The following is a 72,089-nucleotide window of genomic DNA, read 5'->3' on the forward strand; positions in this document are numbered from 1 at the left end:
GACAAGATGAAAGTTGAAGTCCGAGCCCTAGATCAGCAATCTAAGAAACTGGAAGCCCAACTAGCTGCCGAAGGGAGGCGCTCCGCTGAACGTACTAAAGCGGAGGTCGACCAGAAAGTTCTCAAGATTCACTTATTGCCTCCCGGCGGAAAAATATAAGGAGGGAGGCCGAGTCGCCTAGCAGCCAAGAATACCTCGCTCGGGTGGTTCTGACACAAATTCGGTGGCAACGTCTCCTCAACTTTCGCCGAGGCGGTCAAGGTCACCATGGCGTACTTGAAGAAGGGGGCCACCTTCGGGAATGCACATTCCTGCCTCCGACCTGGCGGCCATGATAGATGATATCCCGGACGCCTTTTTTAATTTTGAGGACCCGGAGTGAGGCGAGTTCTTCCAAGTACTTCTTGTATTTCATCCGCTCTGCTGATGTAAATTTTTGCATGTGCCGATCGGCCAAATTGTGTTCCTTTGCCTGTATTTTTGTTTGCCCTTCATTGCCCTTTTTTAGTCTGTTTGGTGCTTATTCCTAGAATCAGTTAAGCTTCACGTGTTTCCCACTGGACGACCGATCAGGTTAATCAATTGGCTTGTTTTCCTCGAAATTGTTTAGCGATTGGCTGCACTATTTGTATTCAGTGAATGCGAAGTATTGGCAAACCGATGGCCGATCGGACTTAATCAATTTAGTACTTGCGAACGCTCGTTATTTGGCGTCCTTAGTTCCGTCCAGTAAGTTCACAGTCGGGGGCCTTCGCTCTTGAGCTCCCAGCTCGAATATTTATAGTCGATCGGCGCGGCTCTCGATCTTTAACAACGGAGCTCGTCGGCGCGGATATTTATAGCCGATCGGCCCGGCTCTCGATCTTTAACGACGGAGCTCGTCAGCACGGATATTTATAGCCGATCGGCGCGGTTCTCGATCTTTAACGACGGAGCTCGTCGACGCGGATATTTATAGCCGATCGGCGCGGCTCTACGGTTTAACGTCTGGGCTAGACGGCCTCAGGCTAATTTTGATTCTTCCGTTCGGCGAAGCTTTTTGCCCTCTTTTTTATCACTTTTGCTTCCGACGTTATGAGGCTATAGGCTAACCGAAAATATACGAAGAATTAGCGCCATATTACACCACTTTGCTTCCCGCACGTGGCCTTCGGTTTTTGTGTCAATGCTTGGGTATCGTACGCCCGGCCGAACGGCACGGGGTCTTCAGCATTGAGTATTTTGGCTCGGATAATTTACCTCCGTCCGAACGGTACGGGGCCTTCGTTCCTTTGTTGGCGACGCCTTATTTGTTCTCTTGATTTTTCATTTCTGCATTTCAAGTATTCAGTCGAAAAAAGTACACAGGATGATTTACATAGGCACACCTTTCACTCCGCCCGGTAAGGCTGGAGGTGGTTCGCGCTCCACGGCCTATCTAGCTGCCGACCTTCCTCATCCTCCAAATAATACGCGCCCGAGCGGAGCTTCTCGATGATTTTGAAGGGACACCGCAGAGCTTCAAGCTTGGCGTCGCCGGCCGACCGGCTTGACTTTCTTCAGACAGTGTCTGGGCACCGGAATAATCTGGGAATAGCCGTTGATTAGTTTTGCTTCATCCGTTGACGGTATGCCATCAGCCGAACGAATGCCTTGGCTCGCTCCTCGTCAACCAAATCCAGCTCCATGTTCCTTCGCTCGGCGTTGCCTTCATCGTAACATTGGACCCGGACGGACTCGACGCCGACTTCAACCGGAATGACCGCTTCGCCGCCGTACACCAGATGAAAAGGTGTGACGCCCGTTCCTTCCTTAGGAGCCGTTCGGAAGGCCCATAAAACGCCCGGCACTTCATCCGGCCAACTTCCTCCCATGTGGTCGAGCCGAGCGCGCAGAATACGGAGAATTTCCCGATTAGTCACCTCGGCTTGACCGTTGCTTTGGGGGTAAGCCACGGACGTGAAGTGTTGCTCGATGTCGTAGCTTTTGCACCAATCTTCTAGCACCTTCCCTGTGAATTGCCGCCCATTGTCGGAAACCAATCGGCGAGGGATACCGAACTTACAGATGATGTGTTGCCAGATGAATTTTTTGACCATCTGTTCGGTGATCTTGGCTAGTGGCTCGGCCTCCACCCACTTGGAAAAATAATCGACCGCCACCAGCAAAAATTTCCTCTGCCCGGTCGCCATCGGAAATGGACCCACAATATTCATTCCCCATTGATCGAACGGACATGAAACGGTTGATGCCTTCATCTCCTCTGCCGGTCGGTGGGAGAAGTTGTGATACTTCTGGCACGAAAGGCACTAGCCGAGCGGCCTATTTGTAAGGTCGGCCAAAAGTATCCACTAGCAGGATCTTCTTAGCTAGTGATCGTCCGCCGGATGTCCTCCGCACGATCCTTAATGTACCTCTTGGAGGATGTAGCGAGTCCTCAGAGCTAATGCATTTCAACAGTGAGAGAGAAAGCCTTCTTGTGAGCTGATCGCAATGAGTGTGAACCGGCCCTCCTTAAGCAGCTAGGCTTCATCCCGATCGTCCGGTGTGGCTCCCGAGCGGAGGAACTCTATGATGGGTGTCCTTCATGGCTTGGAAGCGTGAGGCCTTGCATCCGGTCGGCGTCGCCACCGTGATTACTTTTCAATGGGTTCTGAATGGCGGCGCAGCGTTATTGACTTGCGGTTTGGCTAACTCATCGGCTGCCTGGTTCTTCGTTCGGGGAATCTTCTGGATAAGCACCTCTCGGAAAGTAGCTTTGAGTTTTTCAAAGGCCTCAGCGTAGAGTTTAAGCCGAACGCTGTTGATTTCAAAGGTGCCAGAAAGTTGCTGAGCGGCCAACTGTGAATCCGAATAAAGTGTCACCCGACCGGCTCCCACATGCCGTGCTGCCTGCAATCCGGCTATGAGGGCCTCATACTCTGCTTCATTGTTGGTAGCTTTGTAATCTAGCCGGACGGATAGGTGCATCTTTTCTTCTTGAGGTGAGAGCAGCAATATTCCAATCCCACTTCCGAGCCGAGTGGAAGACCCATCCACATATATTCTCCACGTAGATTCCGGCTCTGGCCTTTGCACTTCGGTCACAAAATCAGCCAAGGATTGCGCTTTGATCGCCGAGCGGGGCTGGTATTGGATGTCAAATTCACTTAATTCTGTCGTCCACTTGATGAGCCGTCCGGATGCTTCTGGATTCAACAGTACTCTTCCTAGTGGACTGTTCGTCCGGACAATGATGTTGTGAGCCAAGAAATATGGTCGAAGGCGCCGAGCGGCTAGAACCAAAGCAAAGGCCAACTTCTCGAGCCCAGTGTAACGAGATTCAGCATCTTTTAAAATGTGGCTCAGAAAATACACCGGCTGTTCTTCGCCGCTCGCCCTCACAAGTGCTGAGCCTGCAGCATGCTCAGTTGAAGACAGATAAATATAAAGTGACTCACCCCCGATCGGCTTGGCTAGTACAGGCAGAGAATTAAGATATGTCTTCAATTCTTCGAATGCTCGGTCGCATTCCTCGTCCCAGTGAAATTTAGTGGCCTTGCGCAAAATTTTGAAGAAAGGGAGGCTCCGGTCGGCAGTTTTGGAGATGAATCTGGACAATGCGGTTATCCGACCGGTCAACCGTTGCACTTCCCTCGTATTTCTTAGAGGCGGCATGTCTTGTAGAGCTTTCACCTTGCTGGGATTTGTTTCGATTCCCCACTCGGTCACTATGTACCCCAAGAAACGCCCTCCTTTTGCTCCGAACAGACACTTCTAGGGATTTAGCTTGACTCCATATTTGCGCAGCGCTTGGAAGGTTTCTTCCATGTCCTTGAAGAGATCGGCCGCTCGGACGGATTTGATAAGAATGTCGTCCACAGAGACTTCCAGATTCCGCCCGATCTGCTCCCTGAACACTTTGTTCATCAAGCACTGATAGGTGGCCCCGGCGTTCTTCAATCCGAATGGCATCACATTATAGCAATATGTGCCGTCGGCCGTTACGAAGCTTACTTTTTCTTGATCTTCCCGGGCGAGCGGCACTTGATGATATCCTTGGTAGGCGTCGAGCATACAAATTAATTCACAGCCGGCCGTCAGCTGATCTATCCGAGGTAGGGATAAAAATCTTTGGGGCATGCTTTGTTTAAGTCCCGAAAGTCGATCTGCAGACTCTCCACTTGCCGCCCGGCTTGGAGACTAATACTACGTTAGCCACCCGGCTCGCACCTCGCGTATATGGCGGCCTCCGAAGCTTCTCGATTTCCGCCGGATGATGGAGTTAACGGCTGAAATCTCTTTTCTGCTTTATCGGTCGGCGTCCGTTGACATGCAACTCATCTTTGCGCTATGCTCGGCGAAATTCGGGCAACTCATGTGTCGACCTGACAAATACATTATGGTTTCGTCGGAGACATTGGATCGACTCCTCATACGCTTCTCCTCCGGATCGAGGCAATAAAGTTGTAGCCTCCGGTCGGGCGGGTGAATCTGCACTTCCTCTTTTCTTCATAAATTAGAGAGGGTGGCTTTTCGGTGATGGCATTTACCTCGATTCGAGGCGCCTTCCGAGTTGGATTCTGCTCGGATCATCTCGATGTAGCATCGCCGAGCCGCTAGCCGATCTCCCCGTATTTCTCCCACCTTGTCTTCGACGGGAACTTTATCTTCGGTGGAAGGTTGAGACGACCGCCCGGAATTCGCTAAGCGCCGGTCGTCCCAAAATGACGTTGTAGGATGAGGGAGAGTCGACCACCACGAAGTTTATTGTCTGGTCCTCCTGGCGGCTCCTCTCCCAGTAGCCGGTAGGATCTGTCCTGAACTTAGTTGCCCGTGAAACCCGAGGGGTCATGGGCAGCAGCTCGGCTCGATCAATTTGCAACTGATTGAACGCCTTCTTGAATATGATGTTGACCGAGCTCCCTGTGTCAACAAATATGCGGTGAACAGTATAATTTGCTATTACCGCTTTAATGAGCAGAGCGTCGTCGTGGGGCACTTCAACTCCTTCTAAGTCCCCGGGCCCGAAAATGACTTCCGGTCCACTTGCCCGCTCTTGGCTACAACCGACTGCGTGGATCTGGAGCTACCGGACGCCCGCCTTTCTGGCTCGGTTGTAGTCTCCTCCGGTCGGCCCACCAGCAATAACGTTGATCTCACCCCGGGAAGTATTGCTCCTATTTTCCTCTTCCCGAGTGGACGGTCGGGACCGTTCTCTGGACGCTCGGCGATTCTCCTGTCTTGGAGATCGGTGTCGATCGGGTGTCTGTTGATGTCACCTCTCGGTGCGGGTCCGGTCGGTTTCATGGGCCCTTTGTCTCCGGTTGATGGAAGGAGACCGTCGTTCGGCCTTCCTGGGAACGGGATTAGCCACGAAGGGAAGACTTCGACAATCCCTCGTGTTGTGCGTATCCGTCCGGTGGAAGGAGCAGAACATAGGGGTCCATCTCTTCCTTGGCTTGGTCCGAGCGGCAGCTACTTCTTGCACTTGGGATCTCACACGAGGGGAGCGGATTGCTTCGGCCCTTGGTCCTCTAGGCGGTTGATGAGCGGCATGCTGTCTCCGTTCGGCATGAATAGGCGCCCTCTCGGTTGGAGTTTCCTTTTTCCGGGCGGCTTGCGCTTCTTCCACGTTTATGTATTCGTTGGCCCGATGTAGCATGTGATCATAATCCCGGGGCGGCTTTCGGATGAGCGACCGGAAGAAGTCCTCATCCACTAGGCCTTGTGTGAAGGCATTCATCATGGTCTCCGATGTGGCCGTTGGAATATCCATTGCCACCTTGTTGAACCGCTGGATGTAAGTTCGAAGCGATTCTCTCGGCTCTTGCTTGATGGCAAACAAGCTGACACTTGTCTTGTGATAACGCCGACTGCTGGCGAAGTGGTGGATGAAGACCGTTCGGAAGTCCTTGAAGCTTGTGATGGATCCGTCCGGCAGCCTCCGAAACCACCGTTGAGCCGATCCCGAGAGAGTGGTAAGAAAAACTCGGCATTTTACTCCATCTGTGTATTGATGGAGTGTAGCCGTGTTATCAAACTTACCCAGATGATCATCCGGGTCTGTTGTTCCATTGTACTCGCCGATCGTCGGAGGCACGTAGTGCTTGGGCAGAGGGTCTCGTAGAATAGCCTCCGAGAATTGGCGATTGATCCGCTCGGGAGATGAGTCCGCTCGGGGGGCTTTCCCCTTTCTGTCATCTCGCCTAGGCATCTCGTCTGAAGAAGATCCTCTATCTCTTCGAGCTGGTACGGCTTCAGGGGTGCGAAATAAGGCTCGATGGAATGCGACGGTGGCTGGAGGTGCTTCCGCTCGGCCACCCGACGCAGATGTTGCTTGTTGCTCCGGCCGCTCGGCTACTACTTTCTATTTTTGCTCCACAAGTTTGGCAGCCCTCATCTCAACCAGAGCGTCGAGTTCTTCTGTTGAAAGCGCCACCGTGTGTTGTCGTCCAGCCTCGTCCATCGTTCCCGTTCGGATGCAGGTGCGTTCCCACATACGACGCCAAATTAATCCTGTCCGAATCAGAAGTCAACGGATGCTGGGGATGTGGCGCTCCTTGCTGGACCCTCGAGTGCTCCGGCGAACCTGCAACAAACCGAGCCGGGAGGGGTGTCCCGGCGACGGCCCTCCGACGCTCAAGTCAGGCGAGGAATAACAAAGAGGTGGCTTCAGAGATTAAGACCCGCGTACCTCCGATGAAGAAATGGAGGCCTTATATAGACCTCTTGAAGGAGCCTGGGCGCGCCAATCAAAGCAATCACCTGCTTTCGACCATGCTCAGGTATGAGTTTGTCAGAAGGGCATCCATAAGGCCATACCGCTACTGTATCAACCTCTCCATGATGTGACGGCGAGATCCTCCATCGTGCACTCTTGTGTACGGCGTAATCATCAGACATGCCTTTGCTGACATCCCATATCCTGAGCCGAACGAATAGGCCGCTCGGCTAATCTTTGTATCCTCGCCCTTATCCTGGCTGAGCGGACCACCCGCTCGGCCCTTCGGTCCCAGCTAGGGGTGTCAATTCGGGTGGGTCGGGTCGGGTTGGGTCGGGTTGAGTTTTTTTTTTTTTTAACCCAACCCGAACCCGAAAACACCTAAACCCGAACCCGAACCCGAACCCGATCAACCCGAACCCGACCCATATAACCCAAAAATTCGATTCAAAACGGCTTTTTTGGGCTATTTTCCCTATAATTTTTCACTTTTATCTCAATACTCCATCATTATCATACAAATATACATAAAAATATCTAAATTTTTAAAATAAAATTTGATTCAACCCCAAAAAAAACTCACAAAACCCTATATTTAAGCCAACCCGGGTCAACCCGAACCCGACCCGACCCAACCCGAAAATTTTTTACTCTCCAACCCTCCAACCCGAACCTAACCCGAACCCGAAAATGCCCAACCCGAACCTGATTTTTTTCGGGTCGACTCGGGTTGGGTCGTCGGGTCGGGTTCATTTTTGACACCCCTAGTCCCAGCCGGGCGGACACCCGCTCGGCCATTCAGTCTTCCCGCCTTGGCGTCGGAAACCCAAGCCCATGGCTGGGTTATCTTTGGCTCCGCTCGGACCTACTCAACTGCTCGGCGCGACCGTTAACCGCTTAGTCAGCCCTCCATCTGTCCTCAAGCTGGGACCCTTCAGGAAGTGGGTCCCCCATTCTTATCGCCGGATCACTTGACATGACCAGAAAAGTCCAAGTGGGTCAAAGGGTTGACCGGACACTTGATGAAGAAGTCCCAACAGGTCAAGGTTGACCAGATTCTATACAGAAGGAGTCCCAACAAGTCACGGTTAACTGGATGTTGGGTTTGGGAACCTTGGACTTAAGTTTAGGAAAGTCAAAGGTTGGGGCAAACGATCAGCTGATCGATTGACCTAAGCCCAATTAATCAGCTAATCGATTAGGAGAGTGCTGCAACAAGCAGCGACCCAATCGATCAGTCGATCGATTGAGAACAATTGTCACAATCACATAAGCTTCCCCAATCGATCAGTCGATCGATTGGGAAACGTCAATCGATCAGTCGATTGATTGGGGCTGGATTTCTCGCACAACACGAGGAATGCTGAATCGATCAGGCAACCAATTCAAGAATTTCCAACGAGAGCACAGAGACGTTCTGAATTGATCAACCGATCGATTCAAGCCTCCCCAATCGATTGGTCAATCGATTGAGATACGACCATTGTGTAGGATGCAGGTTTTAGACGGCCGAGATTGCTGGGATCTGACGTGGTAATCGATTGGGAAGAGACAATCGATTGGAAGCCCTAGAAACGCAGATATAAAGGCGACGAAGCGTTCGAACGTTGTAATCCTTCTTCCGATCTCCATGCGATCTTTTTTGACACTCACCGTCAGTTCTCGGAAGCTCTTGGAGGTAAGTGCAGGTGCACTTCTAACGTTCAAGAGGCGTCAACAAACAACAAGTGAGCAAGAAGAGAGTTTTTCTTTTGTATTCATTGTATTTTTCTTCTTGCATTGTGTTGTATTTATTGTGTGAGTGTTGTACGAGGTTTCTTCACCTCTGGTAGTTATCGAGAAACAATATTTTTGATAGTGGAGAGCATGTCGTGTGTGGATCCTTGGATTAGTCACCTCTTCTTGAGGTGGATACTAAGTAAATCCTTTGTGTTAGCATTGAAGAGTGCTTCTAGTTTTATTCCACTGCAAATCATCACGAAGCAAGCCAACGACAAGTGCACGATGAGCTATTCACCCCCCTCTAACACAAATCGATCCTAACAGTAGCAAAAATATATTCAGTGGCAAAACATTAGTTTATTTACTTGGGTAAATCTTGCCTCGACGGGTCCAGCATTCAACGTGCACAGGTCGTGCTTGCACATGAGTCAACCTTAGTTCAGTACAATCCGGAGCCTAGATTTGCATTCACCCTTGCACACTCACATTTGAGAGAGTCTCTTCCTATGTATATGTTTACAACATCAATGCATGTGTCATAATTTAAACAAACAATAAAGTCAAAAGACTTTTAATATAGGACTAACAATCAATGCACAATAAACTCTCTTCATCTCTATCTCTTTATTCTATTCCCATTTCCTTGAAACATACATACATATGGATTTGGCAAGTGAAATGTACTAGTCTCACCATTGATCAAGAAATTTCTATACATCAAGGTTAGGTATCAATCACAGTAACATTCAACAGGCTTGCATTATGGTTCATCTAAGTAAGAAAAAGGGTTTGACAGATGAATATTTTAGAAGGATAAGGACCAAGCAACCATGGTTACACTGTGCTTAATCATGCCTTCACAGTTCGACTGTCAGCTTATGGTAAGCTGACCACCAGAGACCATTATCATTTTAGGATGATAACACCTATTCTTTCGTTAGTCTAGAGGAGGGGATATAAAAGTATCTATTCTTCAAGTCTTCAATTACGGCTTTATTGGGAAAAGGTAAGTGACTTCACATATAACAGAGATGATTACATACAGGATAATGTTTAGAATCTTCGAAAAACAACACCGAGGTACTCAAATTTTAATGACGGTGAAATACCTACTATGAAATATATGGTTCATCACGTATGAATGATTTATTTATAAGAGAAAGAGGATGAAAAGAGACTACTTAAAAAAAAAATTTAAATATATAGTGATCCGGCGGTAAGAATGAGGGGCCCACCTTCTGAAGGGTCCCAACCTAAGGACAGATGGAGGGTTGGCCAAGCGGGTAATGGTCCGAGCGGAGCTAGAGATAACCCATCCATGGGCTTGGGTTTCCGACGCCAAGGCAGGAAGATCGAAGGGCCGAGCGGAAGTCCGCTCGGCTGGGACCGAAGGGCCAATCGGGTGGTCCGTTCGGCCAGGATAGGGGCGAGGGTACAAAGGTGGCCGAGCGGCCTATGCGCTCGGCTCGGGTTATGGGATATCAGCAGAAGCATGTCTGATGATTAGGCCGTACACAAGATCGCACGATGGAGGATCTTGTCGTCATATCATGGAAAGGTTGATACAGTAGCAGTATGACCTCATGGACGTCTTTCTGACAGACCCATATCTGAGCATGGTCCTTCTGACAGACCCATACCTGGGCATGGTCAAAAGTAGGTGGTTGCTTTGATTGGCGCACCCAGGCTTCTTCGAGAGGTCTATATAAGGTCTCCATTTCTTCACCGGAGGTATGAAAAAAAAAGTCTTCATCTTGAGGCCACCTATTCGTGATTCCTCGCCTGACTTGAGTGTCGGAGGGTCGTCGCCGGGACACCCCTCCCGGCTCAGTTTTGCTGCAGGTTCGCCGGAGCGCTCGAGGATTCAGCAGGGAGCGCCACGTGCCCAGTGTCCGTTGACTCCTGGTTCGGACAGGATCAAATTGGCGCCGTCTGTGGGAACGCTCCTGCATCCGGCTGGAAACAATGGATGAGGCTGGACGACAACACACGGTGGCGCTTTCGACGGAAGAACTCGAAGCTCTGGTCGAGATAAGGGCCACCAAACTTGTGGAACAAAAATAGAAAGCAGCAGCCGAGCGGCCTGAGCAACAAGCAACATCTGCGTCAGGTGGCCGAGCGGAAGCACCTCCAGCCACCGTCGCATTCCATCGAGCCTTGTTTCGCACCCCTGAAGCCGTACCAGCTCGAAGAGATAGGGGATCTTCTTCAGACGAGATGCCAAGGCGGGATGACAGAAAAGGGAAAGCTCCCCGGGCGGACTCATCTCCCGAGCGGATCAATCGCCAATTCTCGGAGGCTATTCTACGAGACCCTCTACCCAAGCACTACGTGCCTCCGACGATCGGCGAGTACAACGGAACAACGGACCCGGATGATCATCTGGGTAAGTTTGATAACACAGCTACACTCCATCAATATACAGATGGAGTAAAGTGCCGCGTCTTCCTTACAACTCTCTCGGGATCGGCTCAACGGTGGTTTCGGAGGTTGCCGGACGGATCCATCACTAGCTTCAAGGACTTCCGAACGGCCTTCCTCCACCACTTCGCTAGCAGTCGGCGTTATCAGAAGACAAGTGTCAGCTTGTTTGCCATCAAGCAAGAGTCGAGAGAATCGCTTCGAGCCTACATCCAGCGATTCAACCAAGTGGCGATGGATATCCCAACGGCCACATCGGAGACGATGATGAATGCCTTCACGCAGGGCCTTGTGGATGGGGACTTCTTCCGGTCGCTCATCCGAAAGCCGCCCCGAGATTATGATCATATGCTACATCGGGCCAACGAATACATAAACGTGGAAGAAGCGCAAGCCGCCCGAAAAAAGGAAACTCCTACCGAGCGGGCACCTATTCATGCCGAGCGGAAACAGCACGCCGCTCAGCAGCCACCTAGAGGACCGAGGGCCGAAGCAATCCGATCCCCCCACGCCAGGTCGCACGTACAAGAAGTGGCTGCCGCTTGGCCCAAGCCAAAAAAGAGGTGAACCCCTATGTTCTGCTCCTTCCACCAGACGGATACGCACAACACGAAGGATTGTCGAAGTCTTCCTTTCGTGGCCAATCTCATTCCCAGGAATGCCGAACGACGGTCTCCTCCCATCGGCAGGAGACCAAGGACCCATGAAGCTGACCGGACCCGCACCGAAAGGCGACATCAACAGACACCCGATCGGCACCGATCCCCAAGGCAGGAGAATCGCCGAGTGTCAAGAGAACGATCCCGGCCGTCCGCGCGGGAAGAGGAAAATAGAAGCAATACTTCCCGAGGCGAGATCAACGTTATTGCTGGTGGGCCGACCGGAGGAGACTCCAACCGAGCCAGAAAGGCGGGCGTCCGGCAGCTCCAGATCCACGCGGTCGGTTGCAGCCAGGAGCGGGCAAGTGGGCCGGAAATCACCTTCAGACCCGGGGACTTAGAAGGAGTTGAAAGTGCCCCACGATGATGCTCTACTCATTAAAGCGGTAATAGCAAATTACACTATTCACCGCGTGTTTGTTGACACAGGGAGCTCGGTCAACATCATATTCAAAAAGGCGTTCGACCAGCTGCAAATTGATTGAGCTGAGCTGCAGCCCATGACGACCCCCCTCTACGGGTTTACGGGCAACGAAGTTCAACCGGTCGGACAGATCCGGCTGGCTACCTCGCTGGGAGAGGAGCCGCTCAGGAGGACCAGGACAATAAATTTCGTGGTGGTTAACTCTCCCTCGTCCTACAACGTCATTTTGGGACGACCGGCGCTCGGCGAATTCCGAGCGATCGTCTCAACCTTCCACCAGAAGATGAAGTTCCCCGTCGAAGACAAAGTGGAAGAAGTACGGGGAGATCAGTTAGCAGCTCGGCGGTGCTATATCGAGATGGTCCGAGCAGAATCCAACTCTGCTCGGAAGGCACCTCGAATCGAGGTAAATGCCATCACTGAAAAGTCGTCTTCTTTAATTTATGAAGAAAAAAAGGAAGTACAAATTCACCCGACCCGATCGGAGGCTACAACTTTTATCGCCTCTGATCTGGAGGAGGAGCAGAAGGAGGAACTGATCCAATGCCTCCAACGAAATCATGATGTCTTCGTCTGGTCGACGCACGAGCTGCCTGGAATTTCACCGAGCATAGTGCAACACGAGCTGCATGTCCGACCGGACGCTCGGCCGGTGAAGCAGAGAAAAAGGGATTTCAACACCGAGCAGAATGCCATCATCCGGGCGGAGTTGGAGAAGCTGCTGGAGGCCGGACATATACGCGAGGTACAGTTCCCGAGCTGGCTGGCGAACGTAGTATTAGTATCCAAGCCGGGCAACAAGTGGAGAGTGTGCATAGATTTTCGGGATCTCAACAAAGCTTGCCCCAAGGGATAGATCAGCTGGTGGACTCTACGGCCGGCTGCGAATTAATTTGCATGCTTGACGCCTATCAAGGATATCATCAAGTGCCGCTCGCCCGGGAGGATCAAGAAAAAGTAAGCTTCGTAACGGCCGACGACACATATTGCTATAATGTGATGCCGTTCGGATTGAAGAATGCCGGGGCCACCTATCAACGCTTGATGAACAAAGTGTTCAAAGAGCAGATTGGGCGTAATCTAGAAGTCTATGTGGACGACATTCTTATCAAATCCGTCCGAGCGGCTGATCTTTTCAAGGACATGGAAGAAACCTTCCGAACGCTGCGCAAACATGGAGTCAAGCTAAATCCCCAGAAGTGCCTGTTCGGAGCGAAAGGAGGGCGTTTCTTGGGGTACATAGTGACCGAGCGGGGAATCGAAGCAAATCCCAGCAAAGTGAAAGCTCTGCAAGACATGCCGCCCCCAAGAAATACAAGAGAAGTGCAGAGGTTGACCGGTCGGATAACTGCTTTGTCCAGATTCATCTCCAAAACCGCCGACCGGAGCCTTCCATTCTTCAAGATCCTGCGCAAGGCTACTAAGTTCCAGTGGGATGAAGAATGTGACCGAGCGTTCGAAGAATTGAAGACATATCTTAATTCTTTGCCAGTGTTAGCCAAGTCGATCGGGGGTGAGTCACTTTATATTTATTTGTCATTGACTGAGCATGCTGTAGGCTCAGCACTTGTGAGGGCAAGCGGTGAAGAGCAGCCGGTGTATTTTCTAAACCACATTTTAAAAGATGCTGAATCTCGTTACATCGGGCTCGAGAAGTTGGCCTTTGCTTTGGTTCTAGCCGCTCGGCGCCTTCGACCGTATTTCTTGGCGCACACCATCATTGTCCGGACAAACAGTCCACTCGGAAGAGTACTGTTGAATCCAGAAGCGTCCGGACGGCTCATCAAGTGGACGACAGAATTAAGTGAATTTGACATCCAATACCATCCCCGCTCGGTGATCAAAGCCCAATCCTTGGCTGATTTTGTGACCGAAGTGCAAAGGCCAGAGCCGGAAGCTATGTGGAGAATATATGTGGATGGGTTCTCCACTCGACTCGGAAGTGGGATTGGAATATTGCTGCTCTCACCTCAAGAAGAGAAGATGCACCTATCCGTCCGGCTGGATTACAAAGCTACCAACAACGAAGCAGAATATGAGGCCCTCATAGCCGGATTGCAGGCAGCCCGGCATGTGGGTGCCGGTCGGGTGACTCTCTATTCGGATTCACAGTTGGCCGCTCAACAACTTTCTGGCACCTTTGAAATCAATAGTGTTCGGCTTAAACTCTACGTTGAGGCCTTCGAAAAACTCAAAGCTACTTTCCGAGAGGTTCTTATACAGAAGATCCCCCGAACGGAGAACCAGGCAGCAGACGAGTTAGCCAAACTCGCGAGTTCAATAACACCAGCTGCCATTCAGCAACCAATTGAAAAAGTACTGCTGGTGGCGCATGTTGATCGGATGCAAGGCCTCACGTTTCCAAGCGACTGGAGGACACCTATTATAGAATTTCTCCGTTCGGGCACCACACCCTCCGATGAATATGCAGCTCGGCTCCTCAGAAGAAGAGCCGGTCGGTTTACGCTCATCGGAGATCAGCTTTACAAGAAAGCTTTCTCGCGCCCGTTACTGAAATGTGTAAGCTCGGAGGACTCAGCTTACATCCTCCAGGAAGTACATCAAGGATCATGCGGGGGTCATCCGGGCGGGCGCTCATTGGCCAAAAAGATCCTCTTGGCCGGATACTTTTGGCCAACTTTACAAACAGATGCCGCTCGGACAGTATCTACCTGCCTTTCATGCCAGAAGTATCACAACTTCTCCCACCGACCGGCCGAAGAAATGAAGGCGTCAAGCGTTTCATGCCCGTTCGACCAATGGGGAATGGATATTGTCGGTCCATTTCCGATGGCGGCAGGGCAGAGGAAATTCTTACTAGTGGCGGTAGACTATTTCTCCAAGTGGGTGGAGGCCAAACCGCTAGCAAAGATCACTGAACAAATGGTTAAAAAATTCATTTGGCAACACATCATTTGTCGGTTCGGCATCCCTCGCCGACTAGTGTCCGACAACGGGCGGCAGTTCACAGGGAAGATGTTAGAGGATTGGTGCAAGAGCTATGGGATTGAGCAACACTTCACGTCCGTGGCTTATCCTCAGAGCAACGGTCAAGCCGAAGTGACCAATCGGGAAATCCTTCGCATTCTACGCACTCGGCTCGACCATCTCGGAGGAAGCTGGCCAGAAGAGGTACCGGGCGTCTTGTGGGCCATCTGAACGGCTCCAAAGGAAGGAACGGGCGTTATGCCTTTCCATTTGGTGTACGGCGGCGAGGCAGTCATTCCGATAGAAGTCGGTGTGGAGTCCGCCTGGATCCAGAGCTACGATGAGGACAACGCCGAACGGAGAAACATGGAGCTGGATTTGGTAGAAGAGGAGAGGGCAAAGGCGTCCGTTCGGCTGATGGCGTACCGTCAACGAATGAAGCAAAACTATAACCGGCGCGTCATTCCCCGATCATTCCAGGTCGGCGACCTTGTCTGGAAGAAAGTCAAGCCGGTCGGCGACGTCGGCAAGCTTGAAGCTCCGTGGGCAGGTCCCTTCAAAATCATCGAGAAGCTCCGCTCGGGTGCGTATTATTTGGAAGATGAGGAAGGTCGCCAGCTAGATAGGCCGTGGAGCGCGAACCACCTCCAGCCTTACCGGGCAGGGTGAAAGGTGTGCCTATGTAAATCATCTTGTGTACTTTTTTCGACTGAATACTTGAAATGCAGAAACATCAAAAGAACAAATAAGGCACCGCCAACAAAAAAACGAAGGCCCCGAGCCGCTCGGCCGGAGGTAAATGGGTCGAGCCAAGCGCTCGAAAATTGAAGGCCCCGTACCATTCGGACGGAGGTATATTATCCTAGCCAAAATGCTCGACGAAGCAGACCCTGAGTCGTTCGGCCAGGAGTACGTTCTCCAAGCTAGGGAGCAAAAAGATGAAAACACATGGAGCATTCTCCGCTGAACGGCGCATGCATTTAGATTCGTGAGCAAATGACCCGTGCCGGTCGGATGGGCATAAAATTTGTTCGAGCACGGGAAAAGTTATGAAGGCCAAGGTCGCTTGACCTGGTAAGGAGTTAGCCTTGAAGGCCGTCTAGCCCAGACGTTAAATCGTAGAGCCGCGCCGATCTGCTATAAACATCCGCGCCGACGAGCACCGTCGTTAAAAATCGAGAGCCGCGCCGATCGGCTATAAATATCCGCGCCGACGAGCACCGTCGTTAAAAATCGAGTGCCGCGCCGATCGGCTATAAATATCCGCGCGAAAAGCGGCGTAAAAATCCGAGCCGCCGATCGGCTATAAACATCCGCGCCGACGAGCACCGCCGTTAAAAATCGAGCGCCGCCGATCGGCTATAAACATCCGCCGATGAGCACCGTCGTTAAAATCGAGAGCCGCGCCTATAAACATCCGTACCGACGAGCACCGTCGTTAAAAATCGAGAGCCGCGCCGATCGGCTATAAACATCCGCGCCGACGAGCACCGTCGTTAAAAATCGAGAGCCGCGTCGATCGGCTATAAACATCCGCGCCGACGAGCACCGTCGTTAAAAATCAAGTCGGTCCGGCGACTATAAATACCCCGAGCGGACGAACGAATATCAGAGTAAGAAACCGCGGAAACTACAAATATTAAAACATTCAGGCCCGATTGGGGGTTGGTCCTTCGATACTCGGCGTTTGTTAACTTCACGCAGGCAAGATACGTGCAGAGCGAGTAGGCCTCCCCGCTCGGACTTTATGCAATGGGCCAAGCCGATCGGACGCGTGACGGAGAACGCTTAAGAGCATGACTGACGCTAAGCATACACGTTAAGCAAACAGAAGAATATTATGGATAATGAGTAAGAAGACAAAAGCAGATGGACATCGTTTCATTAGAAGAAAAATTATGTCGAACGGCACGTACAAAAATTTTACATCCGCCGAGCGGATGAAATACAGAAAGTACTTGAAATAATCTGCATCACTCCGGATCCTCAAAATTAAAAAAGGCGTCCGGGATGTCGTCAATCATGGCCGCCAGTTCAGGAGGGGGAATGCTCAAGTCAGCAGGAAGGTGCCCCCCCTTCTTAAAGTACGCCGTGGTGACCTTGACCGCCTCGATGAAGGTTGAGGAGACGTTGCCACCGAACTTTTCGCCAAAGCGCTCCGAGCGGAGGTATTCCTGGCGCGCTGCTGCTAGGCGACTCGGCTCTCCCTCCTTATATTTTTTGAGTGCCGCTCGGGAAGCGGTTAAGGTATCTTGGACTGCCTTCAAGTCCACCTCGGCCTTTGTGCGGTCTGCCGAACGGTCCTCCCGCTCGGCGTTCAGCTGGGCGTTAAGATCCTTGGATTGCTGATCTAGGGCCCGGACTTCAACCTTCATCTTATCCAGATCCGCGATCGCCCGCTTCTTCCGACTGCTGGCGCGCTTCACGTCTGCGTCGCGTATCTTCACCAGGCCTTCAAGTCGAGCCACCTCTGTAGCTAGGTCGGCGACCTTCTTCTGTTCGGCCTCGAGGGCTTGTTTCTCCCGCTCGGCCGTGGGACCCCCCGACACTTGAAGTTTTTCCAGGAGCTCCTCCAACTCGGCTAGCCAATGGCTAGTGGCGATTTACTCAGCCCAGCGCTGTAAAGGAAATAATGAAATCAGGAACCAAACAGTAGCATGACACAGGAAGAAAAATGAATTTACCTGAGTGGCCTGCTGCATGTTATTGTCGCCGAGTTGCTTGGGCGTCATGAGGGCCACTTGTATCTGCGCGTCCTCAAAAAGCTTGGCGAGCGGACCCGTCAAGGTTATTTCGTGAACGGGGCTCGAAGGCCGATCGGCGGACAGTAAATATTCCTCCGATGGGAATCGGATGGTAGTCTTGATGGTTGGATGGCCGGACGACGCTTCTTCAGTCGCGGCCGCCTGATGCGAGGACTCCCCTATAGTGGAAGTTTCGCCCAACCGACGTAAGCGGCGACGAGCCCGGGGAGGAGAGCCGGAGGGCTGTGCAGTGGGCGAAACTACAGGGGTCCTGATCTGTGATGGCGTGCGATCCGGCGAAGTTACGTCGATCGGCGCCTGTGGTTCCCCCTCTTGGGTCGGCGGAAGGCTGGAGTCTCTTCGACGTTTCCGCCGAACCTCCAATGGTGGATCCCCGCCCAGCCGGGCGGGGGCTGAGGAAAATGGATCCGCCTCAACCTCCGTTGAAGCGGGCGGATTGCGCCCCCCCCTCTCCTGCATCTGTCGGGCGGCTGGGGATGAGACCCCGCTCGGCGAGCTCTTTTTTGGTGGCCGCTTCAATTTCCACGGACTTTAATTTCAAATTAGCGGTAGCCTTGGAGCGCCACATGACTTCAGCTGCAGTAAAAGAAATTAAAATCAATTAGACAAAAAAAGACTAAGAAGAATCCTTACTCATGCGGAAGGGGAGATTTGCCCGAACGGGAGACAATCCGAAAATATACAACACCCCCTTGAGCAGCAACTGGTCGATCTTGTATCGCTGACCGGACAACCAGTTCGCCGCATGAAGATAGGCTGGATTGCTTCTGAACTTGCCGAGCTCCGGCTGAGTCGGCACAGCGGTCTGCCATTTGGTTCGGAATGCTGGCCGCTCGGGAAGTCGGATATAGAAGAAAAACTCCTTCCAGTGTTTGTTGGAGGTCGGCATATTATCAAAAAATTTAAAGCCTATTCTACTTTGGAAAATAAAAGTGCCCGGCTCGGATTGTTTGGGGTAGAAGAAGAAGTGGAATATTTTGGGGTCAAGAGGGATACTGTGCAGCTTGAAGAGGACGACCACCCCGCTCAGCAGCCTAAAGGAATTCGGCACAAGTTGGCCGAGCGGGATGCGAAAATAGTTACAAACCTCTAAAATAAAGGGATGGGTAGGAAATCTAAGACTGCCCTGGAATTGATCTAAAAAGAAACAGATGGTGCCGATCGGCGGGTCATGTGGCCGGTCAGTCGGGTCGGCTATAACTATTTCATGGTTATCAGGAATCCCATACGTCCGAACAAGGCGCCGAGCACCCTCCTCATCAAATCGACTCTCCATGGTCAGGTACCAAGGGCCGGGAACACCAACAGCGGGTCCAGAGGAGCTTGCCATCTCGAAGAAGCAGAAAGATAGCAAGAAATCGACGGAATGCGAACAAAAGAGGCAAGACAAGTTGGGAAGACCTTGTAAACGAAGGGAGAAGACTCACTGAGAGGGAAGCGGACGAGAAGGATCACCGGTGAGATGGTAGCCGTCTAAAAACAGACACTGGATCGCCGGAGGCCGCAGCAACAGAACGAAACAGAAAGACAAAGCGCGAGCAAGTGACCGACCAAAAAAGGGGACGGAGGCTTTATACGGCCGAGGCCGGTCAGCCTCCGCCGTCCGATCTAGGTCACGAGAAACGAGGACGCCATCGGGCCGTCCATTTCAAACGGGGGCGTCCCATCGTAAGTGACGCCGCCGCCACACAATGGTCGACACGTGGCGCCCTGTCATCGAGCGCAATTAATGCACCCATACCGCGCACGCTTCGCCTTAATGAAAAAGATTGCACGATTTCCGAGAAGATTTAGACAAGCAAACACCCATGTTGAGCGACAAGGCAACCAAAACGAAGAGCCGAGCGGCTGAATTTGGCAGAAGGGCCGAACGGCCCCATGGATATTATAAGCTACGGAAAGGCGGCGACCGCCCGCTCGGACACATATGGTCCAGTCAGTCGGACTCACTTCCTCCTTCGACTAGACTTGAAGGGAAGGCAAGTGATCCGGCGGTAAGAATGGGGGGCCCACCTTCTGAAGGGTCCCAACCTAAGGACGGATGGAGGGCTGGCCAAGCGGGTAATGGTTCGAGCGGAGCTAGAGATAACCCATCCATGGGCTTGGGTTTCCGACGCCAAGGCAGGAAGATCGAAGGGCCGAGCGGAAGTCCGCTCGGCTGGGACCGAAGGGCCGATCGGGTGGTCCGTTCGGCCAGGATAGGGGCGAGGGTACAAAGGTGGCCGAGCGGCCTATGCGCTCGGCTCGGGTTATGGGATATCAGCAGAAGCATGTCTGATGATTAGGCCGTACACAAGATCGCACGATGGAGGATCTTGTCGTCATATCATGGAAAGGTTGATACAGTAGCAGTATGGCCTCATGGACGTCTTTCTGACAGACCCATATCTGAGCATGGTCCTTCTGACAGACCCATACCTGGGCATGGTCAAAAGTAGGTGGTTGCTTTGATTGGCGCACCCAGGCTTCTTCGAGAGGTCTATATAAGGTCTCCATTTCTTCACCGGAGGTATGAAAAAAAAAGTCTTCATCTTGAGGCCACCTATTCGTGATTCCTCGCCTGACTTGAGCGTCGGAGGGCCGTCGCCGGGACACCCCTCCCGGCTCAGTTTTGCTGCAGGTTCGCCGGAGCGCTCGAGGATTCAGCAGGGAGCGACACGTGCCCAGTGTCCGTTGACTCCTGGTTCGGACAGGATCATATAGAACTTTGAATAATCAATACTTTGTTCAATATGATTTGCTATTCGAGGTGAACATTAGACATATTTTTTTATGATATAAAAATAATTACATATAAAAAAGGAAATGTAACATAAATAATGCTAAAATAAAAGACTCTACATATATTTTATCAAAATACAATTTAATTAATTTTATTATATAGAAATTATGAATTAATAAAATTCGAAGATCCCATTCATATAACAAATATATATAACAATGTAATTGCCCTCGCGAGTATATGGTGAAGTACAAACAACTAAGAGGATTATAATTCGAATTCTAATGGAGATAAATATTGTAGAGATTAGTTTTGTTTCTACGTGAGCATAAGTTAAGCTAAGGATGAATTAAAGAGTATAATTTTTTAATCTAAACTTATTATAAAGATTAATGATAATGTGATAGGTAAGGGGGAAGGTAGCAACTCTTCAGCCGGTGTAAGATAATGTTGCTGTAATAATTTATGTGATCGATTTTTAATGTATGTAAAATATATGGTAGATTATCTAATCTCATACAAAGGATCATTATATGAAAAGAAACTTTATTTATCTTCTTTCCAAATTACATAGGACAACCATGTAGAAGTTTCCGATTAGGGGTTTTTATTTTATTTTATTTATCATATAGACGATGACTATAACTATATTTAAATTATTAGTTTTAAAAGTTATAATAGCTATCGGTAAATATATTTATTTTAAAAAATAGGTGGACATATAATTTTAGATAATAAATTAAAAAGAATCATTTTTGATGAGGAGCGTTTTTTTTTTACCCAAAGCATGGAACCAATGGTTAAGCTGGTTCAATTGTGAGTATGTAACGGGTGTCATTTTGGGCATCGTTCGAGGGAAGTGAAAGCTTTGCTTGCGACGCAACAGGGAAGATCCCCTCTGCATCTATAACGCCACCTCGGTGGACTTGGGGGTTCTCGTCCGTGCATTTTCGATCCGAACCCAGAGAGAAAGAAGTCATTTCGATATGGACGACGACGACGACGACGACGAGGACTTCGGCGAGCTCTACACAGATGTCCTCCATTCCGTCGCCGAGTCCGTCCCAGCTTAGTCCCTCTAGTTCACACCTAGTCCCAACTTAGTCCCTCTTCTTTTCCATGTGACAAATACATCCCTTATCTTTTAAAAAATGTCCCAAAATCATCCTTTCGCTTATTTGAACGTTAGTTACTAACGGAGGAATGTCCTATTTCCTAAAATTCGATCTAGAACCCTAATCACACTCATTCCCCCACCCCATCCTCTGTGTGTTGTGTTCCGAGTTCAGGCAGAGAGTCAGCGTCAGAACCCACAGAAGAAAGTCTCAACCTCTGAAGTTCCTCTTGTTAGCCACTGCCACTTCATTTTCTGTACCATGTGTTAAATCTGCACTGCTCTCTATTCCTTCGTTGTTGCTAGGTTTGTATTGGGACTCCATTTTTTTTTCTTTTCTTTCACTATTTTCTTTCCCTTTTTGTTGGTAAATTTGACTGTTTAATATATATATATTCAAGAAAAGAAATGGATTGGAAGTAAGAAGAATTATGAGAAAAAACTAGCAATTGGAAGGAGATAGGAAGGAGTTATATAGGGGAAAGGTGTGAAAATATGACTTTTTTTATTCTTGATTTTTGGCTTTACTTGGGTCCAATCAAAATACGTGGCAGAAATAAGTATATGATTGATTTCAATGCAAAGCTTATTTCCATAATGTCATAGTTATGAAGGTTGCTCGATTTTGTTTCCTACTTTTGGTACAACTATTTTCTTTTTCCAAGCTATTACCATTTTGTATATATTATGATTCCTAAATTTGAAATTTATGAGAATTATTTAGTTTATGTAGTTAGTTGCTCGATTTATTTTTTATTTATAAATCTGACTTTTATTATTGTTTTATTTTTTGGATGTAATTAGTTGTTGGATTTACATTAAGTGCAAGTGGTGTTGGTTTATGGTTAGACGAAGCAAACATTATCTAGAATTCACCCCACATTATGGTAATGTTTATACATTTGAAGTTTTTCCACTTTTGGTTTTGTCAATTAGATGATATTTTGGATAAATTTATTAAGATGTGAATTATTTGTATACAAGCTCTATTGGGAAGCATTTTTGTATTACGATCAAATTGTACTACAATGGTATGATGGAAACTAGTGGGAAGAAGAAAGTATATAGAGGTGGGAGTGTTGAATTGTTTGATCATGTTGATATGGAAAAGATGGGAATGATTGAACTTTGGGGGTTTGCTGAGGAAGTAGGATGTACAGAGAAAGCTAGCTTCAGATTTTGGCACAAAATTGGTAGAACTTTGAATAATGGGAGATATTTGGACAATGATGAGACTGCACTTGATACTAGGAATCATATTCCTATAAACTATAAAGTAGAAATTTATATAGAACATGTTGATGTTGTTACAATCAATCAGATAGATCCTGCTAATGGCTTAGAGAATGCAAAAGGACTTGAAGTGATGATAAATGGTAGCCATAGTGAGGAAGACTATGATAAAGAAGATGGAGATGAATTTTATGATAATAACTTTGGTGTTAAGGAAGTTGATGAATTGTTTGACGAATTCATTGATTTGGGTGTTGAAAATTCTGGGGGGTGAATCTAGGAAACCAGGAAGACATTTCTGATGAGTTGTTACCAATAATGCAACGAGATGAAGGGGATGATGACAGTGTAGATAGTGATGGTTTGGGGAGTGCTGCTGAATCAGAAGTATTGGACCGTTGCGGCCGGTTAGAAGGGGGGTTGTAGATCCTGTAAAACTCAAAAACAAACCAACCTTCCTCGAACTCTTAGACTAACACTTACATAAAATAAGAGAAATAAATAAAAATAGAAAAAGTAAAAGGCACACCGAGATTTACTTGGTTACAACCGGGAAGGTTGTTAATCCAAGAAAGCGTAGCACTAGTATCTCCTTCAGGCGGAAAAGCCTTTTACAGCAATGAAGCACACAACAGAAGCTTAAAACAGAAAAGCGTACAAGTGTAGAAAGAATGCTTGAGTTCTCAGTTGAATATGAAGTTTCTGGACCAAGGCTATATTTATAGCCTTGGTCGGGGCGCCTGAAAGGGTTCCGGGCGCCCTGGGGGGATAAATTTTATCCCCCAACGTTCAGATCGAGTCAAAGCTCGATCTGGTCAATATTCAAGGTCCGGGCGCTCGGAAGGGTTTTGGGCGCCCCGGAGCCCAAAGTCAACATACGTTGACTTTTCGTGCGGGACCTCTTCTCTGTTCAGTCCTGACTCGGTCCGGTTCTTCCGCTCTAGATTCGCTCACTTGGGTGATCTCTGCCATCCGGAAAAGGGCTCACCCGAACCCAACTTTCGGTCTTCTCGAGCGTGCTTCCCTCCGGCTTCTCGTCCCTCGAAATTACCGCGTGTTTCCTTCTCGTCTGCCACCGTACTCATCCGCAGTCTTCATCCCTCGGTCGTCGACCTTCTCGCTAGCTGCGTCTCTTGCTTCCCGAGCAATCTTCCGCTCCGGCTTTCGTCCCTCGGAACCACCGCGCGCTTCCTTCTCGTCCGCCGGTGTACTCTTCCGCAGCCTCGTCCCTCGGACGCACAGCGTGCCGTCTTTCTCGCTAGCTGCGTCTTCCGCTCGACTACCTGTGCTCCTAAGCTCCTGCACACTTAGACACAAGGTTAGAAACAATGCATGACCTAGCTTAACTTGTTGATCACACCAAAACAACCTTGGGGTTCCAACAAGAAGAAGACGATTCAAAAAGATTTCTGACTTATGACCCAAATGTAGATTTAAAAAATCCTGAATTGAAACTTGGTATTATATTCAGTTCGAAAGAAGAGGCAAAGTTTGCAATAGAAAGCCATTGTATAAGACAAGGGAAGCTTGTAAGGTTTGTCAAGAATGATAAAATTAGACTTCGGGGTGAGTGCAAAACTGAAGGCTGTGGATGGAATATTCTTGTATCACCAATGAATAAAGATTCTTGTTGGCAAATAAAGACATTGAAATCTACACACAACAACTGTTATTGGAATCATACCAATAAAGGCATCACCTCAACCTGGTTGGGTACAACTTTTACAAAGAAATTCAAATCAAATCCTAAGTTGGGGACCAATGAGTTCAGGCAAGAGATATGCACTACTTTGAAGGCAAATATTTCAAAGAAACAAGTTTATCTAGCTAAGAGAAAATCACTTATGATAATTGAGGGCAACATAGAAGAATAATTTAGCAAAATAAGAAATTACTGTGTTGAACTTAAAAGGTCTGATGCAGATGCTTCGGTGATTCTAAAGTTGACAGAAGATGATGATGGTCCAAGATTTCAGAGACTTTATGTTTGCCTCTCCGCATGCAAAGAAGGTTTTAAAGAGGCATGTAGGCCTATGATTGGTGTTGATGGCTGTTTTATGAAAAGCAAGAATGGGGGGCAATTGTTGTCAGCAGTTGGGCTTGATCCAAACAATAACATTTTTCCAATTGCTTATGCCATGATTGAAAGAGAGACGAAAGATAGTTGGATATGATTTCTACAACTATTGGACAATGATATTGGTTTTGAGGATCAATATGGTTGGACCTTTATGTCTGACAAACAAAAAGGTTTGATTCCTGCTTTTAAGCAGTTATTTCCAAATGCTGAGAATAGATTCTGTGTGAGGCATCTCTATAGCAACATGAAACACAATGGCTTTAGAAGTGTGGCGGTTAAGAATGCTCTTTGGGCTGCTGCGAGAGCGACAAGAATTGAAGTGTTCAAAAGACGGATGGAAGAGTTGAAGAAAATTGATGAAAATGCATATCAGTGGTTAGCAAAAAAACCTGAGCATCATTGGTCTAGGTCACATTTTAGCATTGTTCCTAAATGTGACATACTTCTTAATAATATGTGTGAATGCTTCAATAGCTTCATATTGGATGCAAGAGAAAAATCAATAATTCCCATGTTTGAAGCAATAAGAAATCTATTGATAGTTAGATTTCAAATGAATAGGGCAAAGGCTGAGAAATGGAATGGTGTAATATGTCCTAAAATTAAGGCGGTGTTGGGAAAGAATTACCTAGAAGCATCTCGATATAGTCCTATGATGTCTGACGAGACACATTATCAGATCATGGGGTCAAACCAGCAGCATTCTGTCGACTTGTGTAGAATGATTTGCAGTTGTAGAAAATGGGATTTGACAGGAATCCCTTGCCCGCATGCTATTTGTGCTATTTTGTGTAAGAGAGAAGATCCAGAAGCTTATGTACATCGTCATTATAGTGTTGAGGCCTATAAACGATGTTATAATGGATCAATCATGCCCATCAATGGACCAGATTTGTGGTCTGAATGTCATTTAATCCCTCCATTGGCACCGGTGTTTAAAGAAAGAGTTGGTAGGCCAGCAAAATTGAGAATGCGGGATCCAGATGAATTACCAGCTTCAAAACAAACAAAGCTGACGGGTTTGAGAAGAAACAATAAATGCAAGAGTTGTTGTGAGATTGGTCATAATCAAAGGAGTTGCAAGATACCTAAATCGAGTGATTTAGATCATACAGCATCACGTCAAAGCAAAGGGATAGATCATGAATTAGTACCACGAGAATGTAATGAAATGGAGATAGATGCACATACACAATGCAACGGTGCAATGCCAAATGAAGGAGAGAGAATCATTCCCACAAAAGAGGTTGTGCATGATACGTTAGTATCAAACAAAAGAGAAAAACTACAGGTTATCGAAATTTATACATATTAGAAAAGCATAATGTGTATTACTTACTTTGTTCATAGTAATGTATTTTTTTGTTTTCGATTATCATAATTATTTACAGGTTATACGACAAAAGATAACTGGAGTGAGGATTAAGGACAGCTCTAACATGATACCATCAATCAATGTAAGTGAAATAAACTTGTATTTGATTACTTGTTTTCATTGGATGGATTTTAGTTTTTGAAAATTTTATGTTTCAGGTGAAGCAAGTATTCAATGGATAAAATCATGTTTTTGTGAAAGGTGGAAAGAACTTTGTGACGCTATCAGGATTATGAGCTTCATTGGACAACAAACAAAAGAAAGCACAAGCAGAATCGTCAAGTATATCAATTACCAAACAGTGATATTGTAGTTGTTATTTGTCTGTTTTGGATATTATTTTTGGTTATACTTAATTAGTATTGGTCAAGTGTATTGGATTTGTTATTGTTATTTGAATATCAAGCAGACTTTTTTTTTGTTGAAATATTGATATTATGTTACTTTTATGTAAATGGTAGTGTGTTATTTTTATTCTGATGTATTTTATTTTGGTTTAATTGATGCACCTTATTTTGGTTTCGTGCTTTTCCCCTCATTTTATGTTGATGTTATAGTTGTAAGATTAATTTTTAGAAAAGGAGACACTCCTTCGTCCGCAACTAACATCCAAATAAACAGAAGGATGATCTTGGGACATTTTTTAAAAGTTAAGGGATGCATTTGACACATAAAAAAGAAGAGGGACTAAGTTAGGATAGTGAGTAAATTAGTGGGACAAAATCGGGTTTTTAAAACACTCCTCCGTCAGCAACTAACGTTCAAATAAACGGAGGGATGATTTTGGGACATTTTTTAAAAGATAAGGGATGTATTTGGCACATGAAAAAAAAGAGGGACTAAGTTAGGACAAGGAGTAAACTAGAGGGACTAAATCAGGTTTTTTCTCAAATTATTAGTTTTAAAAGTTCTTATAGCTATCGGTAAATATATTTATTTTAAAAAATAGGTGGATATATAATTTTAGATAATAAATTAAAAAGAATCATTTTTGATGAGGAACGTTTTTTTTTAACCCAAAGCATGGAACCAATGGTTAAGCTGGTTCAATTGTGAGTATGTAACGGGGTGTCATTCTGGGCATCGTTCGAGGGAAGTGAAAGCTTTGCTTGCAACGCAACAGGGAAGATCCCCTCTGCATCTATAACGCCACCTCGGTGGACTTGGGGGTTCTCGTCCGTGCATTTCCGATCCGAACCCAGAGAGAAAGAAGCCGTTTCGATATGGACGACGACGACGACGACGAGTTCGGCGAGCTCTACACAGATGTCCTCCATTCCGTCGCCGAGTCCGTCCCAGCGCCACTGCCCTCCGTCTTGTCCCCTGGCGGCCGTATCGATCCTCTCCTCCACGCCGAGAAAGACGATTCCGATGGGGGCGATCCGGACGGCCGCTTGTTTGTCGCGTCTCGCGCTGATCCCTGCGCAGAAGCCCCTTCATCATCCAAACGCGCTATACCGCCGGCCATGGCAGCTGCGGAAGACGTTTCGGAGGAGGATTGGATGCTTGGCCGCGCAGCCCCGGTCGTGGATTCGACAGAGAATTGGAACGACGAAGACGACGATGGAACCCTATCATCGCGACAGGCAGAGGTCGGGGCCCCTAGTCCGTCCATAGAGGGAGAGCCTAGGGTTTTGGAGGAAGACGAAGAAGAAGCTAGGGTTTCAGAATTTCAAGAAGGAAATAATGGAATTGGTGTTGACAAGAAGATTAGTGCACCGGAAGACGGGTTTTCATTGTCCGGAGGTGGAATAGAGCAGAATTTGGAAAGTCTCGATCAAACCCTGCACATCCCTGGACTCTCAGCTGGAACAGCTTCTTCTGGACTTTTTGCTGGCATCAACAACGAGGAGAGGAAGCCATCACAAAGCGAGGATTGGGACAGTGACAGTGAAGACGATCTCAAGATTGTGCTGAACGATAGCAATCATGGTCCTCTTGTGGCTGAGAGGCATAATCTAATTGGGATAGATGACGATGACGATGATGATGGAGAAGAGGATCTGGTTATTGTCACCGATGAGGACCAGCATCATCGCCTCCCCACCATGGAGGAGCAAAATTGGAGTGAAGATTCTATGCAGCCGGCAGGTGATGGGGAGAGAAAAGAAATGTCGGATGTAACTAAAGTAACAGGCACTGCTGGAGCTGCACCAGGGGCAAGGATAGGGTACAGCAATCTTGGTTTTCATACCCAGCATCATTCAATGTTCAAGGTTGTTCCTACCACATTAGTTCATGTAATTCAGGTGTAAACTAAGTTTATGAGTGTTGATTGCTAGTTTTTGGCAGTGGTACGCACACTAGCATGTTGCATAAGCTTGAGAATACATGACTAAAATATTTTGGCAACTCAGATTGAGTTTGTGTCTCTTACTTTATGCTATTTAACAACTAAAGAATGCTCAAATAACAGTAATTTTCCAAATGAAAGATAACAAGCCACTCAAAAGTTCCAAAATTCTCAGTTATTTTGGTTGCAATTATGCATATTGCTAATCTAATATTAATTTGATAGGACAACCAAGACTATTGGGAATTAGTGACAGGAAAAGCCTTTTTACTGAATCCGAATAGATAAGCCTTTTGGCACAAATCTGACTATTTTATATCTTGAATTCAGAATTCTTGACGTTCACTTGTTTTTGTCTATTCGACTATTCTTACTGTTTATATAGTATTGATTCGCTGAGAAAAAAAAACTTGAAATGGGACAGAGAAAAAAGACTATCAAAATCATATTTCCAAATAGGATCCATCAATTTGGAACCCTCATTCTGTTTGCCAGAAAGGCAATTAGACAAGAAGAATAATGGCATGATCTTTGTGAATAGAAAGAGAAATTATGCACGTTGGCCTAGAATTTGATTAAGTTCCTAAAACTAATAATTACACATTTTTGCACAAATTTTTCCTTGCCAAACAAATTTCTTTTGTTGCGTACAGTGAATTTAATGTCTGTGAACTTAGGTATATTATTTAAAAAATGATCATTCCTTGAATTTATCAACAATATGCCCTAGATATTGTGGTTATTATTTATCTAAATTAAGATTCTTTCTTACTCAGTATGTAAGACCTGGTGCAACACCTTTACCTGGCGATCCTGCAAGTGGCATCCCAGGTATTCCAGGTTCTGCTCGTCCTCTTGGCCCAGCTCCTATTTCCAGTCAAGGAAGAGGTGATTGGAGAGCTGTTTCTGGTAGGGGCTTCCCTGGTGATCCCAAAAGCTACAATACAAACTTTGGGTTTCCAGCTTGGGCTAATAGTTCAGCCCGTGCCTTTGGCATTGGACTGGATTTCACCCTCCCTTCACATAAGTAAGATTGTCAGATGCACTGTGCAATAATTATAATTTTCTTTACCAAAATTTATACTGTTTGCTTTTGTGATGGAAGCATTAAACTTTCTTTCTTTTTTCAATCCTTAATAGAATCTAATAGTTAAGACTTTTATTGAGCCTAGTTAATAGATTCTCACTATCAGATATTCTCTCATTTTCATTGAATTCCTTTTTCATCTCTAGCATATACATACCTTTTTTTTGTTCATTGGTACTAAATTTACATTCAAATAATTTTAATATTCAGTTGAGATGCTTTTGTCTAATTATATATTCGTGTTTGGTTTGTAGGATTTTTTTTAGTTTTTCATTTAGAAGAAAAAGAGGGCTCTAAAATGAAATAGGAAAAGGAAAACAAGAAGTTTGCCTTTGCCTTTTCAAATGAATTTTTACACAAGACCTTTGAATTCTCCATAATAGGGAAACCTTTTTCACCTTTTTTTTTAAAATTTATATGCACACATTTTATTTATAAAATTCGTATCAAGCATATCTTTACAAACAATTTTCCTTTTGTTTAAGAAGTTAATGGAAAAGTGGGAAAAATTTCTCCATCAAATACTAAAGTGTGAAGGGTGTTTCCTAAGGAAATAAAGTGAGAGAAAATGTGGCACTTTTCCTCCATTTCCCTTAGAAAAAAAAGGGGAAGAAAAACATTGAGAAAATTCCCTTTATATTGCTTCGTGTGATTTTTGAATGCAAGGAAACTCAAATCCAACCTTAAAACATTTAAAGTTATTTTTCTTTTCATATTTATTTTTGATAAAAGTTTTGAAATTTAAGTCTTTCATCCTCTTTTCTTCCCTCTAAGGCTACAGTAGGATGGAAAATATTTTGAAATCCTTTTCGTATTTTTCCCTATCCTTTTTTTTTCCCAGTTATTTCATTGAAACAAGGCATAAAGGTTACACCCACCGGGCCACCACCATTTGCCTCAATATCAAAGCTATGTCTTATTTCATTTGTGAGCTCAGTAAGTGCTTCAATTGTCTTCGACAACTAATCCTACAATTATGGTGTGAATAAAAAAATGAATTTAGTCTCATATGATATTCAAGCTTTAAAACCAGAGATGAAAGACACATGAAAATCCATGTTGATGTCATATCATTTATGACATCATGACGTGGAGTTAGTAAAAAGTGAAAGATAAAATGCTTAAAAAATATTCACTGGTTTCTGTTCATATAGGTGTTTGTGGAAAACATCTATCATTATTTCAATGTTACTATGTCATCTTCTCATCAGGCCATGCTATTCCCAATAAATTTTGGTTGGTTATATGGATCTTATCCTTCCATTGGACCAGATTATGTCACTAGTGTTATTCAAATATTAAATCACTTTTGCTTACATTAATTTGAATCTCCTTTGCTCTCCTTACTCCTTTCACTTTTTAACTCAGCTTTTTAAGTGTCCAATTATATAATTTGTTGGTAATCGTTTAACATGCCCATGTAGTGTGATCTGGTCTCTTTCATTTTATCATCTATGAGAATCACAGTATTGGTCCCTTGTAGTAGTATTAGATTTTTTATATTGTCTAGTAAGTCATATCCATCTTAGCATTCTATCTTTATCCAATTATTATTATTATTTTTACTGTGATGATTTCTTAAATGCCCAACACTTGATTGATTCATCAAGTATGATGAATGGTATCTCAATTTAATGATTTTTTAAGCATTATAGTTTTTTTAATAGTTTGAGTTTCATGACAATCACACAAAATTTGAAACCTGCTCTCCATTTTAACCTTCCACTCTTTATGTTATATCTTCATACATCAAATGTATCTAAACGGAGATTCATACGTATCCATCTTAACTATTTTATGATTTTCTTCTCTTTACATTGACATTTCTTCTCATATATTTAGTTTTAGTTTTAATTTACCTGAAACATTGAGTTTTGTTTTTTTCACAATTTAATGGTTTATCGTACCCATATTTAATTAGCATAATGTCGTTTACAAATAACATACACTAATTGGACCTCTCTAATATATGATTGATTAGTCGTTTTAGTACTCTTGTAAAAAGATATGGGCAATCTCACTTTCAATAGCTTTGTTTTATCATCATGATACATATACTTTACCACATCTATATTTTCACTAGCTACTATTTCCTCATTCAACCCACCAAAATAATTTTTAAGTTTTTTCCAAGCCAATAAAACTTAAATGTAAATTCTGCTTTTTCGATAATTTCCATCTTTTTTCTTATTAAATAAATGACATCTATTTTTTTATTTTCAGCACCAAACGAAATTGAGTTTTCAGAAATATTTACTTCATCCTTTATTCTTCTCTCAGTAATTCTTGAACAGGCTTCATTCTATGTCTCTTTTAACTTAATTATCTAACAATTGCATCTCATATACAACAACAATCAAACCTTATCTCACTATGTGGGGTCGGCTATATTGATCCTTTTACACCACCATTGAGCTCTATCTCCTACTATAATATCATCTATACTTAAATAAATTTTATCTTGTTTTATTGTTGTTAACCAAGTTTTTTTTGATGTTCCTTTTCCTCGTTTAATATGCGTGTTTGTTATAGTTTCACAATTGCATCTCATATCTATTCTTATAAATTGGTACTAAATTTGTTCTCTATTTCACTTATCTAAACTTTGAAGAAAAATTGACGGAAGTATATCTTAATCTCCTAAACGTTTTCAAACTTCAGCAGAAATATCAACTGGAGATACACTTCTATGATCCTACCCTACTTGCTTCTATGCCAGATCTAGTGTATAGTCTCCCATATGTTTCCTAAATTGCTATTCTGATTGTGATTAACATGTAACACCTTGTTTCTAAAGTAAAATTTTATACATTTTTTTGATAATCTTCCTTCTCTGTCGATTGTGTGAGCCATGAACCATGCCACCTGCCTCCCTTGTGATTTAAATGCTTCCAAATGCTCTATTTTTCAGGACAGTTTTTGATGTTGACATTGAGAGTTTTGAGGAAAAACCATGGCGATACCTTGGGGTTGATATGTCCGACTTTTTTAATTTTGGATTGGATGAAGATAAGTGGAAGGATTATTGCAAGAGGCTGGCAAGTTTAAAATCCTCTTATTCCTTAATACATACGGTTGAAGTACACTATGTTCCTAATTTTTTTGTTTGCAGGATCAACTTCGTTTGGAATCAACCATGCAAAGTAAGATTCGTGTATATGAGAGTGGGCGATCAGAGCAGGTATATACAAATACTAGACCATGCATAAATTTGCTCACGTCATACTTAAACTTAATTATTGATAGTTTATTAATTTTCTCTCAGGAATATGATCCAGATTTACCACCTGAGTTGGCTGCGGCAGCAGGTCATGATATTTCTGCTGATAATGGGCATGGAAAATCAGATGGAGAATCAAATTTTACCGGTCAAGGACGAGGGCAGTCAGTTATGCGGGCACCATTAGTATGTTGCACTGTCACTCAACCTTTGTATTTAGAACTTGTTTGGATTAGGGGATATTTGGAAGGGATGAAGTGGAGTAATTAATTTTTTTTTCTTCTAAAACCTTATCCCACTAGTTCTCTTCTTTTCATGCTTGTTCAATTTTTTCTATTCCAGGAATTCTACTCTTCTTTCCCTTTCATCATATTTCCATCTCCGCCCTTACATTTTTTACTTTCTTCTCCCCACTAATGAGTTTCCAAATAAGTTAGGAAACCAATGTCATTTATTTTCTTTAAATATTCCGTTAATATTCTCATTGTTATTAGTATTTGCTTTGTCACATTATTACTTTTTGATTTTTTAGCCAACTGGGAGAGCAATACAAGTTGAGGGTGGTGGGCATAATGAACGACTTCCTTCTATAGATACTAGACCGCCTAGATCACGTGATTCGGATGCAATTATCGAGGTAGTTTCATGACTTACATTTTGCAGTTTAATGCTAGATTCATTTATTATATCTACACCTCATCATTGACAATTACAAAGGTTATTTGTGATTTTGTACATCCAAATAACCCACACTAGTTTGTGATATATACTATTTCATAGTTGTAGACTTGAAGGTATCCACATACTAAAATTGCCTCGTCAATAGATTGTGCCGCAGGACTTGTTTGATGATCCAAGAATGCACAACTGTGGCCTAGAGAAAAAGGAGAACAGTGTCGAAAGAGATGATATAAGTTTTATTGAGGCTAAGAAGGATAGAGGAAGCACTGAGTCAGGATATACAGAACACTTTTCTCATGCTTCCAGTAACCACAAGGAAATGACCAGGAAAACCCTTCTTGCAAAGGAAAAAGATGAATCAGCTGGTGATCACCATCATAATTCTAAATCAAGAAGCCCTCCCTTTCATGATCGAGCATTAGAGATGCATTCAGAAGAAAGGTATGCTGTCATTATTCTAGCAGATCTGATTATGTTCACTGCAGTCAATTCAGTGAAGTTTGCTTTTTCCACACATCTATCCACAATCATCAGTAGGAAACAATGAAACATAAGGGACTCATGGCTAAATCAGTTAACATCTCCTTTCAAATTATGAATTTTGATGTCTTCATAATTTAAGTAATACTTTGCTTTTGGTTAAATGACAGGGAAATAGGGTGTGTGTATATATATATATTTTCCCTTTGTCAATATGTAAGTAATTCTTTATGATGAGAATGCTATTAGAAACAGTTGATAGTTGATCTTCTTTCTGATTCATTGTTCATAACTCAACTCATTATAGTTTCGACGTGAGACCTTTATTTTGTGAAACAACGGATTATTCACACAGTACGTACTGTGAGCATAAAAAAAGTCAAATGTTCTGTTTCTTTCAGAGAAAAAAAGGATTTTTCAAATAATTAATCACTAATAGATTGGTGAATCTTCTCTTCAAAAGCTAACTGTAGAAGCTACTCCAGTATGCTTCATGCAGACAAAGCGGTAAACAAAGTGAAAGAGGGTGCAGCAATAGGGAAGGAAGGTGTTTGATCTACTTCAAAAATATAAAGTGGATTATATGTATACATGAATTTAAATTAGTTAGCTTAGAGATAGCAAGGTAAGTAAGCCAATAGAATTATAGGTTTCTATCTCAGTAGATCATACTTGATGTATTGTTTATACTATCAGTTTAAGATTCAGGATTGAGTCAGCATTGTCCTAGCTATAGTTGCTGCAGATTCATGTTTGTATCAATATTACACGTCTTTCCTCATTTGGCAGGAGTATTACAAGTAGCAAACCAACGTATGACTATGAGATATTGATTATTGCATTTGCGAATGTGATAATATTTAGCACAATGTCCCATGTTTTCTGCTCACTAAGTGAGCACTGAAATCGATAGGAAGAAAGCAATTCTGTCTATGCTTAGTCTTTCATGGCTAAAGTAAATACCATGTTAGCAAGTTATTGATTTTTTTAAAGCTTGTACCAAAGATGATCTACTTTTTATTCAGGATTCTATATCTCATGGACACAGCTAACAGCAGTTTGCTTACTTTAGGTTGTATTCAGAATCCTCGTCTAGAAGACACCTCAATGCTCGTGAACAATCAACTGATAGCATGTCTAGTCAAAGTGCCCACTCAAACAGGCATAGTGATCAGCGAAAGGAAACTTTGCTTGATAACTCTGAGGTTAAGCAGTGTTCTAAAAACTCACTTGTTATTGATACTGCAAGAGAGCTCAGTGTTGAAGAAAAATCTAGCAAGCAGGATGAAAGCAGCGTCGAAGAAAAATCTAGCAAGCATGATGAAGGCAGTGTTGAAGAAAAATCTAGCAAGCATGATGAAGGACTTACTGTGGTTGATAGCATGGAATTGGAGGAGATGACATCAAGTTTACATGTTTCTAGTGAGACTGGTGCTGATGATAATTTGGTCCTCCCAAGCAATACACAAAAACTTAGCTCACAAGTTGAGCCTCTGATGGTGTATGACACAGGTTACGATGATGGGTTGCAGAATAGTGATAATAGTAGAGAAAAATCTGGTGACAGTAAGAATAATCAAAGACAGACAAATGGTGAAGTCTTACATGAAGGACATTCAAGTCAGACGGGTTACTCAAAAAGGCTCCAGAAGGAAGATGAATCTAAATTCTGGGGGAGAGATGAATCTCACATAGACGATAGACAAAATAGAGAGAAAAATCATTCTATTTCTATAGAAAAGGAAGATGCGTCTAATTCTCATCAAAGTCATCTTCGAGGTAGAAGCTATGAGAAGAGAAAGGAATCAGAATCTTCTACCAGTTCTTGGCAAAGAAGAGAGGATAATATGCATGGTAGACAAATCAAAGATGATTTAATGAGGGCGAACAATGATGAGATGTTGCCAAGGAATAAGAGTAAGCTAAAGGTTAGTGACAGAAACCGGAGAGATGAAGATCATTCTAGAAAGCATGTTGATGGTGAATGGAGGAGCCATAGTAGAGATGAAAACTTGAGGCATAGGGAGAGGGATGATCTGTTGATGAGTCGTCGTGAGAACAAGGATGTTCCTCTCGTGAAGAAAAAAAGAGATGAAGAATATTTGAGAGGAAAAGCTGATAGATTAGATGGTTTCCAAAGTCACAGAGCTAAGGAGGATTCTGGAAGAAGGAAACGAGAAAGGAATGACCTACATGGCAACAGGAGAGAGTCTGAAACTAGAATGAGGGATAAGACTGAAGATCACTTGTCCTCTAAGCGTAAAAAAGATGATAGCTGGCGCCAAAATAGGGAGAGAGAGGATAGGCAGCGACTGAAACCTCATGAAATTGCATTAACACACAGGGAAAGCGAAGAAGTGCAGGGAACTGTAAGTAGTGGGCGAGTTACTGAGAATAAGCAATTGGGTGGTAATGGTAGGAATAGGGATGACTCAAGATCTATTAGTTATGATAAGGATTATCAAGAGAAGGAAAGGAGGCGGCACAATGAGTTGTCGAGGAGGGATCGTAGGGAAGATGGCATGTCTCAGAACAGAGGACGTGGTGATGCATATACAAATGAAAAGCATTCAAATGCTGATGAAAGAAGCTCCAGGCACGAAAGGCTGCACCAATATGGTGACCGCCACCATACTGCTGAGGGCCAACAGATGCACAGGGAAAGACAGAGAGAAAATACAAGTAAAGCCAGAGATGTCGAGAACAAGCAGCAGAATAACCAAGTGCTTGGGAAGAGAAAACATGATGACTGCCCCTCAAATGAGAAGAGAAAGCATGATGACTGCCCCCCAAATGAGAAGGTATATTTTATCTGTATAATACTTTTAGTCAATGATATAGAATTGCATATAAGTCAGAAAGCTTTCATACGGGTCAATTAGGAAATTCTGCAATTTCTCCCAACTTATATTACCACAGAAGCAAGTTAACTCACTGGAACTACAAAAACTCAGAACAATCATATCTATCAATAAGCAGCCTGTGCAGGTTGAGATTTGTCTCAGATATTAAGCTTGTATAGTGCAGCATGAAATGCTTTGAGTCGAAGGACTATTTATTTTGGGTGGGATAATTTGATTTACTAACCAAAAGAGCATTAAGATTTTTTAGCGAATTATGACCAAAAGTACTATCAACCTGTTCATTTCTCCCTCAATTGTTATGTAATTGCATTTGGATTCTTTCTTGATAGAGCAAGAACTGGCTATTCAGTTTTAATAAGGTGCTATTGAATGATGCAAGTTAATCTCCAAAATATAGGTAAAGCATGCTTGATTTAAAATTTAATAATCTGCAATTCACAGTTTGCAATCTAGAATAGCGGTTCCTCCTCTTTACCTGTCTACTTTTTTTTTTTTTTTTTTTGCTGAAAAGGATGTTTGTTTTATGATATTGTGAGAAAATTTTATTTTGCTCCCATAGTTTGCTGCCGTTTTGATATGCCCCCAGAGCTTATAAATTGCAGTTTACTTCTATAGTTTCAATTTATTTCATAGTTTCAATCTATTGATGAAATGGCCCCCTGCCCCATTAAATCCTTACCCATCCGTTTATCTCTTGGCTGTAAGCTAATTTATAAGTTTGCACTCCATAAATTTAAAATTTTAAACATATTGAATCACTAACCTAGAAAAATTTATTGGGTCTCAAATTGTGGGGAGGAAAGAAACGTCACTATTTGGCTACAAAGTTTATTTTGCATGCAGTCTGGGGCTCCATTCTTCTTTTAATAGGAGCTGATTTGCAAATAAGTTTGCAGCTATTTTGTGTAACACAATGTTAAGTTACAAGGCTCAAACCTATTTTACAAATTACCTTAAGCCCTAAAAATTTAATAATTTAATGATTTTAGAGTTACAGACTGATGTTACTACTTGTATTGAAGCCAAAAACCTAAAAAAGCTTATGGTCTCTTAAAATTTAGTCGCAAGCTGATTTTAAAATTAGCTTGTGCCCTGGAATTTGGCACTAAGCTGGAAGAAATAGTTGCAAGTCGGTAACACAGGGTTGTGACTTAAAAAATGTTAGAAATCTTAAATTTATGGGGGGCACAAAATGATTTGTAAAAAATTTACACCCTAAACCTCAACACTATGCTGACACAAAATGACACTAAGCTAATTCGCCAATCAGTTTGCAGCCAAAATTTGTAACAATGGACTTTTCTAGGTTGATGATGGCTTCAACACTTAGTATAGGATCACGGCTTAAAAAAGCTATTGAATTTATGGGGCACAAGCTTCTTTGTAAAACAATTGTGCCCTGGAATTTGACACCATGTTGGAACATAATAGTAATTCAAATTAACTTGCAATTGCATTTTGAGAGACCAAGAGTTTTTTTTTTCTTTTCACTTTTGACATAAATATAATTCTTAACATGAGTTTGTTATTCTGAGGATGCTAAAAATCTTGAATTTATAAGGGGTTGTAACTTGGAGAAATGGACAAGTTAGGACTTAACGAGGCGGGTATATTTCAACAATAGGTTGAAATTAAGGGGTAAAAAATGACAATTTCAAACTCTAGGGACATTTTGAAAAGACAGTAAACTGTAGGGGCAAAATGAATTGGTAATAATGTAACCAGCAACTAAAAAATCCACACTGTAAAAGCTAAATAGAATTGCTCTAACTTTGGGGAACTTCTTGTCTTGATCCATGATATCTTGTTCAAATTAGTTGGATTTGAGCACACTAGCTGCCTCCTACCTAGCTCATTTTTTGACATGTTTACTAAGTACTTGCCCTTGCCAGGTCTATAATAAACATTCAAATAAGAATGAGAGCAACATCTCTTCCACAATTGTCGCCAAAGCAGATCCACATCACAATAAACATGAAGACACCCCACATATTAACTCTTCAAGGAAACAAGGGGATGATGAACCTGCCTCAGATGATGAGAATCAAAGTTCTAGAAGAGGACGATCCAAATTGGAACGCTGGACCAGCCACAAAGAAAGGGACTACGATGCCTTCAATAACACACAGGCATTATCTACTTTGAAAGAGAACGTTGAAGACAACATGGTTGATTCAGTGCAAGCAGATGAATTGACCAAAAATGAACTTAACAACATTACTAGTGAATTGGATGTCAAGGGCGATGCTGGACAAATTGTGGATAAGACAATTGATGACCAGGATCGCCATCTTGATACTGTGGCTAAGCTCAAGAAACGAAGTGAACGCTTCAAGCTTCCTATGCCAAGGGACAAAGATAATGGTTCAAATAGAAAATTGGATACCGAAGTGCAGCTGCACAATAATGAAGCTGGTGTTGATTCAGAGATAAAGTCAGAGCGACCAGCCAGGAAAAGGCGGTGGACTGGCAGTTGATTAGGCATCTAGGCATCTCGACGATGGTCCCTTTATGAAATCAAAGTCATTCTCATTCAGAGAAGAAGATAGGCAAAGCTAGTCGTATGCTTACCATCGAGTATTGTACAATTTTCACCTCTTCATCTCCTTCTCTTGGGACCAAAAATGATGTGAAGATAAACAAAAATATCGTGAGGAAGAAAGAGAAGTGCCACTAGTTGTGTTTTTATTGCATATTTGGATATGTAACTTTAAACACCTAAGATCCTGGACGGAATTCTTTTTTTCCTTTTCCCTTTTTCCTGCAGCAGTTTCTATGTCTTGTGAGGCTCTGGACCTTCCGGTTGGTTGGAGGAAGCCTACTTGTCCCGCTTCCAGCATCATGAAGACATGTTATGCCAACGGTTGAGGAGTTACTTCATTTACAAACACATTCCAAGCTTGGAGTTGGAGGTTTAAAGCGGAGAACCGTTCAGTTTCAGATGAATATCTTCAAATAATTTGGTTCACTACTTTATGGTGTTTCCTTGGACGTTTGTATTATTTTACTGCCACTCTGAGAATCCTGAAGTTGGCTGGAGACTAATCTAAGCTGGCCAGATTTCGCCGCAAGTTGTGCCTATCTGAATGCATCAAGTGCTCACTGAATGTACGCGTACTTGATGAATTAGATGTGGGATCATCCTCATACAGTTTGCAGGGCGCGGCTCTTCTTTACCTTTACAATTTTTGTTTTAAAAGAGATGATCTTTTATACAGAGAAGGTTCTCCAAGTTGTGCTTGAAACACAGTTGGTCAATGCTCTAGACAAAGTTGGAGGTGGGCGAAAAATTTTCTATACGAGATGGTAGTTGTTTTAACCCATTTGTTGCCTTATAATCCTTCCTGTAACCGAAGCAAAACAAAAGGGTCCGATAAAGAAAAGGAAATAGATCATTCTTTTGACAGTAATGTGCTTAATATTTTTCATTTTGTTGAATTATCTATGCATATTAAAATAGATTGCTAATGGAGATTTTTTGAAAAGAAAATCAATGATTATAAAATTTTCTGAATCTAACACTAACTAATTAACTGCTGATATAACCATTAGTATTTGTTTGGTAGAGATAATTAATATAATGTTGGCTAATCTTGATGGGTGGAAACATACTATGTAGTGAGGCTGAGTCCAACCTTAATTTGGATCCTGATCCTGTCCGAACGTTGAATCGATGGACGCTGGGTATGTGGCGCTCTTCGAATCGATGACGTGGATCTCTGACCGGCCTTATGGAGCTCCGGCGAACCTGCAAAGAAGTCGAGCCAGGAAGGGGTTCCCGGCGACGACCCTCCGACGCTCAAGTCAGGTAAGAGGAAACTATGAAGTGGTGGCTTCGAATATCAGAGAGTGCGTACCTCCGGCGAAGTGTGAGGATCCTTATATAGAGCTGTGAAGAGGCTCATGCACACATACCGAGGCGAATACGTGTCCTCTAACCATATCTCAGTATGAGCTTGTCAGAGGAGCTTGCCTGACACCATACTGCTACAGTCCGAGCACCTCTCTGATGGGACGACATAATCTTCTGTCGTAAGGTTCAAGTCAGCGTATGACTTAGTCGTTGGACACGCCTGTTGTCAGAAGATGTTTCTCGATGCCTCCCTTATCCTTTTGTCTCTTCTGTTCTCGCGCCGAGCGTCTGGCCGCTCGGCAGTCCCATCATGTCCGACCGGACATAGGTACTGATCCGCTTGGGAGATTCCAGGTCGTATGTTCGGATGGAACTGTTCACATCATTATTGCTTTATGTCTCGGCCGAGCGGGCTACCCGCTCGGCCTGGCGACCTTGTTCATCATGAGTGTCGGAGACCCGACTCCCTGTCGGGTTGTTTTTGCTTCCGCTTAATCCCCATTCGGCCGGTCGGCCTCCCCTTTTCCGGCCGGCCATTTGACCTTTGACCTCCACGTGACGTTGACTTCCCTCAAAGGGGGTCCCCCGTCCTTACTGCTGGATCAGATCCTATCAGCCCTTGGCCATGCTGGATCCTTAGCCCAAACCCCTGGCGAGTCTGGACGTGACCAAGAGACCATTCGAACAAGGGAGCTTCCTGGCACCTTTTCTTCATTATTTCAAAACTTATCAAGTTGTTCCGAAAATCTTTGATTAATTAATCTTAATTTCATGGCTTATTCAAAGATCATAATCTTGCATAATTTTGATAAGCAATTAGCAAGTTTTGAATAAAACCATAATTAGATGCTCTCCATGTGAACAATAGACCTTCCATGATCACATTTGTCTTAGAGTAATCTCTAATAATCTTTGGTCTTCACTCCATTATATTACATAATTATTACGTTGTTGATAGTACTTAAACAACATAAATCTTTTGTATATTCGAAGGTGATATAAGAGCTTTGAATTCCCAACATACTTGCATACATTTCAATTTATTTATGCTATAAGAAAGTGACAGCAACATAGACTAGCAAGTTATCCCAAAAAAGTGAATAAATTTGCTCAAAACGGCTGAAATAGAAAAGCGCTGCTAAAATTGAATTCTTAAAAAAAATGAACTATGCAATATTTAGGGGCTAATTACGTTATCATTATACTCTTCTATTGGAGCATCATTATACTCTTCTAGAAACCGGCTTTCTGTGTTTCTTAACGTACACATATAATTAATTACAATATCTGTAGTTAAACTACTGTTGTGTATTTATTATCAGTAATTGACTTGGAGAGTTCAATTTTTCCCTTTTGAGAATTGATATATAAGTTTACTATTTCTCAAGTTTTATGTGATATTAGATGAGTAAATTTGTTGTACAAAGATTCCATTACTGAAGAAAAATAGCATAATAAAATGAGATAAAGAATAATTGAAATTAACATATTATTAAATGTTATATTTCATATTAACGTCTAAATTAGCTTATAGACCTCCATTATACAAACGGTAGATTAAGCCCCAAGCGGCTAAGCACCTAATCAAAGATGACTTAGTACTGGTGCCAAAAGAAAAGCACCTTTAAATAATGTTTAGTTTCGTTCAAATTCAAATTGAGATTAAATACATATGTGACTTAGTTTTTTTTTAATCTAGATATTCAGTTTTTACGATCTGACTAATTTTGGAGATGGATAATTCGACCTAGCCTCATGGGCTGACCACCAAGTAAATTACAGTGCTAATTTATCGATCACTTAAGATAGTGTTAATTTGTCCTAATTCTCTCTCCTATAGTGAGGAAAAACATCTTGTCAAACTAGAGCGTTTAGAAACCCAACATAATCGTTACTTTGACTATGATTAGTAGACTAAAAACTACAATGGAGCCTCCACGGGTGTGGTACAATAGTAAAATACTTAATGGAATAAATAAAAGAATCAAAGTTTGAATCCCAATATGGATAAATATTTTGGAGGTCGGTCTCTGAGTGTGCATAAATTATGCTCTTGATTTACCGAATAGGTAAATTATAGAGGAAGACCATCTACCTTTAAAATTCGTTGGATGAAACTTGGACATTTGAATCATCAAAATTAAACTAAAAATTGTAATGACTTGTTCATCCGTAGGAAAGAAATTGTCCTATTGAGGTCCTAATATTTGATGGCTTATCTTTGTCAACTAGCAATGGCTAAGATTTTGATCCTTCTAGGTCTTTCATAGAAAATCTACAAAACAGATTTCCATTCAAAGAAGTGGAAGAGTGAAGAGAAGAAAAGGTGAAATTTTTAGGTAAGAATATAAAAATGACCATTTCAAAAGTCAAACCCTGTCTCACAACCCACTCATCCTTAAATTATTGCAGGCATACTTTTGTTTAATCCATAAACTACTAGTGTTTAGTAGAGTTTTTGTGTGTGTGTGTAATGCTTGATTTTGATCAGTAACGACATCAGTGACCTCATCAAGCTCTTAAGCCTTAAAAGTCAATAAACTTAGTCTGACCAATGAAGTAATGGCACAGATTTAACATGACAATGCAATTCCACCAGAGTGACAACAAAAGCTAAGCTATTATGCTTAGCACATTAATTGGTCAGAAAGGCAGATTTGATCAGTCAAGGCAGAAAATTAGCACATTAATATGTTTCACACTTTAAATGTATATCAAAGATTTTGTATCATTTGACCTCATATATAGATATCTGAAAATATTGTCTGTTTTAGAAGTGAGATTCAGGAAATTGATTTTTCAAAAGTATCTTAAAAGTAGAAAGAAGATATCTCTGAGTCATCGCCACACCAAAGTGACAAAAAAGCTTCTGATGCAAGATGATCCATAAAAACAGTCTCTTGGATAGAAACTGTAATTTACCATAGTTTAGTATTAAAGAATTGAAGCTACCATTTGCAAGATTGGATATTCATTAAAAATCTACGAACTCGTGAAAAATAAAATTGTGCATTGGGGTGAGAATTCCTTGACAAATATTTATTTGCACTCTTCTCAATCAAGTGGGCCTGTGTTTGCTTTAGGAGGAATTGGAGCATATAACCAAGATTGATCTCATAAAGGATTTAATATGAGCCAACTATAATTAAGGTCTCACTAACAGTGTGAAAATGATTGAAAGGTCAATCAATTCTACTAATAATTCATGAGAGCCATTGCTGACTCTCGCTTGATAAAATACTTGTTGCTCTGTAAAATCATGGAATTGTTTTTTATATGTTGGGATGGCTTCACAAATCCCTTTTATAATCTATACCAGAAAAGAAGTATTTGCATTAACGTGGTACCCTTTAAGTCTTTGCAAAGATCAACACCAACAATAACAATCAAGCTTAGGGTCGACTGTATGAATCCTTTTATGCCATTGAACTCTATCTCCTATTATATCATCATCAATCTTTGCAAAAATCAAGAGAAAAAAATTATAAAATAGGTGAAAAAGGAAATATGAATAGGAGAATTTCCCAGCCTCTTGGTAAGTAATGAAGCAAATTTCAGAACGCAAAGTAGAAGTTGTTATATAATATAAGGGTGGATGCTCTTGTTTCAGAGGAAAAGGAAGGGCCTTGACCTTCTGCTTAGGTTGGTATTCATGTTACCTCCTTTGATTGTCTTTGGTTTTCTTAGTTCTAGCACTAGTTCTCAATCACTAATCAGATCTATGTTCCTTTTTTATTCCCTTTCTTCGAACAAAAAGCTTCAACTCTGAGCAAACTTTTACTTGTAATATGCAAATTGGCTTTAGGAATATGATTTACAGAGCTGCTCACTAAGCAATGATTCTTGAATCAGGTTCTTCACCTATCTCCTGTCAAGAGAACAGCCCAACCAACATGGATGGACAAACTGCAGGATTGTATTCTGACATGGTGAGTAGATAAGACTCAAGATGTTTGAAGAAATATTGGATGATTAAGAAGAAACAAACTAAGATCATTTGCTACTATTGATAGGGAATGGAAGACAGCCTTTTTGATCAGTGGGGGGTAATGGATCAGCTCACAGCTGCAGAAATCGCAGCAGCTCTAGGGCATGACTTCCAACAGTCCATCTCTTCAGAGAGCTACAACTCATTTACCTCAGACCAAGCTCCAATGAGCAGCGAAAGGCCTAAGAAAGCTCTCAAGGCCACTAGCTGGAGTTCTTGCACCACAGAGCAGAATTCAGCTCTGGCGCCTAATACCTCATTCCCCAGCATCCTCACCTTCAGCAACCTGGACTCGCCCGAAGAACAGAAGAACCCTTATGGGAGCCTTGTGGGAGTGGTGAAGCCCAAGAACGAGGTGAATGGTATGGTTGGATCCGAGAGAAACTATGATACTATTGTTAGGCAAGCAAACAAGGGTTCCCATATCAGGAGTAGGTCAAGCTATGACAATAAGGAACACATTATTGCTGAAAGGAAGAGAAGAGAGAAGTTCAGCCAGAGGTTTATAGCTTTGTCTGCCATTGTGCCTGGCCTAAAGAAGGTACCTTGTCGATTGAGAGTTTGAGACTTCGACTTCTTTGCTGAAATTTTTCCTGTTCCTCTATATTTATACTTGCTCTTCTAGATGGACAAGGCTTCTGTTCTTGGTGATACAATCAGGTATCTGAAAGAACTGGACGAAAAGGTGAAGGCCCTGGAAGAGCAAGTTGCAAAGAGGACCGTTGAGTCTTCAGTCCTTGTGAAAAAATCTCAGCTCTGTGCCGACGATGACAGTTCCTTCTGCGACGACGAGAACTTTGAATATGGGCAGCGAAGATTCGGCGAGTCGCTCCCGGAGATCGAAGCCAAGATATCTGAGAAATCCATCCTCATCAAAATTCACTGCGAGAATGGCAAAGGAGTGCTGGTGAAAGCACTGTCTGAGGTCGAGAAGTTCCACCTCTCTGTTGTCAGTAGCAGTGTCATACCTTTTGCTGGCTCTTCTCTTGATATCACTATAATGGCTCAGGTAAGATCACCAACAAACTTCTACTCTAAAAAAAAATAACTCACTCCCAATCTGAAAATTGATGTGACTGTTGTTTAATTTGCAGATTGAACAAGGGTTCAATATGACAGTGAAGGATCTAGTCAAGAAGCTGGGCACTGCTTTCAGGAAGAACACATGAAGAAAACTGCTAACTCTTTTCGTTAGTCTTTTTAGAGCTCTTTCCTCAGCCAAGGACATTATATCCCCTCCTTTACCTCAAAGATCACCACTTTTGTTGCCTAGGCTTTTCTGATTCCTTGTTTTTCTTTTCCTCTTTATTTTTTTTTTACTGTCTTGTCCAATTTTTGCATGATCAATTTAGTTGACCATGTTCACGAGGGACAAGATGTATCAATTGCTTGTATCATTCTACCCCACGCATGTTTTCTATCATCTTTTTGAGGGCTTCCTCGGGGAGTTTGCTTTTGGGAAAACTTAAAAAAAGAAAAGAAAAGAAAAGAAGGCTTCTTCTTTCTCCCCTTTCAGTTAGCCCTGCTTGTTTCATCTTTAGTCTTCTTTGTTTACGAAAAGCTCCGCTGTGGAAAAAATGGTGATCTTTGTATTTTGGGTTGTAGAAAAAGAAGAAGTCCTTGTTTAGGGAAGGTGGTTCTTTTTCTACTATCTCGAGTCCTTTTTGCATCTCTTATGTTTGTAAGCAACAGCAATGTAGTTGTAATACTTCAGGAGTTGAATGTTGGTTATTATGGGTGATGCGATGAAAGGAAGATCTTATCGAGAATCTGTCATGATATTGTCGTTGATGTTTAGAGATATTATAAATTCAGTCGCAATCAGTCGATAAAGTAGGGGATTGTGATTGTTCTTCACCAAATTTCTGCAGTAGGTCTAGAGATTTAATTTAGGCTAAAATTCTTTTAACCCCTATATGTTCAATCTAGTAGTATTTTATCCTCCTACATTTATAAAATAACATTTAATACTCCTTGACTAAGAGTTAAATGTGATAAATCTGGTAAAAGATAATTGTATCCTTACTTTTTTTTATCATTTTTTAATAATAATTTTAAGAGGGAAAAAACATATTGAATTGATCATAATATCTTTCAATAATTTTTTTTATAAAATTCATACGTGCACTAACATAAATAACAAAAAATAACAATTCTAAAAGGATAATCAACCAAAAACTCATTTTATCACCCTCACTAAATGAAAAAAAAAATAGAATTCTAAATTAATGAACTAAAATCAAATGAAGATGGAACAAAGTTCATCATTAAAAAATCTTTTCTTCATCGTTAAATGTGGCATACAATGAATAAAAGACAATTGTGTCATTGTATTTTTTTAGCATTTTTTTTGATAATAACCTCAAGAGAGAAAAAACATATTGAATTGATCATTATATTTTTTTGGTAAAAATCCTCATAAAATTCATATATGCACCTGCATAAACAATAGAAAAGTAGCAATTCTAAAAGGGATGCAAAACTCATTTCACAACTCTCATCAAACTCAAAGGAGCTAGAATTCTAAATTGATGAATCAAAATGATTCCTACTTCATTATATGTCATATTTGATGATGAAGAGGAGATTTTTAATGATGGACTTTATTTCATCTTCATCTAATTTTGATTCATCAATTTAGAATTTCGTCTCTTTTTTATTTAGTGAGGATAGTGAAATGAATTTTTAGCTAGTTCTCCCTTTCAGAGTTATTTCTTTTCTGTTATTTATTGCTAATATATATATGAATTTTATGAGGATTTATATCCAAGGATATAATAGTTAATTTAATATGTTTTCCCCTCTTAAAATTATTATTAAAAAAAAATAAATAAAGATATAATTATCTTTTATAAGATTTCTCACATTTAATTTTTGATCAAAATGTGTTTAATGTTATTTTTTAAACACATAGGATAAATAATACTGGATAGAAAATATAGACGGTTAAAAGTATTTTAGCATTTACATCTCTATTTTGCCTCATGGCATCCTAACAAATTAAAATTCAAGAGATATTTCGTGTGTATCAAGATTTAAGTATGCAAATTTGGAAAAGAACGTTGATTTATAAATCAACACAGCTATTTTTTTAAACCAATGGAACATATCACTGCATGTCTCTAACTTTTTAAAACATGTTAATAATGTATTTTATATATGTGTGAATGATGTTGATATAATATTTTTTAAAGACAAGCTGATTGTGAATCATCCTAAAAAATTATGTTAAAGAATCATCAAAGTTAATTTAAAAATGAAGTTGAATTTTCGATAAAAAAAGATGTTTTGGACCATTAGAAGAGTCGTGTATGTATGATTATGATATTTTTCAAATATATGAATAGTCTTAATTAGGATTTTCAAAACGTAGGTAGCTAGGCTGTTTTACAAATTATTTGTGATCAGATTTTTAACTTTACAAAAATTAATATGTAAATGATGTTCAATTTATAATTTTTAGGGAACAACTTAAAATTTTAAATTTGATCGTGTACCAATAGAAAACTCATATGTATGACTTTGATTGCTGGACGCCAAATAAAAGTGTAGACACCAAACAAGTAGAGTATGATCTGAGAATATAAATTGGGGATTTTTTTTATACAGGTATCCAGATTTCAAAATCTGATTAATTTTAAAATAGATAGTTCGGCCTCAAATTTCACTCATCAAATAAATTCAGAAAGTATGATGACTTCTGATATAGTATCCCAATTTCATTAATAATTTAATCACGTAGATGTGCCTCATGTGGAAATCGAACCCTTATTATTTGAGAAATACATCTAATCTTTTACCACCCCATAAAACCCTAGGGCATATAAATTAGGAATTTTGTGTGCACAGCATGTGAATACAAGATATACATTTGTTTGATTTACCCTTGATACGGTGATGAAGTTGATCCCCCAAAAAATGAGTCAAAGCATTGAAATCCGGCTGACGTGGAGGTCAAAATAAAATGATCAAAATCGCAAAGCTAGATGGACTATGAGACCGCAAAGTGCGGATCAGGTAAGGTTGACCGAGTGGGCCTTAAGAGTCAGTCAGACAAGAAGGACCGACCAAACCTTCCAAGCGGTCATCCTATGCACTTACAACTGAGATTAAGAGTCAAGTGTAAGTTATTTGGTCCATCATCCTAGCCGATCGGACCTTAAGTTCGATCGAATGTAATACGCCTCTCCAACAATAGTAAGGTCGAGTGAAGAACAAGTCGATAGCTCCATTCAGTACGATTGAGTTAGTGATGCCCCGGCTGAGTGGCTCCCGATCGGCCTACAGCAGGACCCACATGGACGTCTTGTCGTACTCTTTTGGAAGTTTGTGTCACTGACAATAGAGAATATCCTATAGATAAATCATACTTGAGAAGTTTCTAGCTTATCACATTATATATTTGCATGCTCATTTAAGAAAATATGTCAGAGATTACTTTTTGACTTATTTTTTATTAGGAAGGCTTTGAAAAATGTGTATATATATTTTGGAATACGTGCACAGACACTATAGTGACACTATAAAAGGGGTCTCCATCTACAGGCAAAGGTATGCGAGACTTCATTATTCTACACGTTCTTTGCTACTATTCACTACTGCTATTCTTTCCTTCCGAACCGAAGACAGACTTGAGCATCGAAGGGCCAACGCCGACGACCCCTTCCCTGGCCCAGCACTAATGCTCCTGATTTTACAGGATAACTGTTAGTTAGAGCCCTACAGCCAATCATATGATGATTGTTGTATGGACTCGATGTATCATATTCCTATATATTTATAAAGGTATTTCTTTATGGTTATTATACTTACTTGTATTGGTGCCAAATAACTAAGTATAATAGCGTCCTTGAGTAGAAGGTTCTTATCTATATCAATCGATTGGTTGAATTGATAGTGAGTGTTGATTAGTCCTAGGAAAATCGTACCGGTTCCACTGTACAAAAATTTTGTACAAGTATCGAACCTTTCCTTAAATAACTTATTATGTTCTTTAGAAGTTAAATTAGGAATCGCAGACGGAACTTAACATCATTGATTCCAAATTTAACTTATCTATTCTTGATGGTTTAGATTTGGATCGCAAGCGGAACTTAACACTATTGATCCAAATCCACCTATGTTATTAATTCCATTAAATATTAATTTCCAAAATTGGCTTCCAAGACTGCATGGCGAGGCACATGACCTTCTTGGATATGTGAGCAACCACCACCGCCTAGACAAAGCCTTTTAAGGAAAGCTAATATTTAATTTCCTTAAATAACTCTATGTTTAACCAAAAAGAACAATCGAATCACAAATTCGAAAAACAAAGAAAACACAAACTTGAACAATAAATTCGAAAAACTAGATCTAATGCCTCTTGTGTTTGGAATTTTTACAAAGAGAAATAACTAGCATGATGCGGAAAATAATTGCTAATTATACCTTCTCTTTGTATGCTAATGACCTCGAGATCTTTTGCCGTATTCCTCGCCTCGCCTTGGACGTCGTGTGGGCGACGATCCTCCAAGATGAACACCACCCAAAAGCTTTCTTCCTCTTCTTCTTAAAAACGGCCACCACCACCACCAAGGAGAAGAGAGCAAAGGGAAAAAAAGAGGGGAAAAGGAGGGACGACCACCAAAAGAGACTCCACCAAGAGAATAAGAATTGATCTCATGAGGCCTCCTCACCCCTTCTTTTATATTACTTGCCCAAGGCAAATAAGGAAAGACTTTTTACAAAAGTTAAAATCTTCCTCTTGTTTTTTCTTTTCTCTTTTATTTTTCTTTTTCTTTCCTCTTGATTGAATCAATCACCAAACATTAATTGGATGATGAATTTTTTTATTTTCTTTTGGCCGGCCACCTCATCAAGGAAAGAATTTTTTTTTTTTATAAAATTTTATAAACCCTTATAAAAGTTTACAAGCTCTCTTCTAATTTTCTAAAGTAGGAGTTAAAAAAGGAAAATTCTAAAAATTAAAACTATGTTTTCAAATTTAAAACTTCTCTTATAAAATTTCCTTTTTTAACATGGTGATAGAAAATTTAAATTTTAAAACTTCTCTTCCCTTTTTTTTTTCCAAAACCATGAGGATGGTTAAAAAAAGGAAAGTTTTAAAATCTTTTAAACTTTCTTTTAAAACATGTGACCTAATTCAAATAAGGAAAGTTTTTAAATTTAAAATCTTTCTTTTAAAACTTGTAGTTTTCTACAAAGAGAAGATTTTAAAAATTCAAAACACCCCTCCTTGTTTGTATTATTGTGGCCGGCCCCTACATGCTTGGGCACAAAGCAAAGGGGCCAGCCCCTTAAGAGGACAATGTGGCCGACCATTGCTTGGTCACCAAGCAATGGACCGACCCCCTTCTTGGACACCAAGATGAGCATTTCTTTGGATGGACTTGAGGCTTTAATGAGGCTATGACAGGGACCTAGAGGAGAAATTGGTTTTGGCCTTCCGATGAGCTTGAGTATCCCGTGTTCACCTCGAACACACAACTCAAGTTCATCGATAATAACTCATTCCACTAGAGAGTTATTATCGCACTATCGCACCAATCCCAAATTACATCATGGACTCCTTCTTATTATGAGTGTGTTAATCTCCCCGTGTTTAAGATTACGAATGTTCATTAATTAAGTAAGTTACTGACAACTCACTTAATTAATATCTAGCTCCAAGAGTAGTACCACTCAACTTCATTGTCATGTCGGACTAAGTCCACCTGCAGGGTTTAACATAACAATCCTTATGAGCTCCTTTTGGGGACATTCTCAACCTAGATAACTAGGACACAATTTTCTTCTATAATCAACAACACACACTATAAGTAATATCATTTCCTAACTTATCGGACATATTGATTTATCAAACTAAAACCTCACCCTTTGATAAGTCAAAGAAATAGATATTAAATATATGTGCTTGTTATTATATTAGGATTAAGAGCATACACTTCCATAATAACTAAGGTCTAGTTCTTTTATTAAGTCAGTACAAAAAGAACTTACCTAAAATGGTCCTACTCAGTACACTTAGAGTGTACCAGTGTAATTTATTAGTCAAGATAAACTAATACTTAATTACACTACAACTATTCTAATGGTTTGTTCCTTTCCATCTTAGTCGCGAGCAACTGTTTATAATTTATAAAGAATCGACAACATGATCTTCTGAGTGTGACACCACACACCATGTTATCTACTATATAAATTAATTGAACAATTACATTTAACAAATAAATGCAGATATTGACCAATGTGATTCTTTTATTTCAAAAATAAATGTTTACAAAAGCTAGACTTTTAGTATACACTCTAACAGTGAGATGATATAGAGAACACTACTCTTAATCATTCCTAGTCAAGTATTAACATTCAGGGACAATGTTAATGCGATGAGACTAGCATGTAGGTCAACTCGATGACTTGATCTCACAAGTCATGGATATAGAGATATCAAGTTGACACATGGGTATGCATTGGAGAATGTATACTGAATGACCCACCATGAGAAAGTATCATGGATCGTTATATGAGTGTCATATACTTTCTCATGTGACTATTAGTATGACTATGAGTCCTTGGACCTGAAGTCACCATGGTTCCCTACATAAGGAGTTGCATACTTTGGCTTCGTCAAACGTCACCCGTAACTGGGTGGACTATAAAGGCGATTACTGGGTGTGTAACAAATTATGCGGAGGGATGTGAGTGATGTAGATGGGATCTATCCCTCCTATATGACGGGAGTGACATCATGATTCTTGATAGAGTGAGACCACTAAGTGCATGACCATGCCCAAATGAGTCAATATGAGATATTGAGCTCATTTGTTTAGAGTGAGTCTACTTGGAGTTCAAGATATAGATTGATTAGAGGATGACACGATCTATGTCTCAATTGATCAATCTAGATGTCAAGGATAGAAGGACATTGTCACATATTGTGAGAGTCACAATTAGTAGTCACAAAGGTGATGTTGGATCTCAACATTCTTGTAACTTGGGTAGTAATGATGTGTTGCTAGATACCGCTCATTACTTATGCTTCTAAATGAGTTTAGGAGCATTGCCAACGTTACAAGAACCTATAGGGTCACACACAAAGGGCAATTAGATGGAGAATAGGTTCATATGATGAACCAAGAGTATTAGGTTCATGTGATGAATCAAATTAGATTAAGAGTAATCCAAATTAGACTAATTGAGTTGGACTCAATTTGATTCATGTGTCCAATGAGTCTAATTTAGATTATGACTCATTGAATCAATTTAATTTAATGGATAGAGGTTCACTAAATCAAATTGACTTGAATCAATGGTTAGATTTGATCAACCATGGGAGATAAATGGGTCAAGTTTGACTTGACTTGAGAGGGAAGATGAAGGGTCAAGTTTGACTTGACCAATTGCCACCTCATTGTGACTTGGCATAGGGCTAGCCAATGATGGTGTTCCACATCATCAAGGCCACATCATTGTGTGCCATCTCATGAGAGAGACCAAGAGTCATGACTCTTGGTATTACATGGAGGTATAAGAACCTCTAAATGTGGCTGGCCACATTAGTGATGTGAGTTACATTTTGTGTACTCATTCAAGAGGTCATCTTCTTCCTCTTCTCTTCTCTCTTCTCCCTCTCATCCTCCATTGTCGTGACCACCAAGAGTGCTAGCACACTCTAAGTGGTTCTTCTCCACCTTTTGTCTGTGTGGATACATATAGAGGGGTGTACACTTGACACCCTACGAGATCCGACAACTCTTGGACGAGCGAGATAAGCGAAGGGCTTCGCTACAAGGGTAACTCTCTTTTCATGTAGGTCTAAGGTAGATCTAGGATAGAAACATGTACATGATTTAATTTTTAAATATATCTTCGCACGGATCCGTGGCTAGAATTCGGGGTTTTCGCAATGTCAAAAGCGGTTTTTGCGGCTCGAATTGCTAACAATAACACGGAGTCTTCTTCAAGTCAACACCAGAGCTACATTCCTAGCTAGCCGTCTTCTCAGCTTTCGAACAGGATCATATTTGGCACTGTCCATGGGAACTTCACTTGCATCCGAGATATAAAGATGGAGGACACTGTATGACTCACCACTATGACATTACTCCAAGAAGAGTTAGAGATGCTAATAAATGTCCGAACTACAAAGATGGTGTAGCAGCAACAGGAGATAGTAGCTAACTGCCATGCGCCGAACAACCTAGCTGTATTGGTGATAGGTTAGCGAGCTGACCAAAGAACTCGAGCGGAAGACCCTGTTGGCCGTAAGTCGAACCACCAGCCAACTGGCGCCTTCCAACAAGCATCGATCCCATACCACAAGGCATTATTTTGCATGCCTTTGGAAGAGCATGGCCGATCCTAAATAACACAAGGATCATCTTTTGAGAAAGCGCCCGTTCGGGGTATGCAGAAATGCAAAGCACCTCAACTTGATGACTCCCGAGTGAATTAACAGACAATTCTCTCAAGAAATCCTTGACGATCAATTACCATCTCACTTTAGACCTTTGACGATTAGAGAGTATACAGGGTTGACTAATCTTGAGGACCACCTACTCAAATTTGACAATATAACCACGTTCCACCAATACACTGACGGAGTCAAGTGCCGAGTGTTTCTCACCATGCTCTCTAGATCAGCGTAGAGGTGGTTCAAACACTTTTCGATTGGCTCCATCTGCAGCTTCAAGTATTTTCGAGCGGCTTTTCTTTAGCATTTTGCTAGCAGTCATCGTTATCAAAAGATAAATGTGAACCTGTTTGCAATCAAACAAGGGCCCAAGAAAGCATTACGGGTCTACATTAGGAGAGTTAATCAAATGATCATAGACGTCCCATCTGCCACTCAGAAAATCTTCGTTAGTGTCTTTTCACAAGGACTTACAAATAATGACTTCTTTCTCTCACTTATCAAGGAGCCTTCGAGAGACTTTGATCATCTTCTCGAATGAGCTATAAAGTACTTCAATATCGAAGAGGCCCAGTTAGCTCGAAAAAAAAAAAGTAATCCCCGAGCGAACGGCTGCCCTAAAATGTCTAATGACTCACACCCATCCATCGCCAAAAGGGCCCCGAGTGGACGCAACACAGCAACACCACGGGCCCTGAGCCCATGTACTCCAGTATGTGGAGGCCGAGCGGGCAAAATTTACCGAACCCCGATAGTGGACCCTGCTATTATGCTTTTATCACCGCTCAGCAATATCAAAAATTTGATGTGAGCTCAAGTGTCGTGCTATGGGAGCTTATCAAATTACAATTAAAGTTACCGAACCCCTCTACACTAAAGTAGTATAAAGATGACTCGGGTCGTCTCCCAAAGAATGTAACGATAGGATGATAACTTCAGGATTAGTTATGACTTTTGGGTTTTTGATATGAAACTGGGGGTTTGGGTTTTGAATTTTGAACTATGATATGAAATAACAAAACAAGTATGAAATTAAACCTAAAGAACAAAAGAGCAAAGCAAGTATGAAATTTAATCCTAATTACTAAAAGACATCCTATCTATCATTAATAGTGATATCATAACGCATTGTCACTGTACGCTACGATTTCACCAATAATAGAATTAATCTAAGGAATGAAATAGCCAAGTATTAAATGAACCTAACCTAGTAAATGAAGACGATGCAAATAAGAAAACCTAGTCTAACTTAAACTATGATTGCAAGGAAATTAAAGACAACATAGAGTAAACAAATAATGAAACTAAGCATGGAATGTAACTTAGAGCATTAAAGAAAGCTAATCTACCCTAGCCTAATTGCATTCAAACGAAGAACAAAACTTATAGCAATTGCAAAAGACAAGATAAAAAAACATTAAGTGAAATAAAATGCACGAATTTAACCCTACTGTTGTAAGAAATATTTTGTCGAACACCTTACGAGCATAGATCAAAATGACATGAGTACGTGCACTAAAACATGGGATAACAATTTAGTACAAGCATAAAACAATCAACCACACAAAATTAACATATCAATACGAATCAAGTGAAAAACTGCAACAAACAAAAGCTGTCCAAAATCTGATGAAGGGAGATGTTGCTGCTTGGACTCAAAGGGCTGCTGTGCTGACCAAATCTGGAGAAGATGTTGCTACTTAGAATCTGAAAGGTGTTGTCCAGAAGAATCAATGGCGCTGAAATGAAGGAGGTGAGGTGCTGTGAGGTTGGATGAACTGCCACTCCTTCTTGCTCTGCCGCCTGAACCCCAGTTGGTAGAAGCTTCGGAAGGTAGTCGGAAGATGGAGGTCACACCGGAGAAACCTGTTGGATCAAAAGCGCTAGAGGGGGGGGGGTGAATAACGCTCGTGGCTATTTCGCGTTTCAGAATTGTAAATCGTTTGAGTAATAAAGCAGCGGAATAAATAAAAAGAATCACACAAACACAGAAGGCACAGGTCGTTTACTTGGTTTGGAGCCTGTGGTGACTCATACTCCAAGGCCCGCGATCGTTGATCACTTACTGTGGGCAACAACTATATCGCGCAAAGAGTTTGTACAAATGTAAGTTACAATAAGTACAATAATTAAAGAAAAACTTATATCGACAACACTAAGAGGAAAACTTGTAGCTTTGGGTTGTCGAAAACTCGTCATAGCTTCGCCGGGTCATTTTTGAGCAGCACGTTGATGACTAACAGCTTTTGAATTGATGTTTTCAGCCTTTGCCTCGACCCCCCTTTTAAACAGTGCTGGAGGCGCCTCCAAACCTGTCCGAGGCGCCTCCAGGCCGCTGAGTCGCACGCGTGGATCAACTTTGATCTGGTCGCGCCTTATCTCAATGAAGGCGCCTCAAGGCTGGTCCAAGGCGCCTCCATCGCCTGGTCCAAGGCGCCTTCAGCTTCCTCCGAGGCGCCTCCAAACCCCATGGAGGTGCCTCGGACACTGTTCATCCGAGGTCAAATGTGCTTCTTTGTTCCTGCAAAATGTGTTAGTCCCAAACACAAAACTCTGCAAAACAAAGTTAGCACAGACATATTATAAGTGATATAATCGACAGTCATCGGACTGTCCGGGTCTGACTTCGAATTTCCAACCGGAAACCCTAGGTCGACCCGACGCCTACTTTTCCCTCTACGGGGAACGCGTCCTCACCTACTCCACTAAGGAGATTTACCTGTTGCCAGTGCGATCTTCCAGATCGACTGGACTTTTGCTCAGCGTTCGAAGCTTCCGGACTTTCTGCTGGACTTCCGCTTCCCGACCCGTCCAGTCTTCCACCTGGTTCGCGACACCAGGACTTTCCACCTAGGGTTACCCCCCCTAGGACTTTTGCATGAAGCTCTCGACTCGCCAAGACTTTCCGCATAGGGTTACCACCCCTATGACCTAGGGTTACCACCCCCTAGGGTTTTCCACCTGCCTAACCGCAGCTAGGACTTTTGCCTAAGTACCACTTAGGACTTTCTTGCAAGCTCCATGAACTTGTTAGATCACACCACTACTTAACTTTGAACCCTTTGCCATTATCAAAACTTGGGTTCGATCGTCTGATGCTTCCCGCACCAACAATCTCCCCTTTTTTGATTATGACAACTCAAATTCAAAGTTAAGTAAAACAAAAATGCATAAATAAACATAAGCATGCTTAAAAGTAAGAAGTTTCCAAACGTAAGCATACTTAAGTAACTGGTTAAGTATAAGCAAAAGGATTTTAAAATTTAAGGTAAACTTAAAGTTTCTAAAGTTAAGGCCCCCCCTTAATAAGAGAACTCTTATCCTTAGTTTGAATTTTGAACTTTTTTGTCCTACTCTCCCCCTTTGCCATATATCAAAAAACTTTATAGGAAAAACTTAGTAAGAATGTTGAAGCCCAAAAATAACATTTAAAATACCTTACTTTTAAAACTTTGTAGGAAAAAGCTTAATGAAATTTGGCTAAGTAAAAATAGTTTAAGTGAAAAAAAAACTATGTTTAGCCAAAATTTTGAAAACTTATGCTTTTAAAGACTTTATTTAAAGATTTTTCATTAAACTTTTAAAAGTCTTTTTTGAGAGGGATTTTCTTAAGTACGAAAATTGAATTAAGTTTGGAATTTTTTTTTTAAAGAAAACTCTTAGCTTTTAAAGAAAGGATGTTTGGCTAATTTAAAGAACTTTTCAAATACTTAGCTTTTTATAATTAATTTTTATTGTAAAGCTAAATGTCTAAAGAGATAATTTTATTTCAATTAAGCTAGTGGAAGGTTTACTTTGAAAAGTAACTTTAGCTAATTTTGAAACTTAGTTGAAATCTTTGGGAAAAAAATACATTTTTCAAACTCTGTTAAATAGATTCTAAAGGCTTTATTGGTAAATATTCTTTTAATTTTGAACACGCTTTTTGAATACTAACTTGGAGAGAGAAAAAAATAAACTTCACTAAATTTTCAAATGACTTTAAAAAGTGTATAAAAAAAATTAAGAAAGTCTAAGAAAAATATTTAAATGAATAATGAATTTCAAAATAGTTAATGGCCAAGGAGGAGCAATAAGTTTAAACCTAAATGTCCAAGCATGAGTTGAGTTGATTGCAAGTTAATTAGGTTCTTTTAGTAAGGTATCAGAGCCCTAATGTGCAAGTTGAGTTACCCTGACAATTCAAATACTTAATTTCTTGGCCACATGTCTAACCATCTAGCTACTAACTGATTGTCTAGAGGACAACAACTTTCACTTGGTTAGTCAAGTTAAGTCAATAGATCCAGTTAGATTTGACTAGGGCTGGATGACTTGACTTGATTACTGTATATTAGGTATTTAATGCCCAGACTCATATTGATGCACAGATATAAGCATTCTTAAGTCCAGACTGTACCCTATACATCTCACACCATTCTATGTTTTTCAAGCACAATCAAGGTAAGCCTAGGTGTTTGTGAGATGCTTTGGCTGAATTCTAGGGGAGTATGATTTCTAAGGTAGAGCCTAGGCTAAGTCCATATTTTGAAAATCTAAGAAAAATTGGGATTTTGAAAACAAAATTTTGCCTAGAATTTAAAAATATAATTTTAAACTTAAGCAGATTTTGAAAACAAGTAAAACATTTAAGAGTAAAGGTAGGAAACTGATTTGAAAATCAATACCTATTCTACCCAACACATTCCTATTTGCCTTCTAAGTGCACTGAACTCAAAAACAACTAGTAAACATAAATAAGTAGAGTTCAACTAAGCACCAGTACAGTCAAGCTAGACAATATAGGTCTCTATCCAAGATACATCAAATGATAGTGTCATAAAGTAGGATCATCGAAAGCAGGATCATCAACTGGAGGGTCGTCAGCTGGAGGTGGTGCAAGGGGCTGCTCGGATGCAGGCTGAGGCTGTCCCTGGAGACGTATCTCGCCTCGGAGAGAGGCGAACCCTGCAACTATCTCGGATCGTAGAGATCGGAGGAAGCGATGGCTCTCTCGAACATCGCGTCGAGTCTCAATGGACTGAACCTCAAGCTGGGCGAGTCTGTCCTTGACGGAGAGTGATGCCGAAGTCGAAGGCCTGGCTGATGTGGAGGGCCCGGCAGAGGTGGAAGGATCTGTGAAAAACTCCTCTGCTAAGAAGTCGGGCCACTCCTCTCCCTCGCCTGGTGCATCCTCGGCCTCTGGAGCGATAGGAGTAGCGACTAGCGGCGGTCGGCCCTTCCAGGTCAGAATCCCCTCGGCGGTGACCTCTATACCGGCTAATCGAAGACTCCGCTGCCCTAACTCATTGTATATGGTAAGTGGGATGAGTGTCCCTATGCGTGTCTATCCTAGAGGTGGAGAAAATCTGGGTCAGGATATGACAGTAGGGCATATGGACTACTCCAGACGTGACTGTACTAGATGCATGAATGATGCTATAGAACATATGCAGAGCAATGTCTATATCTAAGCGCTGACTAAGAGCATACAGAAAGAATGAGTGGGATGGTCGCATCTTCGAGACGTCTCGAGATGTGATGGGCAAGATGCATGCTGTCAGGACTCTATACATGATGTAATCCTGAACTCTAAGAAGAGTCGGCCTGAACTCAATCAGTCCAAATGGTCTCTCCTCTCCAAAAAAATGCGTGTAGATGGTGTCTAAGGTGATATGAGAATAGGGATCACCGAACGGTAGATCCCTACCCGGGTAGCACAGGAAGGTGCAGGTAGACTCCCTAAGCTCTAAACTCGTGCGAATCAGGGAGGGGGTAAACTGAATGTCAGTTCCACCAACTCTGGTGGAATATGTAGTATCATCAACCTTTTCAAGGTTGTGATAGAACTGGGCACACAAATCCTGCTTTACTATGTTGTTGCAGTCAACCAGTTTCCCTAGGTGATAGTAATTTATCATCTGGACAGCAGGGTGACAGAACTGGGAGAAAAATGTCCTACCTACATACCTAGATTTAATGGACTCAAAGGTAAACCTAGCAAAATCTACCCTATGCTGTTCCGAGGGAATCTAGGATCCGTAGAAGGGGCCCTAGCCGGTGTAGGATCAACAATGCGACGTTTCCTATTTTTGACAGTATACAAGCAAAATAGCAAAAACTCGTATGAAATTCATGTAGTAGATGATTAAGGGAGGTTTAGAGTATACCTAGGAGGCATTGCTAGGAGTAGAGGAGGAAAAGGTGGGTTGAAGGTGCCTTGGTTGGGGAAATATCGCACGAGAAGCTTGTGCTCGATTTCGGCAGAAAACGAAAAGAAAGGTTTCTGTTCGTGGCCATATTTCGCGTTGAAGGCGCCTTAAATGCAGTTTAAGGCGCCTTGGAAGATCTGTTGGAGGCGCCTCGGGGATAGTCTGAGGCGCCTTAGGTTGAGTCAGCGGGACTTTTCCCGCCGCTATGTAGGGCGCCTCCCTTGTGGGAGGCGCCTCCTGAGAGACACCACGTGTAATTTTTTTTAATTAAAATTTTGAAAAATATTAAGGTTGAATAAATAATTTGAAAAATATTTAAGTTGATTAAATAATTTGAGAAATATTTAAGTTGGTTAAATGATTTGAAAAAATATTTAAGTTGATTAACTTTGAAAGATAATTAAGTTAATTTAATTTGAAAAAAAATATTTAATTTAATTAACTTTGAAAATATTTAAGTTAATTAAACTTGAAAGATATTTAAGCTAATTAAATTTGAAAAATATTTAATTAAGTTTTGAAAAAGTATTAAGTTTAAATTAATTTTTGAAAATATTAAGTTAATTAAATTTTGAAAGAATATTAATTAAGTTTTTAAAAAGTATTAAGTTTAAATTAATTTTTAAAAATATTAAGTTAATTAAATTTTGAAAAATATGTATAATTAAGTTTTGAAACAGTATTAAGTTTAAATTATTTTTTGAAAATATTAAGTTAATTAAGTTTTGAAAGAATATTAATTAAGCTTTTTAAAAGTATTAAGTTTAAATTAATTAAAAAAATATTTAAGTTAAATTTTGAAAAAGTATTAAGTTTAAAATTTTGAAACTATTAAGTTAATTAAATTTTGAAAGAATATTAAGCTGATTAAATTTTGAAAAATGATAAAGTTAATTAAATTAAGTTAATTAAATTTGAAAGATAATTAAGTTAATTAAATTTGAAAGAATAATTAAGTTAATTATTTTTAAAAAATATTTAATTTGAATTAATTTGATTTTAATTACGAATCGAATTTTGAATTTTAATTTGAATTTCGAATTTGAATTAATTTAATTTTAATTATGAATTTTAATTTCAAATTTTGATTTATATTTTTGAATTTCAAATTTGATTTTCTTTTTATTTCTATTCCTTAGTCATCTCACCCGATCTAAATTTTCAATCAGGTAATCCTATAATTTTTGTGAGATGAATTAGATTCAATTTTAGGGTTTGGTTTAACTTTTTGTTAGATTCAGGTTTAGCTTTGAGTTCAACGAGTAGACATTCTTTGGATAAGCTTCTGGACTATGGTGAGTCACAAGGACATCATTAAAGTAACCATGCCTTCGAGGTTTTCCAAATAGTCCTACCCATTGAACTTAGTACAAAACCTTGGTCTAACTGGTTAGGATCCATAAAGGGTAGTTTCGGTCAGTTTCACTTAGCCAAATGCACTAGGTCGAAGTCATATCTTCCTAGACATGCGATGACTAAGCTTCCCCAACGTACTATCATCCAATACTTCACCAGTACCATGAGTCAAGTTAAACCTAGCTCATTTTAATCTATCCTTAATTACCTTGCCGGGTAGTCTACTCTTGGTTACTCTTGTCGGGTGGATTAAGTTTGAAGGTGCCAGCTATTCTGGAGTCTTCCCTTGGATTTTTTTTTAAAGATTTTGTAAGAATTTAATTTCTGAATTTTATTTGAATTTTGAATTAATCTGAATTTAAATCTGAATTTAATTTTAATTTGATTTTTGATTTAATTTGAATTTCAAATTGAATTTTAAATTGAATTTTAATTCAATTTGATTTTATTTGAATTTGAATTTAATTTTATTTTTATTGTTTTAATTTAATTTAATTTAATTTGAATTTTAATTTAATTTGAGTTTTAATTTAATTTTATGTTTATTGTTTTTCTTCTAGCTCCCCCTGGATCATAACCTCGGTATGGTCTATCGAGGTAATGTATTTGATCCTTGGGGACCCAATATTGACCAAGTCCAACTTGATTAACCAGGTTGGACTTGGGTACCCATGCTTGGACTGATTTATTATTTTGTCTATTTACTAAGGACAGGTAAGATCTATATTTTCTTTTAGTTTTATAACCTATCCCAGTTTTGTTGTAAACGACTCTTTGTGTCCCAAGAATCAGGTCAAGCTTCTTGGAGTCCAAAGAGAACCGTTCTAATGTATTTTTCAAATCTTTAACCTGAGTTTTCAGACTGAAATTTTCTTCCTCAAGTTTTTGAACTTGAGTTGAGTTTCCAGTCTGAACAGGGTCAGGCAAGGTGTTAGAGTTGGTCACTTCTTTAAGGACTGCTACTTCCTTTAGAAGTGACTTGACCTTAAGATTTGATTTAACTAATTTGCGTAATAAGTAATTAACTAAATTGTTTAACCGAGGTACACTTACAGCGGTGTCAGGCCCTTCGGAAACGGATACGGATCTGTGGCTTCGTTCGAACTCGGCTTCCGACTCGCTCTCGCTCTCGGACAGATTGCTCTGGTCCCGGGCCATTAGTGCAAGTAGACTCGTTTGATCGAGTTCGTCGTCGGTATCTTCTTCTGAAGATTCGTCCCATGTCGCCTTCAGCACCTTCTTTTTCTTCTGCTTCTTTGCATCCTTCTGATTTGGGCAGTTGGCCTTGATGTGCCCTTTCTGGTTGCACCCGTAGCAAGTTACTTCGAACTTAACTTTAGAGCTTGGTTGACTCTCCTTAGATTGGACTGCTTTCTTTAGGTCCCTTTTGTTGAAGCCCTTCTTCTTCTTGTAGAGCTTCTTCACAAGATTCACGAGTTCGGAGGTTAATTCGTCGTCTTCATTGTCTAAATCGGGTTCGTCTTCCTCCTCTGGTTCAATTCTTCGCCGTGATCTTGGTTCACATGTTCGACTGGTACCTGCAACTAAAGCAATACCCTTCTCGGTTGGCAGTGTATTAGTCTGTTCATGCAGTTCGAATTCCGAGAACAATTCATCTAATCTAATGGAAGATAAGTCCTTGGAGACTTTGTAGGCATCTACCATTGATGCCCACAATGTACTCCTTGGAAAAGCATTTAGAGCGTACCTTATAATATCCCGATTCTCGACTCTTTGCTCGATCACATGGAGGGAGTTGAGAATGTCTTGTATGCGAGCGTGGAGTTGACTTGCTGTCTCTCCGTCCTGCATTTTCAGATTATATAATTTATTGAACAAAAGGTCTCTTTTACTCACCTTGGTGTCGGAGGTGCCCTCGTGGAGTTCGATCAGCTTCTCCCATAGCTCTTTTGCGCTGAAGAACGGTCCAACTCTATTGAGCTCCTCCTTGGCCAGTCCGCATTGGAGGGTGCAGGTAGCTCGGGCATCGACTTCCACTTTCTTGATTAGTGATGGTTCCCATTTTTCACAAGGTGTAGGCTTGCCATCTTCGTCGGTTGGTAGTTGCAATCCCGTCTTGATGATCATCCATGTGTCGAACTGTATCTTGAGGAAGGTTTCCATTCGCCCCTTCCAGTACCTGAAATCTTCTCCGGTGAAGAGCGGGGGACGAACGGTGCTGAATCCCTCTTGTTGGGTCATTGCAGAAACAAAGACAAAATAGAAATGTCTCAAGACTAGGTCTTGGATTAGCAGTGCGGGAAATAAGATTAAGATTACGAGCTCGAGTGGTGTTGCACCAACTTCGAGCTAAAACCGATTCGAAAAAAAAATAATTAGAAGGTAGCTATTAAGCTAGATTCTAATTGACTCCGTAAAATCGGAAACATTACGAAAAAGTTTGCGTGATTGGTGGTTGCACCAGATCAACGCGACCCCGCTCTGATACCAATTGTTGGATCGAAAGCGCTAGAGGGGGGGGGGTGAATAGCGCTGTGGCTATTTCGTATTTCGGAATCGTAAATCATTCGAGTAATAAAGCAACGGAATAAATAAAAATATTTACACAAACACACAAGGCACAAGTCGTTTACTTGGTTCGGAGCCTGTGGCGACTCCTACTCCAAGGCTCGCGATCGTTGATCGCTTACCGTGGGCAACAACTATATCGAGCAAAGAGTTTGTACAAATGTAAGTTACAATAAGTGCAATAATTAAAGAAAAACTTATACTGACAACACTAAGAGGAAAACTTGTAGCTTTGGGTTGTCGAAAACTCGTCGTAGCTTCGCCGGGTTGTTTTTGAGCAGCACATTGATGACTAACCGCTTTTGAATTGATGTTTTGAGCCTTTGCCTCAACCTCCCTTTTAAACAGTGCTGGAGGCGCCTCCAAGCCTGTCCAAAGCGCCTCCAGGCTGCTGAGTCGTACGCGTGGATTAGCTCTAATCTGGTCGCGCCTTATCTCAATGAAGGCGCCTCAAGGCTGGTCCAAGGCGCCTCCAACGCTGGTCCAAGGCGCCTCCAACGCCTGGTCCAAGGCGCCTTCAGCTTCCTCCGAGGCACCTTCAGCTCCTCTGGACAGCTGGCTTCGGCTAGCACCCGAGGCGCCTCCAAGCCCCATGGAGGCGCCTCGGACACTGTTCATTCGAGGTCAAATGTGCTTCTTTGTTCCTGCAAAATGTGTTAGTCCCAAACACAAAATCCTGCAAAACAAAGTTAGCACAGACATATTATAAGTGATATAATCGACAGTCATCGGACTGTCCGAGTCTGACTTTGAATTTCCAACTGGAAACCCTAGGTCGACCCGACGCCTACTTTTCCCTCTACGGGGAACGCGTCCTCACCTACTCCACTAAGGAGATTTACCTGTTGCCAGTGCGATCCTTCAGATCGACTGGACTTTTGCTCAGCGTTCGAAGCTTCCGGACTTTCTGCTGGACTTCCGCTTCCCGACCCGTCCAGTCTTCCACCTGGTTCGCGACACCAGGACTTTCCACCTAGGGTTACCCCCCCTAGGACTTTTGCATGAAGCTCTCGACTCGCCAAGACTTTCCGCATAGGGTTACCACCCCTATGACCTAGGGTTACCACCCCCTAGGGTTTTCCACCTGCCTAACCGCAGTTAGGACTTTTGCCTAAGTACCACTTAGGACTTTCCTGCAAGCTCCATGAACTTGTTAGATCACACCACTACTTAACTTTGAACCCTTTGCCATTATCAAAACTTGGGTTCGATCGTCTGATGCTTCCCGCACCAACAAAACCCTCTCCGGCGAGGTGAAGATGGTTGATGCCGAACCTTGCTGCCACCTCTGCCGAGTGTGAATCTGCTGTGCCAATTGGAATTTGAGAAGGAGAAGTGGTGGGCTGTGGATGGCCGGCCAGCCGGTGGCAAGGGAAGAGAAGAGTAGCCACCGGCCAGTGGTGAGGAAGAAGGGAGAGGAGGTCGCGGTGTCGCTGTGCCCTAACCGCAGAAAACGCGAGAGATGCTCTACTGTTCCGTCGCGTGAGGAAGAAAAGGAGAGGGTTTCTTAACGGATCGGGTTTGGGTTAAGGAAAATAGATCCATTAGGAATGGAATCCGGATCCATTAAGAATAGGGTTCAAAATTGGGCTCCAAATTGGATGAGTTGGGCTTTTGTGATTGGGCTTAAAGAGTGGAGCTCTACTTCTTTCTTGATCCAAATTGGAATGAAATGAGTCAAGCTCTTCAAATTAGCTCATGCTCAACCTTAGCATTGAGTCCAATTAATTTGACTCCACTCATGTCTATGGCTCCTCTTTAATTCCTACAAAAATCATGAAATAATAGCAAAATTAGGGAAAAAGTATAAAAAGCTCATAAATATATCCTAACTCATGAATCATAATATTAAGCAAGATTTAAGTAAATGAGAGGATAAAAATGCTAAGTATGAGAGCTAAAATATTACATAAAAATGCTAATTATCAATTCCCCCACACTTATTCTTCCACGTCTCGAGCAAGTGAAATAAAACTAAGAAGCAACCAAAAACTTATCTCCCTTTCAATTCCTAGCAATACTCTGAAATTAGTAAAAGAAAGTCATTTAAGATCATCAAATTTTAAGAATCAAGATACTCATGGTTCCAATTCTCACATAAGTCAACAAATATGGTAATTTCAATCAACTGGAATAGATTAAGCATGATAGAACCTCACAAGATGGGTATATGCTCTCATGCTCACATAAATAATAGACATAAAAGTGGAGCTCTCTCTAAAGCAACTCATGATATTGCACTACCATATGCTTGCTTATTTTCTAGTTCTCCACTAATGTAAACATAAGTGCACATAAATCAAGAGGACTTTTCATGAATAATAATGAAACCACACATGTAAACAATAGAACAAGAAGGATAGACAACAAAGAAATTCAAAGAAAATATGAGAGTATTAGGGTAATCAACATGAAGAATACATTCAAATACTATACTCAAAAACTCATTCAAACATCCAACACTCAACTCTCTTTACACATTCTCATGTGATATACATCAACCACTATAACATCTCCAAAATACATGTATGTATTAACAACTAACTCATGAGAATCTCTCAATAACAATGTAAAATGAGCATACATCAATTTTTCCATGGAGACGTTCCTTCTTGTTCATCACTAACAAAATAACAAATGTTTGAGAATTTTTTTTCTATCTTTTTATTCTTTTTTCAACTTTTTTTTTCTTCTTTGTTTTTTTTCTTTTCTTTGTTTTTTTTCTTTATATAGAAAGAATTTTTTTTTACATAGAGAGATTTTTTTTTCAACAAGCATTTGTCCATACATATTTGCATCCCCCACACTTAAACTCGTCCGTCTCGGACAATATAACAAATCATGATATTACTTAAAACTCACAACAATAGGGGCTAAAAATAAACTAATAAAGATATGCCAAAGAAAATGTAACTCTTCATGCAATCACCCAATGCTCTCATCACATGACCAAGGAAAGAATGAATCGATAAAGATATGCTAGTGAAAATATAACGACAATGAGAAGATATGACAAGGGAAGTACAATGAAACATGAAAGCAATAGGTGAAATGCTTACCGATAAGAACAACAAAGTATAGGAACAACTAAGAGATCAATAAGAAAATTTGCCTCTATCATATTTATGCAAGCTTATGTTACCATAATTTCAAAAAGAATCAAAGCAAGTTCTAGAGTGTCAAGTATCACAAGTGCTATCACACACAAGAGGATTAAGGATAAGCGTGGAAACAACCTCACTAGGTGAATAACCAAATATCATGCACAATCTAACAAGATAGAGTCTATCACCACAACAAATGACTAATGCAATTAATGTACCCAACAATACCAAAGAAACCAAGACTTGATAGTCAAACTTAACTATCTTTTACAATTCTCAAAGCATTATAAAGGGACATCTAGGGAGATATGACTCAAAATCAAGCAAGGTATAAACAAAACCAAACAAAATGCAAAACAAGAAAACAAAGTATGAAAGCAAAGTATGGAAGCAAACAAACATGCAAGTATAAAGATAAAGGAAAGCAAGAAAAAGAAAGGAAAGGAACGAACTCCCCTTTATTCCTGGCGGCTGAAGACGATTCAGAAGTAGAAGCCACACCGGTAGTGGAATCATCCTTCCCGGTGGTTGCCAATGATTAAGGTGAAAAATCCAAGTTGGGAGTGGAATGTTTGCATTTGAAGTAAAGACCGCTCCTTTCACCCTATTCTTTTTGAAAGTTCTTCCCGGAGGTTGAAGGCGATTCAACTTAAGCATCCACTCCAAGGGCCTGTAAAAACCTGCAAGGCCAAGGACAGAATGCACCTTCCACACGCATGTGGGGTAAGGAAGAGATGAAACAGTATCAAATTTAAACAAGCATGAATCCAAATATGAGTCACATCCAATAAAATCAATATTCGGAACCTCTATGGAATTCTCTAAAAGATCACAAGAAATATTTACCTTGCTGTACTGAAATGTACTTGGAGGTTTTAGAATAATGGATGTGGCCTCCTCCTTATCAAATAATAGCTCAGACTCTGGTTCTGGTTCAGGTTTTGGTTCAGGTTCTGGTGGTGCATCAAAATGAAGTGATTCTTGGGGCTCTGCCTTCACAACACAAGTCCCTACACTTTTATCATCAGGTGGTCGTGCAACAAAACTAGGTGATTCTTGAGACATTGCTTCCACCATACAAGTCCCTACACTTTCCTTTTCGATAGATGCATAATTAGGCTTAACTAGCTCCTCAACATCACCAACAACACCTGCATCAATAATATTTGTAGCAACAATATCATCATAATTAAAATAATCACAAATTGCAACATCATCACACAAAAGGCTAGAGGAGTCCTGTATAGGAGTAGAATCAGGGTCAGGGCTATGACATTCTCTAGAATCCATCTCCTCACTAGATAATTGGGCTTGTCGTTGGCTGATGGATGCTGTAATTTGATCCAGATGCATCTGATAATTCTGTAGTGATGCTTCATTTCTTTGTTGAGACTGGGTATATGCCTCTTGTTGTTGCTGCATTTGCTGCATTACATCCTTCAAATCTTGAAATATTGATTGACTAGGGACATGAACTTCTTCAGTGCTCTCTTGAAATGCCCCCCAAGGAGCTGGTTCGGTCTGCTGGACTGAATGTGACCATGTGGACATAGGATCATCCTGAAATCCTTGTGGCATCTGATATGCTGAAAAAGATTGATTCAATTATTGTTGCTCGTTCCCATGCATAAAATTTGGATGGTTCATCCAGTTTGAATTGTAACACTGAGGATCCTCAGAAGCTTGTTGTTGTGTATTCTCATACTGCTGTTGGGCTTGATAGCCTTGGGATTATAAGTATCCATGCTGCTATGTAATCTGGGGTTGAAAGTACTGAGTCGAATAATTGCCCCAGTCATGACTATAGGTACTAGGAGCTGGATCATATGTCTGTTGATATTGATGTTGGAAATACTGGGGTTCCATAGGAAATCTAGCAGTCTTTTGAATGAGATGGCATATAGCAACTGGATGAGAAGGACTACCACAATTAGTACATATGTGTCTCACTTGCCAGTATCCAAATTGTGATATTCATTGAAGTTTCCAAATTGTGATATTCATTGAAGTTTCCAAATTGCTGAGAATAAAGATCCATGTTGAACTGAAAGTATTATCCTGGTCTTACACTGAAATACTAACAGACAAGATTAGAAGACACAAGAGCATATAATATCAAATACATGGATATATGAACATTAAGGCACTTGACAATTTTTTTAAAATTTTTTACAGAAAAATAAGAAAACAATCCTAAAATTATCAAACACCACTACAATTTCCCCGACAACGACGTCAAAATTTGATGTGAGCTCGAGTGTTGTGCTACGGGAGCTTATCAAATTACAATTAAAGTTACCAAACCCCTCTATACTAAAGTAGTATAGAGATGACTTGGGTCGTCTCCCAAAGAATGTAACGATAGGATGATAACTTCAGGATTAGTTATGACTTTTGAATTTTTTATATGAAACTGGGGGTTTGGGTTTTGAATTTTGAACTACGATATGAAATAACAAAACAAGTATGAAATTAAACCTAAAGAACAAAAGAGTAAAGCAAGTATGAAATTTAATTCTAATTAATGAAAGACATCCTATCTATCCATTAATAGTGATATCATAACGCATTGTCACTCTACACTACTATTTCACCAATAATAGAATTAATCTAAGGAATGAAATAGCAAAGCATTAAATGAACCTAACCTAGTAAATGAAAGACGATGCAAATAAGAAAACCTAGTCTAACTTAAACTATGATTGCTAGGAAATTAAAGACAACATAGAGTAAACAAATAATGAAACTAAGCATGGAATGTAACTTAGAGCATTAAAGAAAGCTAATCTACCCTAGCCTAATTGCATTCAAACGAAGAACAAAACTTATAGCAATTGCAAAAGACAAGATAAGCAAACATTAAGTGAAATAAAATGCACGAATTTAACCCTACTGTTGTAAGAAACCTTTTGTCGAACACCTTACGAGCATAGATCAAAATGACATGAGTACGTGCACTAAAACATGGGAGAAAAATTTAGTACAAGCATCAAACAATCAACCACACAAAATTAACATATCAATACGAATCAAGTGAAAAACTGCAACAAACAAAAGCTGTCCAAAATCTGATGAAGGGAGATGCTGCTGCTCGAACTCAAAGGGCTGCTGTGCTGACCAAATCTGGAGAAGATGTTGCTGCTCGGAATCTGAAAGGTGTTGTCCGGAAGAATCAATGGCGCCGAAATGAAGGAGGTGAGGTGCTGTGAGGTTGGATGAACTGCTGCTCCTGCTTGCTTTGCCGCCTAAACCCTAGTTGGTAGAATCTTCGAAAGGTAGTCAGAAGATGGAGGTCACACCGGAGAAACCCTCTCCGGCGAGGTGAAGATGGTTGATGCCGAACCTTGCTTCCGCCTCTGCCGAGTGTGAATCTGCTGTGCCAATTGGAATTTGAGAAGGAGAAGTGGTGGGCTGTGGATGGCCGGCCGACCGGCGACAAGGGAAGAGAAGATTAGCCGCCGACCAGTGGTGAGGAAGAAGGGAGAGGAGGTCGTGGTGTCGCTGTGCCCTAACCGCAGAAAACGCGAGAGATGCTCTACTGTTCCGTCGCGTGAGGAAGAAAAGGAGAGGGTTTAGGGTTTCTTAACGGATTGGGTTTGGGTTAAGGAAAATAGATCCATTAGGAATGGAATCCGGATCCATTAAGAATAGGGTTCAAAATTGGGCTCCAAATTGGATGAGTTGGGCTTTTGTGATTGGGCTTAAAGAGTGGAGCTCTACTTCTTTCTTGATCCAAATTGGAATGAAATGAGTCAAGCTCTTCAAATTAGCTCATGCTCAACCTTAGCATTGGGTCCAATTAATTTGACTCCACTCATGTCTATGGCTCCTCTTTAATTCCCTACAAAAATCATGAAATAATAGCAAAATTAGGGAAAAAGTATAAAAAGCTCATAAATATATCCTAACTTATGAATTATAATATTAAGCAAGATTTAAGTGAATGAGAGGATAAAAATGCTACGTATGAGAGCTAAAATATTACATAAAAATGCTAATTATCACTCCACTGGGCGGAGTAGCCTCTTACAGCATTGAGAGTACAGACAGAAAAGTAAAGCACTAAGAAACTGATTATAAGTGAGTTGAAACATCTGTGATAATCAGTGTTAGATTTATAGCACTGATCGGGGCGCCCTGAAGAGTCCGGGAGCCCTGGGGGGATAAAATTTTATCCCCCAACGATCAGATCGAGTTAAAACTCGATCGGGTCAAAATCTTCGCTCCGGGCGCCCGGACCCCAAAAGTCAACTCTGGTTGACTTTTTCCATTCGGTAGCTCTGCTTCGGTTCGGCTCGTCTCGGTCCGGGTCTTCAACTCCGGTTCCACTAGCTTGGGTGATCTTTGCCATCCGGAATAGGGCTCACCCGAACCCAAGTTCTGGCCTTCTCCTCGAGCAGCCTTCCTTCCCGATTTCTCGTCCCTCGAACACCGCGCACGTTCTTCTCATCCACCGATGTACTCTTCCGCGGTCACCTCGTCCCTCGGACGCACCAAGTCCGTCGACTCTCTCCCCGTGCCGTCCTTCTCGTTAGCCTCGTCTTCAGCTCGACTTCCTGTGTTCCTAAGCTCCTGCACACTTAGACATAAGGGTTAGATAAAACAGGACCTAACTTAACTTGTTTGACCACATCAAAACACCCTGGGGTTCCAACAATCTCCCCCCTTTTGATGTGAGCAACCCAAGTTAAGTTAGGGTAAACATATGCAATAAAAATTGTTAATTTACAAATAAGTCCAAAGATTTTCAATATTTAAGAAATATATACCTCCTCCTAGACTTAACATTCTTCTCCCCCTTTGATCACATAAAAAAATTGGGGTTCCTTTCAACAAGTCTAAGGTAAATTCTAACTTAAAAAGAATTAAGTGTTTTTTTAAAAAAAAATTAGTTAGAAAAAAA

The 72,089-nt window shown here is 41.5% G+C and overlaps 3 protein-coding genes across 3 annotated transcripts; all 3 read left to right on the forward strand.

The window, feature by feature from the left end:
- The first annotated feature begins 24,456 nt into the window (after positions 1-24,456).
- Positions 24,457-26,490, forward strand: LOC122035090. Its single transcript, XM_042594475.1, has 2 exons — positions 24,457-26,207; positions 26,284-26,490. Exon 1 carries the CDS (start codon positions 24,902-24,904, stop codon positions 26,063-26,065), a length of 1,164 nt encoding a protein of 387 aa, XP_042450409.1. The 5' UTR covers positions 24,457-24,901; the 3' UTR covers positions 26,066-26,207; positions 26,284-26,490.
- A 758-nt stretch (positions 26,491-27,248) lies between these two features.
- On the forward strand, positions 27,249-39,497 carry LOC122034379 (FIP1[V]-like protein). The gene is made up of 9 exons (XM_042593610.1): positions 27,249-28,341; positions 29,195-29,445; positions 32,417-32,543; positions 32,618-32,686; positions 32,771-32,911; positions 33,258-33,362; positions 33,552-33,847; positions 34,959-36,687; positions 38,643-39,497. Exons 1-9 carry the CDS (start codon positions 27,349-27,351, stop codon positions 39,225-39,227), a joined length of 4,296 nt encoding a protein of 1,431 aa, XP_042449544.1. The 5' UTR covers positions 27,249-27,348; the 3' UTR covers positions 39,228-39,497.
- Positions 39,498-44,131: 4,634 nt separating this feature from the next.
- Positions 44,132-46,327, forward strand: LOC122034620 (transcription factor bHLH18-like). The gene is made up of 5 exons (XM_042593935.1): positions 44,132-44,245; positions 44,456-44,532; positions 44,617-45,132; positions 45,217-45,600; positions 45,686-46,327. Exons 2-5 carry the CDS (start codon positions 44,497-44,499, stop codon positions 45,758-45,760), a joined length of 1,011 nt encoding a protein of 336 aa, XP_042449869.1. The 5' UTR covers positions 44,132-44,245; positions 44,456-44,496; the 3' UTR covers positions 45,761-46,327.
- The last annotated feature ends 25,762 nt before the right edge of the window (positions 46,328-72,089 follow it).

This window comes from Zingiber officinale, chromosome 11B (genome assembly GCF_018446385.1).
Source record: "Zingiber officinale cultivar Zhangliang chromosome 11B, Zo_v1.1, whole genome shotgun sequence".
In the NCBI taxonomy this organism is placed as follows: domain Eukaryota; kingdom Viridiplantae; phylum Streptophyta; class Magnoliopsida; order Zingiberales; family Zingiberaceae; genus Zingiber; species Zingiber officinale.

Bases quoted from the DNA above. Each gene is read 5' to 3' on its own strand.
- LOC122035090 (XM_042594475.1), top strand. From the start codon at position 24,902: ATGTCTGACAAACAAAAAGGTTTGATTCCTGCTTTTAAGCAGTTATTT.
- LOC122034379 (XM_042593610.1), top strand. From the start codon at position 27,349: ATGGACGACGACGACGACGACGAGTTCGGCGAGCTCTACACAGATGTC. The intron at 32,687-32,770 runs GTATATACAAAT...ATTTTCTCTCAG, and splicing joins AGAGTGGGCGATCAGAGCAG to GAATATGATCCAGATTTACC. The intron at 36,688-38,642 runs GTATATTTTATC...TGCCCTTGCCAG, and splicing joins ACTGCCCCCCAAATGAGAAG to GTCTATAATAAACATTCAAA.
- LOC122034620 (XM_042593935.1), top strand. From the start codon at position 44,497: ATGGATGGACAAACTGCAGGATTGTATTCTGACATG. The intron at 44,533-44,616 runs GTGAGTAGATAA...TACTATTGATAG, and splicing joins CAGGATTGTATTCTGACATG to GGAATGGAAGACAGCCTTTT. The intron at 45,601-45,685 runs GTAAGATCACCA...TTTAATTTGCAG, and splicing joins ATATCACTATAATGGCTCAG to ATTGAACAAGGGTTCAATAT.